Source organism: Gasterosteus aculeatus, chromosome 5 (assembly GCF_964276395.1).
Source record: "Gasterosteus aculeatus chromosome 5, fGasAcu3.hap1.1, whole genome shotgun sequence".
NCBI classification, from domain to species: domain Eukaryota; kingdom Metazoa; phylum Chordata; class Actinopteri; order Perciformes; family Gasterosteidae; genus Gasterosteus; species Gasterosteus aculeatus.
In genome coordinates this window covers 9,267,695-9,339,783 of record NC_135692.1, presented here as the reverse complement: position 1 = coordinate 9,339,783, position 72,089 = coordinate 9,267,695, and the positions used below count along the sequence as shown (strand labels likewise).

The 72,089-nt window shown below is 47.0% G+C and overlaps 1 protein-coding gene across 1 annotated transcript; it reads left to right on the top strand.

The window, feature by feature from the left end:
* Positions 1 to 33,177: 33,177 nt before the first annotated feature.
* On the top strand, positions 33,178 to 58,813 carry LOC120819675 (heparan sulfate glucosamine 3-O-sulfotransferase 3A1). Its single transcript, XM_040177319.2, has 2 exons — positions 33,178 to 34,013; positions 56,843 to 58,813. Exons 1-2 carry the CDS (start codon positions 33,469 to 33,471, stop codon positions 57,462 to 57,464), a joined length of 1,167 nt encoding a protein of 388 aa, XP_040033253.1. The 5' UTR covers positions 33,178 to 33,468; the 3' UTR covers positions 57,465 to 58,813.
* The last annotated feature ends 13,276 nt before the right edge of the window (positions 58,814 to 72,089 follow it).

The window sequence follows — 72,089 nt, the reverse complement described above, 5'->3', positions numbered from 1 at the left end:
GAGGCAGCTATGGTGCTGCATAACTCCAAGCAGAAACAGATGCAGGGGCGCTCTCCTGTTTGTAATTGATTTTCAAGGGCAACATCTTGTTGTCATAGTTTGTCTAACGAGCGCCCGGCTGGCGCCCCTGTTGCTCGTCAATGTCAGATGGAGCAGCCAGCCCACCGCCACGCCCCCCGGCGGGATGGCACCACGCTGGAATACTGACATCGCCCAAGGAATGTCCCCCTTCGAGACAGTCTAGCTCTCTTTTAAAATCCTCATCGACTCCTTTTTTAAAGGGTATTTCGAGTCGCCCGAGCATCTGAAACCTCCGGGAGAGAACTTTTGTCTCCTCCCAGGTGCCTGCGCTCTTCCCGCAGACAGCAGGTATCATCCGGACCGACGTGGACGCCACTGTTTATGTCTGAGATCAGGGGTGTCTTTGTGGGCCTCCAAGGCTAAGCCTCTAATTGGCCATGGTTCATCAATCACACGGAGCCAGCGCTTTCACACAAAGTCTCCTCCAAACAGCCAGGAGAAATGAGAGCCATGGAATGGACTCTATGTCTCCCAAAGGCCTGAAAGTAGGCTTTGGGAGGCGCTTGTGGTTCCAGAGAAAAAAAAATCTTCTCACCCATAATAATGCGCGAGATGCTCTGACTGATTGAATTACGTCCGTAAAAATGTTACTTCAAAAAGGAAAGAAAAACATCTGGTTTAAATTTGTTACTTGTTTGCTGTTTCCACTTGAACTCGACCTAACGGTGATTTATTGAGCAGTGGGAGGGCATTTCTTTCATTCCACTCTATTTCCGTATTTTGTTTTGGTGGCGGTGGCTGGAGAGCGAGGCGACACTCTACGGCGCTGCTGTAAAAGTGTGTCTGGGACAATAATCCAGAAGCACGTTCCAGACGGGGTCAGAGGGGTCACAACAACCCTTCCGCCATTGTGCACCCATTATTTGGTTTGGCTGAACTCTCAAAAGTCCAGGATTTGGCCACAGCGTTACGCCGAGACCACAAATTTGTCAAGTGGAATAAGGAAAATCCACAGCACAAGCGGTTTATGGGGTTAAAGCAAAGCCCTCACGTTTCCTCACATCCATAATGTGTTTTTTCCATCAGTTTCGGCGTGTTAGTTATTTAGTTATTCCTTCATTCCTCTGTCCCTTCATTCATCGTTCAACGCAAGGCAGGTTCCCGCGTTGACTTTGTAGAGGTCATGGAGGTTTGATGAAGATCAAGTCGAGCAAAACTGGGTTACTGGGCTTCACGTCGTCATATCATAAACACAAATACACGCACTAAACTTTCCCGCCGCCGGCCCATGTCCAATTCTCTCCAGTAACCGAGAGTAATCAGCTGTTTCAACCTCGTCGTAAATCTCAAAGTACGGCAGTGGCTTCCAGCCCAGATAAGAATAGGCCGTGTTTAGTCGCACTTGCCTCCGCATCATAAATCCACGGCCGTCTTCGCAGTAGCGGTTTTCCTGCTTCGTGCGTATCTCCCAACAGAGGAGAACATGGGGGAGGCGAGGATATTGCAAGACCGCAAGCATCCCGAAGGAGTCAATTTGCTAAATGGGCTGTCTCTTTCCTCCCCGCTGAAATATTTTCGGGTTTCCAGGCAAATGTTTTTACCATCACATGCAGAAAATATGAGCAACGTGGGTCAAAAATGCAAAAAATGTCAAACGGAAACTCCTAACAAAATGTTTTAATTGTAGGTTTGATCATTTATTGCTGTAGATGTGACGCCAACAGAAGCTTTTATGAAGGAAACATGAAAAACAATAATATGTGTCTATTCCGAGGCCCTCTAGGGAATTGGAATTGCAGATGGTGAATCCCTGGATACAAAAACATTCAATACCATGAAATGTTATTTTTATTGAAGAGTTGTCCCCGGTCTGTCTGACATTTATTGGTACGAGTGGGAAATCATTTCCGATTGACCTAATTGTAAACAATAAACTAAAAGTACAGTTTACAACAGGGAATCGGTTCAATACCAACTAAAATGCAACTGTTTTTTTTTCAACAGAAGAAAAAAAGTCAATTTAAATCTAATTTAAAATGTTAAAAGCGTTGAGTGCTAACCATCCATCTCAGCCGTTGCCATGTGGAGGCAATGCCTAATTAAATTCAGCGGCCTTTAAAATATTTTGAAATATTTTAATTATGTTGAATATTTTCATATTTGGTAGAAATCAGCATGTAAGAGGGAGCTGTACACTTGATACCTGCCGTTGTCCATCACAATCTTCCTCTCGCTTTCTCTTTTTTAGGTCTGTCTCTGCCACACCAACTGACTTGAACCTTTTACATCCACGTCCCACATATTCTGCAGTGGGAACTGGTTGGTTTCACGCAGCGTGTGGCAGCCTGAAGGCCGGAGGAGCACCTTCCTGGCTGCATGGCAGCGTCTCGGCAGCCGTGCTCCGACGGGTCTTCTAAGGCAGAGAAATACAGAACATTCCTGGAAGCAGCTCTTATCTACGCGGACAAAGCCGCTCAACACATTACCAGGGCGACGTGGGCCGCCAGCACTGTGGCGGTGGTCTGCTCATCACTTCCCTCCATCCCCGCTTCCAGCGCCATCCACCCACCCGTAGCGCGGTGCAGCATTGGTAGAAGTGATAAGATTACACTCTCCAATTGCAGTAAGCATAAACCAATTCATGATGATGACATTATTCAAATTACGAACCTTTTATAATCGAATGATAACTAACAACTATATTAAATATATCGGAATGAGGTGTTATTAAAATATTCCATTAACCCAATCATTCCTGTGGTACAAAGAGATCATTTCAAATTGGAATATTCCAATAGATTACATCTACTATTACAATTGGAAGAGCCACTGTTAATAGTTTTCTTTGGACAAAATTGCTGTTTAAAAAGTAAAAAAAAAGAAGAATAATGAAAGTAAGAATTTGGCCACGAAGCGTTCCGTTATGGTCACGGCTTCGCGGCTGATTCCTCCTCCCTTTTTGGAAGGTGCCAGAATGACAAAGTGCAGAAGAAAAGCACGCTGGCAGAAAACGAATAAATCCTATCAGTGCATGAATTTAATTACCACTCAGATGGCTCCACATAATGAGCAAAAGGTGGTTGTGCAAGACACTTGCATAATTCATTTTGGCTTTTTTTCATTTAAACCATGCCCTCAGCCTGCTTACCGCCCCTCTGTGTTTACTACCCGGTGACACATCCCTCTGATCTATGATCAATAATCTCTTTTCAACTAAAAACATTTGCATGGAGGGAATTGTCCGTGGTGGCTGCGCCCCAAATAGAAATTCATTTTATGCTCTCGCTCGCCTCCTAATTTTTCTCCTCTGCTGTTGTAATAAATGGCGGCGCAGCACCTGAGCTGTCCAATACCAATTACACCAGGCGCCTTTACACCAGCCCCTGTGGGCAGTAAAAGGGACCCTTTCCTAATGAGAGAGTGATGTCATAGGTGACCTGAAAACATGACCAACAGCAACGAATTTTACCGAATCAATCTGCTGTAGATTTACAGCCCGGTCACTAGAAAAGATGACGGTGTTGCACATTCCTGCCAGCTACAGATACGCTGAATGCTGAACCGGAAACGTGCGGTTAACATTTTGAAACGATTCTTTAGGTTTAGGCAGCAAACCTACTTGGTTAAAAGGTCACGTAACTATAGTGGAATTACAAATAGGAAACGCCCATGGTTACGCAACAAGTTTCTTTTGGTCCCAGGTGGGACACGAACAGCGGGGGTCCTTGGTTTGAACACGCGCACATTTCTCTCCTGGCGAATGGGCTGAAATATTAAGAAATTAAGCCGATTTTGCTGCTTTAGATCACACAAAGTTCATTAACACAACACAGTTAGAGCTACGAGAGGAATTCATCAAGACCGTGCGACGGTTCCTGCATCTGTAGCTCAGTAAAGTTTTAAGGTCAACGTTGTGTTTACTTGAATCCCAAGCGGCTCTCAGCAACATCCCCATGAAAAGCAATTTCCAGTAAACAAGCTCCTCTGAGGTACAAGATTCTGAGCATTAACTGTTTACTAACGTCCAAAACAGCATTGGCCAGCCGTACGTGATCTCAGCACATCCAGAAAAGAGACGTGTTATCACCAAACTGAGGAACGCTACCGTGTGTGTGCTGTGAGGTGTCGGGTGGTGTCGGGTGGTGTTGGCGTTCCATCTCCCTCAAGGTCTTTCAAAAGACCTCTGCGCTCACGTCGCCCTGTTTACAGAGCGTTAAAGCTTGGAGCGGGCTGAATTCCTGAGTGTTTACAATAAACCGCCAATTGCTCGACCTTACGACGCACATGTCTCCACACTAAACATTTTACACGCGCTTTTTCTGGGCCCTTTGTGCGCTCGCGCATGAGAGCGAGTCTGTGTGGGACGACGGGACGGGCTGTTTGAAACTCGACCCAGAGGCCAGTTGGATTCATGAAGGGCCTCTTTTATGTCCCCTTCCCATCCGGTGTCTGACTTATATCGTCCCGGCTGAATCGAAGTGCTTCCTCATGTTGAATATTTACTCGGCTACTTAAGAATATCAAACAAGTTTTGCTGTCAAAGGTGGGGGGGGGGGGGGGGGGGGGGGGTGAACGCGGTAGACGTGTTGCATTTATGCATTATGAGTGTCAGTCAAACTGCCTGCCGCTTTCAACGGAAAATACACACTTTGTCTTCTTGTTTCCTCATTCCTCCCCAAATCTCCCCCAGCTGGCCAGTCAGGGACGTCCATCCACACAAAGTTGCTCAATATGTGTACGCGCCACATCAACCTCAGCATAGCGAATCACTCTCTTTTTTTTCTTCTCTATTCCGACTTGTATCTGTTTCTCTTTGGGGAACATTTGAGCCAGGTGGAGAAGTCATTATCTGCATTATCGTAGCATTCGAGGCAGCGCCTTCACTCGGGGAGGGAGGACAGCGAGAGGATTAGATGGACCCTCGGGAATCCCGGGAATACTTTATGGGACTTGAGAGCTGTCGTGACGGGTCTCCTGCAATAATACGTGTAACCGGCAGCATCGCCGCAAAAACAACAACAGCAACAAAAAAATCTCACAAATGGATGCTGTGTCAAAGTTGTGAATGGAGTGAGGACAGGAAAAACGTCCAAGATTCCAGATGGGGAGAGTACGTTTTTCTGCTTCTGCAAGATGCTGTTCTTTACGGGGAGCCTGTTTGTGGGTCTCCGTCCCGCCTACAGGGGGCCCGCCGTGCAGGATAGAAGCCGGCAGCGTGTGCGCAGCCATGTGGGGAAATTCAGTTGTCCAGATTTAGGTGAAGGGCCTATAAATACTGTAGGACTAATTTGATTTAAACTAAAATGGAAACCGTGTTTTGACCTCGTGAACGAGAAACAGCTGCGTGCTAGATGAAGTAGCCAGGTTGAGAAGTCATCTTTCCAACGCAAGTGTGTGTGTGTGTGTGTATTTATTCCCCCAGTGGCCCATTGTCTCCAGCTGGACCGTCTTTACCACAACGTTTGATAGTCGCAGGCTTTTGTTACGTTACGGTGGTTTCCTCTTCTGCATGCCTTCATCTGTCTATGACATTGTGCTGCAGTGGATTTGGTATTGTAAAGTCTTAAGGAGGAAAAATGTGAAACATTTGTCTTCATCTTAGCAGGCTTCTCCCTCAGCCCAGTTTTTGCAAACCTCGGACATGATAAATGTCTGTGTTTTTGCAGGTGACGTTGTATATCAAACCACCGTTTTGTGGTTTGAAACGAGTTTAACAGGCGGGAGAGTTAACTGAAGTTAGACTGTTTAAACCAGAGAACTGAACTCACCAGCGTTACGTCAAGAGCGGTTTTATTTCTTAATGCTATTTAACGGAAACCATGATCTGTAGCAAACACACTTTCACAATGCTTGGAAAAGCAGCCCAGTGTCATAATAGGATGAAAATATGTTGCGTTCCCTAACAAAATTGGCCAAATCAAATTGCCTCTGTGACTGGTACCACCTGTGTTTAGTCACTTAATTCGAATCTGAAGCCTAGATTTTTTTTCTTCTACAAAATCCAATTTGCGTATAAAACTCGGAGTCGGCCATGACCTTTCCACCAAGCAAATTAGATTTGTCCATGTCCACATCAAGATGAACGCACAGTGTGCGTGCGTGTGTGCAGCATGCCGTGTGAGAAACCGTCCCCCTCAGGACCCCCCCCCTGGTCGGCACACGACCCCCCACCGGGAATGATGGAAGAAGCCACAACGACGATCCTTCATATTTTGTGTTCAGATCTGTTTTGACGTCCGCTGCTAAGTGTGAGCAATGTCAGTTAGACAACACATGAGCGATTTTATTCCCCCGTGACAAGTGTTTCTACTTTCACCCGGAGCGTCGGGGCCTTTCGGCAGCAGATGTTTGACAACACCTCGATTTGTTATCCCCGTGGGTCGAGTTTTCCTTTGGAGGGGAAACGGGTGGTGATTCTTTTATCGGCCGCTATCATCGCTTCAGCATTTGCGCGCTTACTAACGTCTTCTGCGGTCCCTTTGAGAGGCGATGATAAAGTCTGGGGAACATGCAACATATTCTCGACACCAATGAGTCAACCAACAGCTTCAACGCTGTACCCGCTCTGGGTGCACGTTGAGCTATGGCACGTCTTCCTACTGGGCGAGTGAGGGCGGCTCGGAATGCGATGACCACTCAGTGTTTTTGCAGTATTTCCTGACATGAAGTGGTTCGCATTGGCGGTGGGTTGTTCATCAACAACAAAGTGTGATTCTCCAGCTCAAGTGGAACAAATCCAGAGGTCACGACCTCCTTCTCCTCGTCCCGGGCCTTGAGGAACAAGCAGGAAGAGATTGCATGTGGCATATCAAAGAAAGAGAGGGAAAGAAAAAGAGCCTCACATGAGGGCACCGGGATTCATTCATGGTCACTGTTACTGGGGAGGAACCGTCAAGGTTCAACTGAGGGCAAACCTCCACCAGGTTGTGTATCACTGGAGTCTTTTTAATTAGGAAGTGCACTCTCCCCGACTGCAGCTGGAATTCCATCCACATGCGCAGTCCCATCGTCGGGTGTGAGGGAGGCTCTGCCAGCGGTTTGGCTCGCGCTCAAATGGACGACTGTACAAGAAAACAGAGGTTCGGGAAGACAGTTGTGTTAAAGTCGGGAATGAGGGCGTGTTCCCATCACAACTGAACCTCCCTACTAAGTGTGTTATTGCCTTCCTGGGGGGAGGAAATCTACTTATGTACTTGGAAGTAAAATAATATTTACAAGACCAGAATGGCTTTATTTAAGCCTATGCCTGCAGAGCTCATTATGACAACATTAATGTAACATTATTTTTATATCATGGGTTTTTTCCTTTACACATGCAATGTGTTGGCCTTCATCTAGCAGACTACTGCAGCAACTATAAGGGAAACTTCGATGCCACAATGCTAAATGTAAAAGTGAAAATCTCGTTCTGCCGTATTTTGAAATCATTATATCATTGTGCATGTCAGTCACATGACTCGGAATTTGTGCGTCCGCTCTTGAGCTCTTTTTCCAAGGAGATCGCACGCATGCTAAACACTCAGCACATCCTCAAGCACCACTCGGTTATTCCACCCAGCTCATGAATAACTCAGCCACTTGTCTCATGTTTAATTCAGTTGCAGAAAAGCTGTTGACACGTGCTTTTATGCCAACTGCCCACTGCTTTTATTCCACTTTTATCCCCACTTTGAGAGTGCATGAAGGGTTGCTGCGAGTGTGATCGTTACCAAACAACTCCGTCAGCAGCGGGGATTCCTTTCCCCGCCCATTCTGCTGCTTTATTGGAATGCTGTTCAGCAAAACCCTACATCCTTTTAAAGACATGAGAATTTTGAGATTAAAACGACAAGTGGTGGGCGTTCGTCTTCACGCGTGCACGTTTGTGCAGCTGCAGCCGCGCAGACGCAGCTAATGCATGTTATTGTTCTGCTTGGGTGGGCTGAAGACCTTAATCCCTATCACGCAGCTGCCACCAGCGGCGGATAAACCAGCGCCGGTTAAACGGCCGGTTGAACCCCACTGCGATATGTGTGTGACATAGGTGTCATGTTTAATACCCTCATATATCAATAATTGGCTGGGAAATGAAAATGCAAAAATGCACCCATCGGCAGACGGTCGGCCCTCCGTAGGCCGACTCCGCGCTGCATGGAGCCGCTCGGCTCACCGTCGGGTCAATCCCGCCGGTAATGCGATTTGTCCCTTTTGCACACCGCTGTGTTCATGGTAATGAGACATCGCGTTATACGCGTGGACTCGATTCAGGTATGAAATTGTAAATCATCTGTGGCTATTTATCATTTATGACCTTAGGTCGACCACGCAGGGGGAACAGCCTCCTCCCCTGTTGCCTTTTGATCTCTTGAATGTGACACGTGGTTTCTTACTGAAATCAACGCCGTATTTGCAATATTCCTGTGAACACGTGACGGGGCGGACGCCACTCGGCCATCAATCTGAGACTAATTATACCATCGATCCCGCTACCGGCCCTCCTTCCTCCTCCTCTCAGAGCCACACATCCATCTCTGCCCTCATGGGCAGTTAGGCCCACACACACACACACACACACACACACACACACACACACACACACACACACACACACACACACGCACACATCTTTTTTGTATCTGTCTCCTAAGCTGAGACCACAGCAGCCCCTCAGCCACATGTTTCTCTCACTAATTTAAAGCCACTGTACGGATTCCTTCGTGGTCCTCCGGCAGATCTCCCTCCTCTCCCTCCTGTCCCTCCCCCCCAATCAATCAATCACGCTTAATTGCTCAATTACTTCAATGAAAAGCTATGGAAGGAGAGAAGGAGAGGACATTTTGTCAGCTCGGATTGCCTTGTCTCCTTTGGAAAACAGACGTAGGCCGGAGTGATAAAGTGTATCCTCCTAGAGGACGTCACGGGATAAGTTTCATTAATTAATCCAAACATTAGGCACGCCGGGGCTTCCCACGCGGCTCTCACTGCTGCTGTATAATTGACTCACAGGAAGGGACACTTCTGGAGCGGCACATTTTCAAAGTTACGATGACGAGGAAGCGGAAATGTTTACGTCTTAGAGGAGCAATGTGAAGAGCCACCTGTTGTAAAGAAATAGGGGCCAGCATTTCACGTCTACCACTCTACTCAACTCTGTCAGTCATCGGTTATTGAAAAGAGTTTGATCGTGTGATTTTTACTACATACACAAAAGGAAAAGTATTGATAACAAGTTGAGTTAAAACTTTAAACCTGCCAGAAGTTTGTTTGATTTCTTCCTGCTTTTCTTAACTAATGATTGACTAAATTCAATTTTTTTTTTTGTGGTGTGCAAATTATGTTTGTTAACGGATAGAAATGATGTGCAAAACATTGAGCCCAAGTTGCAATACATTATCATTTGGTCCTTTCTGTGTAAGTGAAGTACTTTCAACCAAACACCAAGTGAAATATCCCCAAAAAACAGCTCATCCTCAAATAGAAAAAGAGCAAGGAATGGACCCCAAACGCTCTCTCTCTCTCTTTTCAAAACTGACTCAAACCGTCTCCCCGGGAGACGGACATTTTGAATCTGAAACTTCAAAAGTTCAAATCGCTCAAACTGTCATCGAAAAAACGAATGCTGTCGGAGGGAGGAGATCGCAATCGAGGTGACAGATGCACAGAAACCATCTGGGCTTCTTTCCTCCGGCGCGGACGTGGCGTCGGGGGCCGAGTCCCGCGGCGCTTAGACGAGGCCGTTAGTCGGATGGCTGCGCACGGCCGCCTCTCGCTCTGCCGAGCTGGCGCGGCGACTGTGAGACTAACGAGACGCTGGCTCTCGTTTTCATTAATGGCCGCATCCCCTCGCTCATAAAAGTGACACTTCCAAGATAAGCATCCCCCCGTGGCGGCGAGGTCATTTGAGTCATCACTGGCACTTGGGGTGAGGGGGTCGTCTCTTCGTGTGCGAGTGTTTGTCTTTCAGGTCAGTTAAGTGTTATGACGTCCTTTATTGGCACGCGTGACTCTGATGATTTTAATCGCCAATTTGCAAACAACATACGCCCGTTTGTCATATTTCCATTAAAGCAAGAAAACACACGCTTCTCCCGACAGAGCTCCCACCACGAGCAGTTCTGAAGGAATGTCCTCGTCCTGGTCTGTTAATCTCATCTAGATGGACCCAGTATAAATCCGCCCGGTGATGTGATTTATCTCCGCCTGTCCTTCACTCCACAGTAACGGAAAGACGCGTTGGGCCTTTTCCCCCCGGAACGCCCTGTTCTCCCCGTCCCTCGGTTTCAGCGTCGGTTCTCCCCGGGTGAATGCGAGACTGGCTGGACAGGAGAGGTGATGGAGAAGAGGCGCTATGAGGCGTCAGAGGGTCGGGACATGAGTATCGACCAGTATCGGGCCGGTGCGGGAGGGCCGGGAGACCTTTTTGGTTTAATCTGCAAAAAAACAAAACAGAGAGAGACGTTTTTGTCCGTTCAGGAACAAATTGAGTGGCTTGGAAGGCGTCCAGGAGACTTTCTGCACTCTGCGATTGCAGCGCTCGCTGATTGATTTTCAGCCAAGCAAAGCGAGGAGAAAACACAAGGCAAACAGGATTGCGGGCCGACCGGAGGTCTCGGGGTGTGTGTGCGATTGTAAGTGAGGCGGACCTCCAATTAAATCTCTTCCTAAGCAGAGGGGAATTTGGCTGGTGTTAATATTTTGAGTTTCATATTTTTGGGGATTCCAAAAATACAGCTTGAATGTTTGTGAGTACCACAACAGAGGTGGTTCATCGGCTCATCGGAAAAACGATGCCCTTTTGCTTCCTGTAAGCTCCAGATTTCTCAAGGCCAAGTCTTGTTTGAACATATTCAGAGACAGAGAGGCAACGAAAGGAGGGAAGCGAAATTGAGAAGGGGATGAGCTATGAAGTGTCTTCAGTCTTGGCTGCTAATATCATCATCTGTTCTGCGGTCATTACCGCCTTGGGAGTCTGCTGTGTGGACCAAACCCCTGATGGAGGAGGCCAAACGGAGCAGCTGCAGACAGAAACTCGTCCCACCTTTGCAAGCTGTCACTTATCAGCGGGAGGAGGCAGAGGAGGCGAAGGCCGATGAAAAACGGGAGGGAAAGTGCAAAAGACAACGGCAACAAGAAAACAGATTCAGCCAGATCGCCGAACTAATCACACCTACAGAGGCTGTCAGCACTAACGGGAGGAGGAGGAGGAGGACTGGGTGGAGGAAGACGGAATTGAAGAGTCAAAAGCACAAATATGAAGGGAGGGGTCACATGCACAAAAAATGTCACTGGGGGAAATGCCCCATTGTGTTTGAACTTATAGCGCCTACATAAGCCTTTAGTCGTCAAGGGGAAGAGCTAAATGGTTGGAGTGGAGGAGTATTTCCCGTATTTCTCCTATCATCTTGTCTGAACCACAGAAGAAGTGGACCAAGTTGCAAGGTGTCACTCACTGGTCACTGAGGACTGCTGTTTTGAAGCATTGAGTTCGGCCATCTTTTTTTTTCAACCAAGAGGGACTCAAGAGGAAGCCGCTAAGTACAACCAAACACGGAGAGAGAGTCAAATCTGTTACGAAATGTTACAATTTACTTGAATAAACCGAAAACACGCACTGACTAAATGAACATTAAGGTGAAGAAAACATGAACGCAATTGAGACGAAAACATATTTACAATGTGTGAGGAGGTTATTAAACCAAGTGAGGAGTAAGTCCATTTTCTGGTAAACTTCTAAACAACCAGACGTATGATTGATTATGAGGAGCCTTGAGAGCGAATGCAGGTTGAGGGCTCTTCGGCATTGACTTTAACTTTTCCGACCCGGCTGTCGGGCTTGAACAGCAGCATGTTGGCGAATTTGTGCTTAAATGGTCCCTATTCACTCGTCTTCATCATTCTAATGAAAAATGCACAATGCCTTTGGGTTGCTCTATCCGGGGGAACATATTGGGAGGAAGTAATTAAGGTAAATTAAAAAAGGAGGCAAGACGTGATTCAGATTCTGGTCCAGTTAAGCGCTTAAAGAACAGGATGTGAAAAGTACAAATCTCCTGGTATCAATTCTCTCTTCTTGAAGGAATTTTGGCAGAAAACAAGCATTGGTTTCAGTTGCTTCTCTGCGTTCTCTTCTCATATTAGCAAACGGATGGAGTTTAAAGTGAAGCGTATATTCTTTAGGCGCCACAGCAACTCAACAAGTTCAGCACTTTTATGTATCTCCAAGACATACAGTTCTGAGTTGTTTCCTCCGCACAAGCTGGAAAGAAATCTAAGGACAATTATTTGGATTCTACAATAAAACGAGTGCTGACGTTGGCAGTCTTCCTTCATGGGGTACTCTGTCTCTCTTTTTCTCCCTCCCTGTCTGCTGTTTCCTTTTCTCTCTCCCGAGCTTGTCCAGTGCCTAATGTGTTCGCTGTGTGCTGGATTGGGTTTCACTGTAAGAGGACGCCTTCAGAACGCTGATCTTCTAGTCCAACTAAGCAGTCAGAGGTGAGCAGCTCCCTGCATTTCATCTGTGGGGTTAAATGTTTTCCTTCTTATTTATAGGTACCCGTCGCGTTTTTGTTAAACACTTAAAAAAGAACGGACCGGGCTGCTGATGAGCACCGTGAGGGCCGATTCACTAGAGGCAAAGCGCTGATCGAAAAGCGTTGTCGGATTGAAAACCTGTAAATAAAGCATTGCAGCCATTTTTGTGTGACTGGAATTATGCGTGACGCAAAGTACAAAAGAAGAAGAGTGCGAGCGGCGGGGCCTCATCGACGAGGGGCGGATGAATTCCACCAAACAGGCATTTCCCAGTCCGTCAGTGCTGAGCTATCTGGGGTTTTTAACCTTTAAGACGATAAAACAATAAAAGATTACCGTTCAAGCCATAAGCTCAAAGGGCTTTTCCAAGGTGACATTAGGGACAATAGCAAGTAAGTTAAGTTAGGCACGATTTGTAGCACAGGAAAGTCTCGCCGTGGCAGATAATGCCACATTTCATTGGCCAATTGCATTTTACATTCAGCATTATTAAGGTTATTTTCATGTTTATGTACTCAAAACACCACGATATGGAATTGTTCTGGTGTAATTTGGTGTCCTGGTGTACAAACAAAACCTGGCAGCAATTACGTTTTTCTGCCAAAACATATGGCAAACAAATGCTGATTTTCAGGAGACACGGTTGCACCATTTGATTTTCTTCGTAAGCTTGCACGTACCACACATTTGCATCAGAGCCCTCGGCTGGCAGATCATAAAATACAAACTAACGGGGGGCCGACTCACCAACATGTTGCTCCATGGCGCAACTCAAGTTTAAAACTCCACACGGTACCTTTAATCTGCAGTGTCCGGAAAGCTTGGGGATTATAATTGATAACATCAGAGTATTGTGTCTTCATCGACAAACTGCTGATGGTGTGAATCCTCCATTCTGCGTGTCGGCCGCGTTCACGGCTGTGTGTCGAGGAAACAATCATATAGCATCTTCTGAGAAAACACATCCAGTTGAAGTGTCGCACTCGAGGACCCACTCGAAACACCACGCTGGACATATTTCCATGGGATTGTGCGTAGCCTCCACCACTCACCATCACAACCCTGTTTATTTTTACTCTCCCAACGGATTCTTTTGTTTCCAGGTTGATGAAAGTATTAGTGAGGCAGTGATGCGAAGCGATGCTGCTCCTCAGCTGACACAGCGCGCCCGCTGAAATCAAGTGGAACTTGTGCTTCATGTGCTACGCCTTCATGAAGAGCAAATGTAACGTCACACGCGGAGGTCAATATTTACATCCACTATTTCCACAACAGAAAAAGTTATTTCCTGTGCAGAAACCACCACGTGTCTGCCACCACAAGCCGCTGCAAACAAAATGCTAAAATGTACCGCAGTTCGGAGCCCGTGTGGTTTCCTGCCAACTCGCGTCCGACCAAAATCAGAGAAATCCTTCCCACTAGACGGCATCAGCTGGTGCGTCGCATAAAGCCGACACGCACGGGCCCAACGTCGGTCCTCAGGCGGAGCAGCGTGGCATCGAGCCTAATAGAGACATCGCAGAGGCCTATTAGCACAGATGGTTGTCATATGTATGCAAATAAGGAGCAAAGTGAATCACGTAGCCCCATCAGCACCACCTGGCTACCTCACACGGCTACATCATCCACACACACACACACACACACACACACACACACACACACACACGCACAATGTTATGCACCCAATACCTATCCTCCAAATCCCTTTGGAGGGTCGTGTCAGTTCTTTGCAATCTACAGCTGTATATTAATAAGAGTGAAGACATTAACGTCGCCATTTGTCATCGTCTGTTCCTTTTTCAAGAGCAGACGTGAGAAGGTGGGCCTGGCAGAGAAGGATGGCGGAGGCAAGCGGGCCGAGGAGAGGCGGCCCGATCACTTGTCCTTTGTCTTTGTTGGGGGTGTGTTGAGGGCGTGCTCACTGGGGTGAGGTGTTAAGTGTGGGTTTTGTGGTCAAGGAGCATGGCGCCCGAGGGACTTGGCACGCTGCCCGTTTCAAGAGGGAGCGCATGTGAGTGTGAGAGGGTTAGAGCGATGGTAGGCAGGGAGGAACTCTTCTAAGTGCTCATTTAGAGCGTCCAGGCAACATTTTCCATCAAAGAAACCGAAAAAATGCGCAACCATGCAAGCAGGCGTGTGAGGGTAGACTCGCTTTGAGCTAAAAATGCTAACGTGTTCAGAACAACAATCAACTTCTTAGATTAAACAAAAGCCTTGTGGTTCTAGAAGAAAAGCCAGGGGGATTCATCGGAGAACCATGAATATCCGCAGCAAATTTCAGGGATTGTCAAGAAATTCCACTAAAGCCAAAAGTGTCAACCTGCTGATTGTGTTGGTTGGTCCCTGCTTTATTTTTGTAGCTTCACTTCCTCCCCTGATGCGTTTTTCCCTCCCTCCCTTGTCCCTAAATGTTTCTTTGCATTTGAGTCCCACCTCAGCAACCTGACATATAATTCTTTGAGGAAAGAGAGGGGGATCACCGAGTCTGCAGGATCCATTCTCTGAGGACTACGAATACACGTAGAAAAATCTTAGCGAAAGTCATCCGCTACCTTTGCGGTAGATTTTTTTTCATTTTGGACCAAATGGTTCCGTAACTGACCGAACGACAGACGTCATCCCCAGAGGCTTCAGCCCCTGCATGGCTGAAGATCCCCGTGGTGTACAACTGAATGTTGAGCTTTGCATGTTGCAGTGCAATTAAAAGGGAGGGAGGGGGAATCTCATGCTTTCCTTCCCACCTGCCTGTGGATCAGTAATAACATATTCCTATGGGCCCGCTGTTCTGATAACACCATTTTGCTGGTATTCCTGATTGAATGCCCATGCAGCTTTGCCAGCAGATATTTAGACTGTGGTTTTCCATATTACACTGTAGTATTTGAGTGGACATTTTGCAGCACGTTTTTATTTCAAACAGCAAACTTTCTATTTCTACACATTCCTTCCATTGTCGATGTTGCTTTTGGAATGACTCTGCTGTAAGACTTTGAACGGAGAGAGAATTCCCAGCGGAGAATAATGAAAGTATTTTTTGTGCGTTCTATATTTTTCAAAAAAAAGCCCTGCTTGCTGTCCACCATGAACCATGTCAAAAAAACGGATGTCAAAGAAATACATTTTCTTAGAATAAATTGTTGAAGATCAAAAACAGCTCCTTCTTTGAAAAAAAACATCTGCCATGTCAGCTTCAGCACGTGAAAATAATTGGACTAAAATAGAAAAAGTATAATAAAAAAAGATCTGTTTATTTTAACTTCTCACACAATGGACATGTGGATTTTTTTTTGTAAGCCCCAAAACGGCACCCGGTGCTGCATGAAATAAGGCAGAGTAAACTTTATAATCCCACGGGTTTAGCGGCTTCACACTCACGTTAATCCCATGTTGCACTAACAAGGAACTCGTTTTCTTAAACCTCCACAGGCACAAACCAAGCAAGGATTATAGCAGAGAAAGAGGGCGAATTAAACACCGTTATTACAGGGTTTAGATTTTCTTTTTAAGTTGTTTACACCCCATTTAAGTGTATTACACGGCAGCTACCTAATGGCACAGTTGATTTCAAACCAACTTTATTGACATTCAGAATGCCGGGCATCCCAGGCGGCATGCGCCATTTGGTTCGCCGTTTTCTCACTCAGGAACCAACAACCATGTCTGATCTGCCCTGAAATTTCATTTCATTTCAGAGGATTTTAGAGCAACGGCAGACACTGAATAGCACCTCCTTACACAGTCGAAGAGGGTATCAGGAGGATCGTTACCACACTGCTTTGTGTGTTCCCCCCTTGCTATTGGTAGATCTTTATTTGGGATGCCATTCTGGGTAAACATCATTACCGTCTGATAAGTATTTGAGTTCGTTTTGCAGTCATTGCTTCAAATCACAAGGCATTCACATGCAGTCTGTCCCTAATGCACAGACAGGGAAGAAAAATGAAGCCATCATATTTTCTGCTCTAGCCACTTGGAAGTCTGTGCAAAAAGTGAGTAAATGAGGAAACTGGTAAAACTCAAGGCCAAATTGGAGACTATTACACGTTTTATGGTAAATGACTCCATCTGTAAATTGTGTCCTTTATTAGCTCTTGTCCTTGTTAGTTCTGTTTTGCCTGTTTTCCTTCCAATAAAACCTTTTATGTTGCCATGTTGGACAGGTCCGCCAATGGGACTTAAATGGTTAAAGATGCAAGTTCCGAGTTTGGGAGCTTTCCATGGCCTCTCATCGACCCTTAATGTGTTGGTGGCGAGCCGGCTGCTAACAACTAATACCGCTAACGATTCTAGAAAAGCCAAAGTGCGGTCCGATTTTTAGAAATCAAGTCAAGCTCAAATGTATCCAGTGCCGTCCAATAAATGTGTGAGTTATTCATCAAAGGCAGAAGCAGAGGGATGTGTGCAGATGAAATGCAGCTCGATACAGTATTTACAACAGAAACGCTTGTTATCACAATGCGCAACAGTGACGCAACCTTCAGAAATCTCCAGAGCAAATGGTCACCCTCTGCAAAAAGTTACTTTGCGCGCGCTCGCACAGCTGCAATGAAGTGTAAAACCTCTTCAAAAGTCCCTGCTAATGGCGACACTCCCATAGCTCACAGGTGGGATTTGTCTCCGACTAAAGTTTACTTTGTGGGAATATTCTGGAGGGCCGCAGCTGAGAAAACACCACCAAACGTGAGACATCGGTTATCTTATGCCAGCTTGACAGCGCTGGATTTGCAAAGCATACAAAATATCCTTTGACTGGGTTAATATGAGCATTCAACGGGGTTGATTTTATTTTTTTTGCTTCTTTGATGGACATCCATCATTTAAGTCAAGCCCCCCCCCCACACCCCCCCCCCTCTCCAAAAAAGTGACCCTATTTTGACTTCACATTCATATCGGCCTCGTTCGGCGGAGACAAAGCAGCACATTGTTGAGATACCTGTGCAATCATGAGAGTCTTTGGTGCCTCTTGCCTTTTGACCCCGCTTGTATTAACCCCCCCCCCCCCCCCCGCTCTTTCTTACCCAAAGTGTGTCCTGAGGCTCACGGTAAAGACTCAGCTCAGAGTGGCCGTGTAGATCTGACCTCGGCAGCGCATTCGTTTCTTAACACGCACGCTACGTAGCATTTAGCATTCGAGGTGATTTACAGCGGGAGCACCAGAGCCGTGATGCATGGCAGACCGCATGTGCTCACTGCATTCTCGCTAATTGACATTTTCTAATTCCTCCCCCCGTAGCCGCCGCTCGGGCCCCCCGAAACAACAACACAGATACGGCGCGAACTCCGTCCGTGGACTCCTCAAGGCCGTGTCCTTTATCCGTCGAAGCGCCGTGGCAGTTGTTTGGCGGCGGAGTCTGATCAGTCTCGTCCTTCTTCCTCCTGCGCCTCCCACATTACAACGGGAGGAGTTAATAAAGGAGCCGCCGCCGGGGGGGCCGCCGCAATAGAGTAGCTCTGCGGATGAACCGCACGTCTCGCTGCAGCATAATGGTCCCTTTGTGAGGCGGCGGCGACGGCGACATGCAACTTCATCGCTCTGACGTTTCCAGTGGTGCCAAGTTAACTTTGTCATCCAGCCTTTGCAAAGGGGCTCGCTTCATTTAGCACTCAGCGGCGCCGAGAATCACTGTTTTGCACGTGGGCCTTTCTGGTACGAGCACGTTAACGTGGTTTTGATTGTGTTTTCTCTCCTCAGAAAGAGAGCTACTGATGAGCAGAATCACATCTGTTTATTTGGCTCATCTTAACACACTGAGAATCGTCCCGATGCTTCTGCTGAGCTTTCTAATCAGGCCCTCAGTGCAAACAGTTTACAAATGTGTTGAGCGAGTGTCTCGCTTTGCCAGATAATGTTTAACAATGAGTCACAAGACGACTTCATCAGCAGAAAAGGAGTCTGATTTCTGGCTACTACATTGCATCTTGTTTCCTTCTGAGTATCATCTAGTGGAAGCCAAGTCCTATTTATATTTCCCTTCGCCGCTCGTTCAAGTCCTGGCACGTCACGGCGACCGCGCCCGCTTATTGATGAGTCATTAGCGGCCATTTCTGCGGCAAAGTTGACCAGCCGTCGTAATCTGTTGTCTTTGTAATGAAAAACGACAAACCATCACCTCTCTTTGATTGATTAGCGAATGCAATTACTGTCCGGGCCATAGAGCCGCATGAGAAACAACTCTGCCGCCTCCGCCGTCCGCCACTCGGTGTGACATTTTAATCTACTGGTAGATTAATGGGTATGTGGTAGAGTGGAGAATATTCCACTATTGACTTTTTCTTCCTGATGAATTAAATAACTCTGTTTTAGTGACAGGTTTCCTCCCGTACATCTAGTCAGGTCTTCTGGGTTTTGTGTGTGTTTGCGCGTGAGAGAGAGATGTTTATAAAAGGAAGAGAGACAGTATGAGAATGGATGATTGTATGACTTTTTGTGTGTGTGTGTGTGTGTGTGTGTGTTGGCATTTCTCACACAGATAGGACGTCTCTGCGTCTCTGTTAACGCTGTTATTTCTATAAAAGTGGACCAGTTCACGCGTCGTTCTGTGTCTTATAAGGGTCCTGTGTTGTCCGAGGTAAATGAAAGGAGGGGTCGGCACGCTGATTTACTACTCGTCTTTAATTGGGTTGTAAAATCACATCCAGAGTTGTTTCAGGAATGCCACAGTGCGATTCCCCAGCTTGTTTACAGGAGGAGCCCCGGGCAGCCAAGGACGCCGAGCGATTGTGGGTGAGAGGAAGTCAGATGGTGAGGGAGGAGGAGGCCGTGCGATGGCGGGGGGAGCGGAGACGATAAAAGGGAGTGAGCAGGCAGGAGAATGGAGGGGAGGGGATGGGGGGAGGAGAGGAGAGGAGGAAGTTGAAAAAAAGTTTGGCCCATCATTTATAGGCCCGGCCTGGGCTGCTTCACTCTGATTAAAACCCCCTGTGATTTATTTCAAGCGATCTGCCTCACCATGAAACAAGCAGCCTGTCTGATGGGTGAGACAGAAAAAAATAGATGGGAGGGGCACATACACACACACACACACATAAACCGGTACAGCAGCCACCGTACAAACACAGCTGCAGGAAAACGTGCACATGCAGTAAAACAGTTCGCAAGAGCCGATGTTCCACTACGAGTAAACACAAGCGCCTTTTCACACATCCACAAACACACGCAATTTCCCTCCTCCGGCAACGGACGAGGGCCCAGTCTTTCCAGAGGCGCTCACTCGGAACCCCCCCACGCCTCCCCTCTCCCTCCCGGGGGGGCGGGGCCACGGAGGCCGGAGGGATTTGAGGATTTCGTCGGCGACGAGGGGCTAATTTGCGCGTGATTAAGAAAACACACAGAGTGAAGTCTCCCAGCGACACGACGGTTTCAGAGGAGAGTGTGCGGGCATTTGAGAGGTCGAAGCTGAGCTGATTATTATGAGAATGTGTGTGTGTGTATGGGAGAGAGGGGGTTCTCTGATTGGGGGGCTTAACTACCTTAAAGCTGCTATTGCTACTTTCATTATGTGCGGTTAGCGTGATGGAGACACACTTGCAGGTTCCAGTGTCTGATTTCTGTTCCCATTCAGATTAAGGTCAATATTTATCTTCCTCTAATCCTCCAATCATTAACATGTCATTAGAAAAGAATACAATGTTGGGAATCAATAGGGAGGCAGTCGCTCACGCGGAATGGCAGCACACAGACGTTTTTATCTTCTAATGCTCCTGCTGAACTCCTGAACCCGCTTTATGCACAGCCACTCCATCTTCCCTCTGATCGTTTACATATGCATCAGACTGTTGTTATTTCTATTATGATTATGAGACCCCTGCCACACATCAGATGCAAAAGAGCACTTCTGGATAATTAGGTGTAGAGCTCTGCAGGAATAAATGCCTCATGTGGAGGGATAGCCATTTGATTTCTCACTATTACACGTGGTTGCATATTACAGAGTTTCCCCTTTTTCTCTGTCCCGTCTTATCCTTCCCCTTCGCTATCGCTCAAGTCATTGAGACAAAACAATGCACACCATCACTCATGCTGATTTCTTTCATGCCCCCCTCCTCTTATATATACACAGGCTCTGAGATGTGAGACGTTGAGACAGAAAAAGAAAGCGAGAGGAAAGAAAAATAAGAAAAATGAGCATCTCTCTTCGGAGAGTCCATATGGTCAACTGAAAAGCTTATGTAACAATGTACAGTAAGTATGTAGGTTTATGTCACCAGATGGAGGGTCTAATACTGTCATCTACTGCACACCACAATCCCTTACAATATTCAACATGCTGAGCGCAGAATAGCAGTATGGAGGCTAAATAAAGCAGCAGAGGACAGCAACTTCTGCTGTAAATGTGAAAGTAGGCCAGCCATAAAGTCTCCACTCCTATAGGGGTGTAGAGGGTAGAGGGGGGGTTAGAAAGCCACCAGAGGCAGCCTGAGCCGACACTGATGCTCGCTGATGTGCTACAAAATAGTTTACATTAGAAACATGGTGTTTCATTTAGCCAGATAAGCTCGGTTCAGAGGTCTTTGGGGCTCAGCCTCCCTTTGCTGTCAGTACAAAGCCGAGCTCTGAGGAGGAGGAGGAGGGGGAGAGAGGGACGGGAGGGGGAGTAGAAGAAGGGCAAGACAGCCCCTAATTGGCTATGCAAATCCCGCGCACCGGCGGATTGAGTTCTGAAATGAAATTGGTACTTTGGATCTTCTCAGCCGTTTTTTTAAATCTCTGCCAGTGTGACCAGTAAAGTAAGGAGGGGGAGTTGAAATGGTGAAGAGAGAGGATGGTTTTTTATTACAATCCTTTTCCGTCCGATTATAAGACGCAGCACTTCATCCATGCACTTGCTGTGCTAACACACATGCACACACACCCCCCCTCCCCCACCCCTCCCCACCTCCACCCAAAGGCTTCACCCAACATACGCCTAACCACTGAGGCTGTCGGGAGACATCATCCGAGGTTTCATCCGTCTTATCTCCATTACAGCTCAGTGTTCCCATGGGGCTCCTAGCCAGAGGTCGGACACTGTTGCTGCTTTCCTGTGCAGGAGAACATTAAATCACTGCTGAAACGCTCCCAAGAAAAGACTAAGATGCACGTGCAAAAGTATATTTTGAAATGCGATACTGGGCTAATTAGCGAAACCGCAAAAACGATTTTCACGCTTATCGAAGCGTAAGCTCAGTTATGGTCGGACACTACCCGTGATTCCATTGTGCAGGTTGTGTGACAATTTCATTTTGTAGGCAAAACTGTTCTCTTTTGCCAAGAAGGCATTAACCTCAAAGAGCACGGCTGAAATCCTAGCATTGACTGTGGTGTGTTTAAGGCCCTCGAGGGCCAGGGGTTAGGATTAAACCGTGTAACAAGCCAGAATGCGGCTGTACATTAATAAAAAAAATGTAAAAACTGGCCAACTCAATTTTCAACTCAACTACTTAAGGGTCCCGTCAAAAAAAAACAAGTCTCACTTTGTAATAAAGGTGGTTTTGAAAGAGCGCGTTGTTGCCCTCTCATAAAAGCTTGAATGTAATTGGACCGGTGCGTGTCTTCCCCAGACAGATCAAAGGTTAGAGAAGCAGGTACTCATTTAGCGTGACAGGGATTAGTTGGCTCAATACGCTGGTTTGGCACAGAACACGTCAGGATCAAAGTTATCTCCTAATACTTGATTTGTAATTAGGTTCTTGAGAGAGGAGATGAGAGGAAAAGAGAGGGGAGAAGTGGAGAAGAGGGGAAAGGAAAACAAGTAAAAGAAGGAGTGGAAAGAAGATGGGAGGAGAGAGGAGGGGAGGGTAGGGAAGGAAACAAGAGGACTGGGTTGACATTGATGAGTTCGAGCTGTGCATGACACAAGGCAGCCCCAGCGGAGAGCCTTCGGGTTTGTTTAGGGAGAACTGACATCTCTAGAAGTTGCCATATTGCAGCATTTGGAGATGTTCCATCTGTCTGCACCGCGACACACTCATGCAAGTAATAAAGATTGATTTAAGTGTAATATAAACTGTTATATCCGGAGGGCACAATGTAAACACAAGCTAAAAAGAAAATATATCCAAAGCGTACATAGTAAAACTCAATCATAACACACCAACGTGCACTAAAACAAGTGCTTTGCCCTCGTAGTTGTCCACCCCCCCCCCCCCCCCGACATGCTTGTTTTACTATGTCCTGCTGGAAAAAGGCCTCAAACTCCTTTATAAATGACTGTAAACCCATTTAAATGGTGTGTGTTCTATATATGTAATCTATGTATGTATATATATATATATATGTGTGTGTATGTATAATGCTTTGGTTTGATTTATTTACCCCAAAATAGTGTGTGACAGTGACGAGCATGTTAATTATCTTATTTTTACAACATCCGTCCTAATATCATTATTTCTGTTGGTAATGATTGCTAAAAAAAAAGAACCAACTCTGTCTCTCTAAAGGAGACTAAACACGACTGACAAACAAGATCTGTTTGAATTCTTCATTTTAGGGTTAAACACCCTCCTCTCCCTATTTCCACTCCCTCTTAATGTATCTAATTATATTTAATCGTCAAAATGGAGAATCTACATTCCGCGCTATAATGATATCAATTCGTTTGTGCCACAGCTTAAAGGGGAAGCATGAGGCGCAAAGTGTTGCCTCAGAAACCCCAAATACGGGGCCCGATGTCGGCGCCGTGTGAATAGGCAGCGGACGAGGTCAAAGCAGTGCCTCGCCGTCCACAAAGAGACACCACTTTACCACGGCTCTAAAGGAATAATCTAACAGAGCTCTGGACTTAGCGGCCCGTTTGACATTACAAAGCAATTCCAGGGCTATTGGATGTGAGGTAGAATATGGCGTGCAGCTGCCTCCGTTGGATGTGTTGTCAAGAAAAGCTGTAATCAAAGCGAAAATCATCTCCTTAAGTGGCCGAATTTTCAAACGGCAGAATTTAGTCATCGTTGCTTCATATGTCAAAATGATGCGTGCTACAAAACAACGCCTTCAACTGCGGCGCATTGAACAATACCAATGGGACACTCCGGAGAAAAACAGCGGGAAGTAATTAGATGTTGTTAGCGCATCGCCCGCCTGGTTAAAAGTTGTTTTTACAACCGGAGGTGATACGCGGCCATCCTAAAAAAAAAAAAAAGGACTTATTCTTCCTTCGCCCTGCTCAGTAAGTATATGTGAGCGTACAGTTTCAAAGGCAAGGCGGTAAATCAGCTGGAAGGACTGTGCCAGCTGAGGATGTTGTGTGTGTGTGTGTGTGTATTTTACGTTCATTCTCCGCGAACGCGTCCCATGGCTGGATGGGCGGGGGGGGCCTGAGGCCTGCAGACGAGACAGGGATTCATCCTGTCTGACTTCAGCTTATCGCCGGACTGCCTGCCCCGTAATGAGGTATCAGCAACCCTGCATTTCTAAAAATGTGGTGGACAGAAAACATGTGCATTAAACGGGAGAATCAACAACCAATTATTCGTCTAGACGAGTTTGAAGTCTCCGTTTTGAGGGATGGTTGTCCCGTTTTCTTTGGCGATGGAGTAAAATCGCCCAGGCAGACATATCAGGATTGTTATTTTGCGCTTTACTGTCCTGCTTGCTTTGTGTTTAGCGCCTTTTTATTGCTACAGCCGAGATCTATCACCTCGACGTCATACGAAGGGAAGACGCGGGGGCCAATGAGCCATGTTGACACACGGATCTTCCTAATGCCAACAATGCCCAAACCACGGTGACAATGAGCGACAGTCCGCGTTCAGAGGATCATCCCCATTAGCCCTCGTTCTGCCGCGTCCATCCCCCACGTTCCTCCGCATGCCGGTGTGTCATGGCGAGGCGAAATGTGATGCATTGGTCGCCAGAGGGAGAACGGAGGATCATGTTATTATCGCCCGTTTACAACAGGATCTAATGGGGGGATCCCAATGAAGACCAAAGGCTGCAGCGGGGCGGGGGTGGGGGGGGTTGCAGTTTTGGGATTACTGACTTTAAAGGGCATTCTTCCCAAAGACCAGCGGACTACAAGAGCGCCGACGCCGACCGAAAGGGGGAAGAGCCCTAATCTGCGTTGCTTAAAGAGCGGTGAAATCTGTGTGTGTGTGTGTGTGTGAAGCTGATATTTTTCCAGCCCATCTGGAGCCGTCACAGTCCCGTCTGGTGACCTGGAACGGGGTGGCTGTCTGCAACTGTGACGCAGTGACAGCGGACATTACTTTTGATTGACAAGGTGGAGTGGAAGCTCCGGCGTGGAAACACACAGTCTGGGTCTCTCTGTGAGATGGACGCATGAATAGTTTGTTGGACGAGATTGGTTCTGCGCATAGTTTTAGTATGTTGATGTAAAACTTGTATTAGCTCAACCTTTGGTGTCGTTACTGACGGCCTTTTCCCCGCTCTGAAATCCGTGTGTCCACCCATAAATCACGGCCAACAAACGCCGAGCTGTCGCCCTATGAAAAAAGAAAGGCCTCGCCCGAAACAGACTCCGACACAAGCTCCAGGGGTTTCCCAGGTGTTTGGTTTGGGAGGCATGACATCACATCACGGGGACACAATGAGGACTTTGAGAGGCGGCGGTGAGAACAGTCAGCGAAACAAGCTCGGCACCGTGCATCAACAAGAAGGCCCCCTTCCAAATAATATGGAAAGTGGAGATGGGAGCCAAAGCTGTTCACAAGCAGCTGAATCCAGTTAACGCCTGGAAAAAATTATAGAAACATTTGAAAGGGGGTGTGTGTGGGGGGGCAGGGGAGGTGGGGGACCCACACCAATGTCTGACAATTTGGAGGTGTGTGTGTGGGAGTGGGATGACAGCTGAGGGGGGGGGGGGGGGGGGGGGATACATATTCCAAGAAACAACATTCCTTCCCACAGCAGGACTCTGTGTAGATACGGACTCCTGGCTGCTCCATTTTTCCTTTTTTCTTCATTCTTTTCTTTTTTTTTTTTTTCTATTTCCGAGACCCGAGAAAACAACTGGGTGTTTGTGTGTGCGAGCCGAAAGCTGTCAGGCTTTACCTTATTAAAACGTCATTGACTCCTAAACTGCATATTTATGCGGCGCTAACCGGCGCCTGATGGCAGGGCTGGCGTGTAGCTTTCGCTCCGGCTGGCAGGCCGAGTCGGACGGACTGTGTCACCCAGAGATAAGCTTTATTACACAAAGTGTGCTCGCGGCCCGCTTGATTGATGCCCCTCCGTTATTGTTATGTTCTGTGCGAGTTAATGTATTCCAGGCCGCCGTAAAAAAAAAAAAAAAAAAAGGCCGTTTCTAAATTAGTTGTGTCAAATTGTGGCGGCAGAAGTGTCGGCCCTGTCTCTCTTATCTGCACATCGAAAATGAGGTTGCGCTGACATTGTGGTGGTGGGGGGGCTGGTGGGGGTGGGGGAGGGGGCGTGTGCGCTGCGTCTCCAGCCTGTGCGGGTGTGGAGAGCGAGGCGTTCGGGGTAGAGAGGGGCCCACTCTTATGTACATAACCGTTGCCAGAGCAGTCACATCTGTCCGGGCTCTGCGGGCGACGTGTGCGGGTGTCTCCGTGTGTGCAAGTGTGTACGAACACGTCTGTGTGCGTGACCCCGGTGCACGGGGCTGTGTATGTGTGTCCGTCTGTGTGTACTCTATTTGTCTGCATCCTGGCTGGCGCTGATGGATCTCAGTTAATCAGCCTGTATCAGCTGGTTAAGGGTTTAACAGTCTAACAACCTGTGTGGCTTTGAAGGCTCCGCTGACTGTGTGATCAACTTTAAGTGACTGTTGTGAAGATATGCACCCAAGAAACAGATAACTGAATAATAATAACTGCAAGAGGTCTGGATGTGGACAGCTATTGTGTTGTTGTTGTTGAATGACTCATTCCATATTTTTTGTTCCCTCAAACGGGATAAGTTGTTTAATGTTGACCTCTTCCAATTTTTTTTGTTAATTTTCCTTCATTCTGGTGATTTTGTTACACCAACTTATGTACAAATGTCTTTTAATTATAAAAGAAAGCACAGCATTCAGAATCAAATGAAATTGACTCAAATTCACAAACGCCGAGGATGAACAGATTCAAATCTGGAGGTCAAAGGTCAAGGTCACTGACCTCGGATCAGTCCCATTCACTGTTCTTCCAACGGTGTCTCGTGGCGATTCTTATATATTATCTATATTTCCTATATTTGCTGATTTTTTGCTTTCCGTTAGTTGCTTACATCAGCATGCAAATGTGTTATTTTGAGTGTTGAAAGCCGCACCGGCCTGCAGGAATGTAAATGACAACGCCGGCTGTTCTAACACGCAAAGTCTGAGGTAATTGGCACCACACTCAAAGCACTTTGAGGTGAATCAGGAGCCCAGATGTATGGTGAAATTACGTCTTCTTAAAAGAGAGCAATTATAGGGTTGTCATATCCGTCTGATGTGTTTGGAGCCATCACCATCATAAACGGTGATACCTAAATAATACTCAGACCGACAATAACTGTCTTTATTTTTAGGTTTTTCAAACCTTAAAAATGATTTTGGTGAAATGGTTAGAAAAAGACACGCATGCAAACACCACCTTTTCACCGCTTCTTGATTACGTGCCGCAGATAACAAGGTATCATCCACGCCTCATTTCTTATTAAGGATTCACCCAAGGCAGAGATTGAATTAGACTCCTGATGCGTCTAAAGAAGAAGTCTGTGAAAGGCCGGAGGCTCAGCCTATTTGAGGAGGCGCCGGCGGCCACACGCCGACGTTAACAAATGGCCTTTATTACGTATTTTCCACATGACCATCCTATCGGATGTAAATATTGCTATGGAGGGGGGGTTCGAAGCGGTTAGCACCTCACCTACGCAAGAAAAGCTGAGGAAAGCCTCCTTGTCGGCGCGAAGGTTTATTGTCTGATGGACAAAGAAAGATTATCATTTCCTTCACATCAGCTCAGTTCATTGAAGTCATTTAAAATGGCACTTAAATTAAATTTAATACATGCCTCCCTAAACTTGTGTGATCAGATCTACTGCATATTGATCAAACAGTTGTTGTTTTAATGATGAAGATAAAACGTTTCTTGTCGCATTGGTCAGCGCGTCAGTCATCCTCGTGCCTCGAGGCAACATGATCCCTTTCAGCGTCACCCCCAGCTCAAGGGCACGGTCTCGCTTCCAGTCGTCCCAGTTCTCATGACCCCTCTGATGAAGGGGGGGTGGAGGGGGGCGGAGGTCTCAGGTGTTTGCGCATTGTGTTGTTTCCAGCTTCTGAGAAACAAAAAAAAAAGAAGAGGGGGTTGGAGTTAATATCCTGGCACACCTCATGCGGCGTCTGGGAGAAGATGGACTGTCGGTGAGTTCAAATGAAGGGAGATCAATCTCTCCACAGTCGCTTTCAACCGTCCATTCATCATTAGCCAGCGAGCTCCAGAGCTATACGGCATCATCCGCCACATCCGGGCCCTCAGCCCTCGTCTATCGCCGCATCTCTCCTCGTACACCTCTGTGGGGGAGTCCATTTAAGGGGAAGAAGGGTGGGCTGGGATCTCCAAAAAAAAAAAAAAAAAATCTGCCTCCCTCCCTACATTATGCTGCACACCGTCACGTTACCCGACCCCGACAGCAGCAGCCTGTAATTATGTGCAATAATCCTACGAACCGAGGGTCTTGTTTGTCTTGGACGACGGCTCCGACTCCCCCGCGTCCATCAATGCGCCGCGCCTCAGCGCGGCCCCGAGGACCACACAGGGCTAATTTAGGGACGGAGGTTTCGAAGGTGTCATCGCAGGGGATTGATATCGCTTCCAAAGAAAACAGGCGGGAGCGACAACCTGATATTGGCGCTCTCTCTGAAAAGTTACTCTGACCAGATCTGATTGCTCTGATATCGTCAAAGAAGTTGTCCAAGTCCCAGTTGTGGTTGCGCAACATTCCTTAAAACCACAGAGCTGATGTATTTTCCATGTGGCCTGTGATACTGCACTTTGTCAGCTATGCGACATGAAACATGGTAATTTGCCAAAGTAGAGAGAGCTGCTGCTCCGCATGTGCGGCACTACATCTGACCGTAGCTACTCGGAAAAAAAGAAGAAAAAAACGTCGCCGCAGAAACGTCACGCGGTTGATGCAGTCATAAAAATCATCTGATCCAACAAGTGAGTGCCTCAATCGATTCTGCTCGGGCTCCATCACCATTTCATTACAGCAGCAAACAGTGTGAAGATTTCCTGGCCAGATTTTAGGTCCATAACCCCTTAATCTAACTCAATTTCCGGCTCCTTTTGCTACATTGGTAAATTTGAACTCACAGATGGAGGACCTTGTGATTGCAGTGCACCGTGGTGGCTGAAACGGCCTTAAGCCCTGCTGTCTTCCTTGTACGAGCAGATCCGTATCTGCAGTAAATGGCAGATCGGACTCCCACATATTGCTTTTTAATGAACACGCGCACCGACGGGGCTCTAATGGGCTCACGTGTGACGTATCGTCCCGCACTGGTGATTTAGGACGGCGATATCAATCCCACATCACCCAACACCTCCTGCGCGGTTGGGCCTTGTCGCAGGCGCGATGCAGGGTCAAAAGGTCAGCGCGGCTTGCATTAGATTCTGGACGTTGTGGGTCTTTGTGTTGTAGTTGGATGGAATGAGGGTTGGTCTCTGGAACAAGGACAGTGTGGTCATGTTGAACTTAAAGCCTTTTTGGTGCAGCATTTCTTTAAAGCACTTTATTTAGACACAATCTTCAAAGATGAACTTTTCCTTTCTTGTTTTTACACAAGATATTTCAGTGCTCTTAATTTCTCCGTGACAATCAGGATTTTACATATTTGTGCTCAAATCTGATGGCGGATGTTTTGTTTGTTGTCGATCATTCACACTTTAGTGACCAAAAGACACTTTGACATTATTTTCCTTGAGCAAAGTGCATTAGGAGATTAAATTGGACAATTGCCCTCCAGTTTTCGGAACACAGGCCTCCATGTGAGCCATTAACCTTTTTCTACCCACACTAGCTCGTCTTTAAACCTGATTAGCGGCTCGTGGAGATGAAACACGCATCCACACAACCTCCCAACTGGACTCCCTCTCCAGCCCGCCTGCCTCTCTCACAAATCAGCTGTATCTTGCTGCCTCTTGGAGGAAGGAATGTGACACACAAAATATGAACTCACGCACCACGCACAACATGCAAGCTTTGGCATCACACGTAATGCATGATGTTGAGTTTGTTCATCTAGATGTTTGCATGAATGTCATTTTGTGGTGCTAAACAGGCTTCGAAACACATTGTTGAACAATGTTTTGAGGGGCCATTGGAAATATTAAAACATATAAATTAAAACATCCTACCAATAAAAAGATTTGTGTCACCTCTGCTTCCGTCAAATGTCAGCAAACACAAATCTTAAGACAAAGCATCGAGGAATGGAGTGTAATTGCACGTGTGCTTAATACAAATTGGTCGTACGTTGACCTTTTTGAGACGATTTAGAGAAACGTCCCACTTCAGATGAGCATAAATCTGATTAGGAGAACCATTTATTTGGGTTCCCGTGCTCAACGGAGACCCCTTCCTGTTCGGCGCATGGCTCTGCCAATGAAGCAGATGAACCCGACCTCAATGAATGGCCAACAGCTGTGTATATAGAAGGAGTACATTTCCTCTCGCAGCGAAAAGAAGAAACAGCCCGTTTCAGTAAAACATTGAGTCATTTCCCAGGCATCAAACATGTAAGTGCAGTGTTTCTGATTTGCATAAATCCTCTAATACCACGAACATGTGCCGAGAATATTTCTCTTTTCCAATGAACTGTTGCATGTGTTTTTTAAGACGCTGTACAACCCTCTCTGTGGCATTCTACTGTATATTTGAATTTCTAAATTTTAGGTTCTTCCCAACATACCTAATTGAGCTCTGAAGTGGGCGACGCCATTTCAATTTGACTCAAAATGAGTTGGTTTTAGGAGATGAGGAGTTCCCCGGCTTGTGTGGAACTTCGCGACGCTGATCTTAGTTCAGGGCACGGAAAGAGTCATAAATTATATCCATGCAATTTCCACGTGTAAATCTTGTTTTTACTAGCTGCATCTGTTTCTGACCATGTTTTCTCTACGGAGCATCAGGCCTTTTTGGGGTTGTTTTGGGATAATACAAGCACACATTTTAACAGACTGGTTGTCCAAAAGCAAAAATTAATATTTTACCGAAAGTAACAGTAGTTTACCGCCACAGATTTCGGGTCGAGACACATAAAGCGATTACATTGGCAGTAAAGTTGTCTCCTCCAAACTGACAGCTCCCAAACCTCAGTCCATAAACCTGTCGAGAAATGATGTGCACGGCTGAGACACGCAGTCTAACTACTCGGTCGGCCCAGCAATGGAAACAGTTTCTGCATGACTTTATTCTCCCCGGTGATGTTTTGAGAGAACGAATGCACTGGACTAAGGTATGGTTTTCACATTTTCACAAAACAACAATCTGATGCAGAAGGTCCGGCTTTTTTTCTATTTGCTTTTGCCTCTGCAACATGCTCGCTTTCCCATGACATGCCCTGAGAATTTATTCAATATGCATATTAAACCCCACGTCATATTCGAAAGGATAATAAACACTTTGTGTTTGTGCGCCTTTAAACTTAATGCCCCAACTCGGCATCCCAGATTCCCAAAAGGCTCCGTCAGTGGAACCATAGTGCTGCAATTTGGATAAATGGCGAAGATGAAAGCGGAATTACGTTTTTACATGCCTTCTAGACTGCTTGCACATTTTTCTTAAGGCACAAATGTCTGGGTGTGTAATTACACACTAAATGCTGTTTTTCTTTTTTTGCCTCGGAAGTATGTGTCGCTGCACAAACATTAAACCCGACGGAAAAACGGGTAAGTTGCTGAACGATGGACTGGTGACAGCAGTGCTATTAAACCAATCAACGATCTTAATCAGCGCAAATGCAACACGGCCACTTTTCTCAGAGTGATTCATCAAAATTTTTCAGAGGCCTTACGGGGAGCAGTCAGTGGTCAAAAGTCACCAAATATATTTAGTACTGTGTTTATGGACACTTCAATTTAACTTTGTACTCCACTATATTTTGTTTAAAGCTGTACTTACTTTGTAGACATTTTCTTCAGAGCAGATGATCTTTTTATGGATTATGATTCCTCGTGGTTGCTTTAACTACCAAACTTAAATTAGAAATTAGAATAAAAAGCAGCTCCGCCTAAAGCAACTGCAATAACAACGTTCCGCTTACACACAAATTAATCAATTCTAATATAAAAGTTCTTAATTTTTACATGTGTAGATTTACTGAAGTGACATTTTTATTTCATTATTGAGTCTTTTTACTTTTATTCAAGGAGGGAATAAGGTATAAAGAAAGCAATAAAATAATATAAATATAAGGTAAAAAAAAAACACTTGGAAAAGTGGAAAGAAACTTTGATTTAATTTCATTAATCTGATTTTAAATACTTTAACTATATAGTTGTATAATGGCGTAATAAAACTTTAACTTAAGTAAAGGACTCATACTTCTTCTACCTCTGGATAAAACTGTCCACTATTTAAACAAAAAGGGATGACCAGAGCTGTCTGAAAGAAATAATCGCTATTATGCGTCAAATAAATTTAATGTGAATTCTGACCTTTCACGTTAATCATGTCTGACCCATCAGATAGATCTAGTGACCTCTGTAAGGTTCAGACGCAGAGGTCAGCACACTCCATAATTGTATTTAAACAGTTATGAAAGTTACAATAAAGTAATCGTGTGCTCGCATTTCGTGAAACTTTCAGCAAAAGTGGTCACAACACCTTTAAACATCCCTATTTTATCCGTCTCCGACGAAGAAGACGCGAGAAGCCATTTTGACCTCTGTGAGGGAATGCCGGGTGTTCCCTCGCAGTTGGTTTTGAGAGGGTCGAGCATCTCCCCGGTGTCAGCGAGGCAGAGAAAAGACACGGGGTGTGATTTGTTAAATGCGGGACACCCCCTTGTATTGTTTGGACAACACGGGGGGACATCTGGCACTGGCAATGCAATGTTGAGGTCTCCATCCTCTTTCTCGAGCAGTGAGCTGTGCAGCATTGAAGCACTGCTTGCACATTCTCATGTTAATGCCCCCAAAGGCAGGAGCAGATGTGAAACGTTTGGTTCTGTTCTTGTTCGCTTGTTAAGAAATAATGTCCCCCGTTATCATTATTTCACTTTTTTTGTTCTTCTCCGCGTCATAAAAACAAGAGTTCGCGGCGGAGGGCATCTTCTTTGGTGGCCCTGACTTCGGCAGCATGTGGAGAAAGGGTCCACCGAGAGTTTTAGAAGTTTTAGTAATCAAGCTCTTACACTTGTGAAGTACGTATTTCAGAATTGTATTGTGTGTAAGTTTGTTGTTTTCACACCCCTGTGCTCTGCAGTGTGAATATTATGTAAATGTGTCAGTTAAGAAAGGAGATGTTGATGAATACGATTTAAGGGATGGAATAAATGTTGAAATGTGAATATTGGTCTGCAAACGTGTTTTTATCGCGTCTCTTTGTTAACTAATCGTACTTTAGTTTGTGTCCCTACAGCATTTTCACTTCACAACTTTATTGAAAGCACGAAAAGTCCCTTCTAATTTGCCTCCCGGTGTCCGGCGCGTCGGTGTCTCCGCCCACCTGCAACGTCATTGGCTCCTGTCCGCTCATCGCCTTATCTCATTGGCCAGAGAAGATGTGCTCTCGAGCATCCGCGACACGCGAGACAAGTTTAGAAGTCTCCAACGTGCGGGCGGACGCAGCAGGGCGCGCGGCGGCACCGTGCGCGGCGCGAGGAGAGAGCGGAGGGCGGTCACACCTGGCGGCGGACATCAGACGCACCTGCGCGCTGGTTTTCGGTCTCCGGGCGGTTTGGGCGTTTTCTTTCTCACCTGTGAGTGGCGGGTTTATTTATTTTATTTTATTTATTTATTTTTGTTGTTGGAGGAGACTGAGGTTTTGTCCGCAGCGCACCGTGGATGAAGACCCACTCGTCGGTTCCTTCATGGCAAAACGACCCCACAGCGCGTGCCCAGCATGGCTGCGGCTCCTGCACCGACCACCCAGGGACCGGTATGGCTTTTAGCCGCATCCGTAAACTGGACCCCCCGTCCCGAGGCGTCTTCCGGAAAGCGGCGGTCATGCTGTGCTCCCTGCTCACCTGTCTCTTCCTCCTGCACTGCCTGGCGGACCGCTGCGGCACCTCGCCGGTCAGGGCGACCTCCGGCCGCGCCGCGGGGCTCCCGGAGCGGACTAAGCGGCTGGCGTACGAGCGCACCGAGGAGTCCTTCATCCTGGCGCCGCCGGATTTAGTCGCCGGGAGAGCGTCGCGCAGGTTCGCAGGTAAGCTCAGTCCGCTCGGCGAGGGGAGCAAGAAGCTGCCGCAGGCGCTCATCATCGGGGTGAAGAAAGGAGGCACCCGGGCTCTGCTGGAGTTCCTCCGGGTCCACCCGGACATCAGGGCCGTGGGAGCGGAGCCGCACTTCTTCGACCGCAACTACGAGAACGGGCTGGAGTGGTACAGGTGAATATTGCAATAATTATAATGATGGATAATAATTGGAGGCAACGGCTGAAAATGAAAACACCGTTTAACCCCGATGCTCGTATTCAGCGCGCATGCAACAATCGGACTGTGGATACGCGTTTTTATCATCTTGCCTGAACTTTTGTTTATTTTATTAGTCATTAAATTGGCAACTCTTATTGTTTTTTTTTCTTTCCTACTTTATCGCTGATAAAGTTTGGTCTACGGAACCCAGAAATCTTTATTACACATCTCGTCTTGTGGTCGCTGCTGGATGATGAAGCCTGTTGATAAATATGCTGCATTAATTCTGCTTTCTTTGGATGTTATCGGGCTGCTCATTTTGCACATTTTTACGGGTTGACTGCCTTACAAGTGCCTTTGTTAGTCACCACAGTGGAATTACAGTTTGATTACACTGGAAAATAAAGACAAATCTTAACCATTTTAAAAGTTGTAATACGTTGCAATTGATATTAATATCATACTTCGTCTGCTTGTGAAACTTCAAAGTTTGTGCTCATTTTTCAACAATTTAAAGTGTAAGATTTATTTATTATTAACACTGTAATATGTGTGTGTTCAGTAAAAAGACAACATTACTTAACATAAACTTTTATTAAGATCTACCTAAATATTTAGCATTTTCTTTAACGCATTTCATTGTTACAATCGGACAAATTGATAAGGACATTTTTGGTATTACTTTTAAAAAGTTGGAAGAAGAATGTATATACATAATAATATTCCGACTTTAATGTATATATATATATTCTAACTTTATATTTTTATATATATATATATATATATATATATATATATATATATATATATATATATATATATATAATATAAGTAGATAGATATCTATATAATATAAGTAAATTGAATTAGTGCATTCAACTTTTTATATATATATATATCGTGATTTTCAAACATTCCAAACTTTGAAGGTCAAAAGCATTGTTTATCGACGGAGACAGTTTGAATCTCAATCAGCTTTTTTTGCAAAAGTGCAAATTTAGAGAAACGCACTCTGGCTCCCCTTCGACGTCCCCGCGAGGAGGAGTACGCCGCTGTAGTCGAAATGTGTGATTGATTTCCTCTGTCACAGCGAGTGTGTGTGAGTGAGCGTTGTGTGTTCACGGTTCCACGGGGCCTGTGGGGAATAATGGCCCTTCCCTCTCAGTGGTTCCCTGTCTAATGGGGCACTGCCGACATTGCCGCTCTGTTATTAAGAGGGATTACGTCCATAATGAAAGGTTACCTGAGTGTCTCGGGAGGTATAATTCACCTTTTGATTGAGTTAACACCAAACAGAGCACCCTCTTAAAAGCCTGGAGACAAAACTTTTACTCTCCCTCACTGACACCCCCCCCCCCTCACTTCCTCACTTCCCCGAGAGACCCTCCTCGCTCGCCCCCTCCCGAAAAGCTCTGGCTCTCTCCCATCTCCCACTCACACACCTCCCTCTTTGTGCCTCCCTCAGAGTGAACATTCTCTTTTCGCCATCACTCTTTCACACCCTTCTGTTTACCTTTTCATCCATTGTGGCGTTTTATATCCATGAGGGTCCCATCTATTGCGAGGAGTTGCCAAGATTCTCTGGAATTTGGGCCGTGCCTCCCAAGCAAGGACCTTAGGGCCCGGTTCCCCCTTAATACCGTCCTCATTTCAAACAGAAGGACCCTTTGAGTTGAAAAAGAGGAATAAACAACTGTTACGTCGGCGTGGCCCGCTCCGCGGGGGTCCAGCGCGTCGGCTCCCCTCGACAACGTCTGAGGGCCCTCCGGCTGATGGCGTCGGAGCGGAAGCTTTCGATTTGAGTCGCTCCCATCCCAAGTATCCGTCCGAGGTCGCACCGGAAGTGCTCGTCAAAAAAAAAAGAAAAATCCTCACGGAAATCAGGTCGATCGCATCGCGAAACAAAGAAAAGAAAAACAAAAATGTGGGTTTTGTTTGGTGCAAAAACAAGCCGAGGTTTTCTGTGACTAATCACCGTGTCCAATTTGCTTTAATTATGCGACTCCTTTCATCAGCGGCAGTGAATACTTTAAACGCAGCGGCTTCCGTCTCGGGAGGCTCTTTGTTTATTGTCAAGGCCGATGAGTGTCCTGAATCACCCGTCTCCACGTCCCTATGGGAACGTGCGCTCTACTGTAACACCTCTGAACACTTAATCTGACGTCTCCAGCCTCCTCTTCCTTTTTCAACTCACAGATGTCTGAAAACTCTCCTCGTCTGGCTTGTTACGGGACTTTCCATCAAACGCCACGAAAAAGAAAAAAAACAGAACTCAGTCTCACACCCGATGCAGAAAAGTCTGTGATTTATTGTGAAGGATAGACTTTCCCGTTTTGATGGCGCGGTTGTCAGAGCATGACACATTGGTAGCTTTAAACTTTTAACTCCGCTTTAATGTTTCCTAAGACCCTAAATACTTTCAACATCTGCATTTATTCAAATCCTGGTAACAACTTTTATGTATTTTTTACTTTCAACTTTTTTTTTTTTTGTTCTACTTTCTACTAAAAACCTGATTTTAGCTCCCCGAATAAACCGCCGCTTTGTGTCCGGAGACTTTCAGGGAATTCAGGCTTTTTGTCCCGAACGGGAAACCGACACCCGGCACCCCCGATCGGCCCGCCACTCAGTGTTACGTTTCACCGCAGATTTCTCAGCGGCGTGTACGTATAATCACAGACAACCTGTTAGGCTTTTGTTGTGGAAATGGACACTCGGAGCGAACAAGGAGGTCAAGCACAAACACTGTGAACCGGAGCAGAGGGCCGTGTTGTGTTTTCGGCCTACTTGGGTTACCGTGCGCCCGGCTTTCACCTGTCCGGGCCCCGGGCCGCACTTTGGGTTTGGTGTCTGCAAGCCGGTGGGATTAGCCCTCGCCAGATCCCTTAATGGGTTAATTATCCTTCATAAAAACATGCGTGACCCGTTAAACACGAGGGCCAAGGGACCCCCTCCCACCCACCTCAACCCCGGACTCCGCCACACACACACATTTATCCCAAAGCGGACAAACACGGCGGTCTTCGTGTCGGAATATACGCATTCGACGCAACCGGGCCGACGGCGTGCGCTCGGCTTCGGCGCGCCTTAAAAAGGGCACAGCTTCAGACAAATTAATTAATTAAAACATTTAAAAAGAAGCATGGCGGCCTCTGGTTCAGAGAATAATTTGGGTCAAGTTGATCGGAGTTTGCGTATCCATTTCAGCTCCCACTAAAATGTCACAGCCGCCCGCGATAAAGCAAACAAAAAGAGTATTCTCGGCGAAATAGGGGTTTCCCTCTTCATAAAACTGGCTTTATTTGAAAGGACATTCTGTAATGGTAATGAAAAGTGACTCTGGATCATAAAAGCAGTGACCCGGCGGGGATTTAGTTAGAAAGCTGACGATCTGTTCTGCGCCACACGTCGGCCTGCGGGGGCAAGACAAAGTCCTTTTCCCTCTTTTTATGTTACGCAAATCCAGATGTAAATGTGTGGAGTAACATTACGTACCACATCTGTGTTTAAATTCCATAAATGCCGTTTTCTTTTCTTCTTCGCCGTTGTTTTGCATTTCCTCCCCCTTCATTAGGCTACCCGATAGGGTAAGCAAACAAAAGCCCCAGAAAAATAAAACAAAAGTAAAAGTAAAGCGTGCTGACAGGGAAAAGCTGCTGAATTCCCATCGTTTCGAAACGAGGCCGTCGTCCACGTTTCTCATTCGCTGGCTGTGTTCGGAGTGTGTGTCTATCAGCCGGCTGGCACGGTTTAAACTCTGGCCTTGGTCCGGCGGACCGGTGGAAAGCATGACACGGCTCCGAAAATGGGAGAGGCTCGAAGTTCAATGGCGAAAAAATGACAGTGAAGAGTTTGCAGCTGAAGTGCCTCTGTTACAGCCCGCTGTTGGTGTTGCGTTGTTTTTACCGCGCCGGGTTTTGTCACGTCGGAACCGCACGGCAGCCTGAGCTAGAAGCCGGGTTTAACTGCGTGCGTCTATGTTCATGTGAGCACGCAGACCCGTAATAGTTTCCAGCACCCTGTACACCAACTCGATAAATATCTCGCTGGCCTGTCTGGATTTATGAAACCATATGGGCCGAAAATATGAATTATTTCTTTTGTTGCTGGTGTCGAGTGTGCAAACTCTTAAATATGTGTCTCCGAGGATTCATTAATGAGGCTTTGCTGGGAGCCATTTGTTTTAGTCTCCAAGACACAGTTACGGTTTTTAAAATATACTCCACCCGTTTCCCCTAATTGATCCCCCGATTGGTTCCGCCTGAAAGTACCGAGCAGCGGGCGACATATTCCTAATGGTGCTGAGGGATGGCCTTGGAACGTCATTTTTTAAAAACTATTTAGACCGGCTTCGTCATGAACCAGGATGCTGTCCCATAGCGCCTAAATGGTGCAATGAGCTCTGCAGTGACATCAGGACCGCAGCAAGTCTACAGCTTCCGACGCAAACTAAAAGCACACCTCCCACGACTGTACCAGCACTTCGTAGTTTAACTTTCCTCACGAAATTGTACTTTCTTGATTTTCTTATTGTTCTGGTTCTGCTTCCCTCTTGGTTGAATGCAGGCTGGCTAGCAGCAACATCTAGTATATATTCATTAAACCTCTCAATGCTACACAGAAGAAGGATGGAGTTTAAATGTAAAACCGAAAAAGAGATAAAAATACTAAACCTAGTGGTGTGAAGAAAAAGATCAGTTGAACTACATGTGCAAACAGCATGTTTGCCGATGGCAGGTGGAGTAGGTGGAGAGGTCACGGTCGGGAGGTCGGGGAGAGCGCGCACACACAGCGGACGTAACGTGATCGCCGGAGACCTCCTGAGCGTGAGCCGCCTTTGGATTGTGAAAGTGATTATCGGGGAGTGTGATTATAAAAAACGGGGCGCTCACCTCCTGCCGAAGGCATGCAACCCGCCCTGCCAACCCCTTGACCTCCGCCGACATCTTTGCCTGCCCTTAGCAGCTGACCCCAGGAGGCCCCCCGCCCCCACACCCCCCGTGCAGGGGAGGCAAAGGGGACTGTCCAAAGTAGGGCCTGTCAGCAGCTGCCCTCTGGCATCCTGGGAATCTGCCCCTCTCCCCTAACCCCCCACCCCACCCGTCCCGATGGACAGGCAGCAGGTGCAGGGTGCTCTGCAGACACCACCTGGATCCCCAACAGGCGCTCACACCTGACGCTTTTCACCTGACGCCACTAAAATAGGAGTCGCCGGTGGACCCGAGCAAGGTGAGGGAAGATGCACGCATCCGCCGCCTCGGGCCACAGGAGAGCCGGCTGTGCCTACAGGAGCATGTGCGGAAAGTGAGAGAGTGTGATCAACACTCATTGATCACATGGGGGGGGCACCCTCAGAGTTCACGTGCGAGCAGATGGGACCGCAACATTCAGGTCGGGTTACGTTGTCTTTTCCGAATTCCGTTGTTTATTCACTTTTGGGATTCCGCGTGCACCAGTCAGTAACCTGTCTGACCCCGTCGGGTCTCAGGCCCGCTCGGCTCAGCAGCTGTTGTATTTTTATGAGGCATTAGCCCATACATGATGCCGCGTTTTATTCCGGGAATCGTATTTCAAAAGGAGTATTTGAGGTCCCCCTTTTTTTATTGTCCCGTGGCGGAAATACATCGGCGTAATCATTTCTATCGTCTTGTCTCTGCACTTGAGATGCTTGACCTTTCTCAAGACATTTGCTGCAGGATTGCGGCTCGCCGTTTTCTGCTGCTCTACCTGAAGCCCTTTAATAGCTTAGTGGTTTTTCAAGCGATGCCTGTGAATGTCAGTGATGTTTATTTTCCCTGAACTCCGGTGGAAACCTGCCAGGTTATGTTTTCCGACATCACAGCACCGCTGCCCTTCAGGCACTTCACAAGGATCGTGTTTGCAATTTTTCTAGCGTACCGTATTCATGTTCCCCCCCCGTGATTGGGATTCTTCTTGGCAGTTCCGAGGTGGATGTGAAGTGTCACCCCTCCACAAACAAAGAGAGACTGTAACCCTATCGTTTTGGCACTGGAGAGTCAAGCGGCCTTTGGACCAGCCGGTTTCAGCTCCGTCTCCCTCTCCTTCCCCCAACAAACCGCGAAACAACCTCCGGAATTCATGCACATCAAGACTTTCAGGGAATTTGCCACAGTGCTTCGGGACTTTGCAAACGTGCAGCCAAACCCACGTTGTTTTGGTGCAGAAGAGGCTCGGTTAATGATGCGTGGACGAAGCATGTACGCGTTACAGCCCACCGCGGTGCGGATTGGCAGGCCAAGCCAACGCCCCGGCGTGATGGATCTCTCTTTCCCGTCTCGCAGGCAACAGCTTTATCACAGGACAGGGAGCGCTCCATATTTTCCACGAGAGAGAAAAAGGCAGAGGCAGGCAGAAGGAGAGGGAGAACCGGAGCGACGGAGAGCCTGGGAACCGATAAAAAGAAGGAAACCCTCTCCTCTCGGGTCCTCCATTTTCCATTCAAACTAATGTTTTCTTTAAAATACTTTTGCCGTATGTTCAATTTTTTTCTTTCTGGCACACGTCTCCGTCCTGTCCTTCAATTCCCTGTAAAAATTTAAGGAAAAAAAAAAACCCAACCCAAGTGTTTACTACTCAAGGGAGTTGGAGGTCCATCTCCTTCCAGCCCTTCACGCCGGGTTGCTCAGCAGGAAAAGTCTCTCACTCTCCTCAGGGCTCTAAACTGGACAAACACCGGATTGTTTCCCACTCTGCCGCTGTGCTTAAAGGCACGACAAACACACACACACACACACACACACACACACACACACTGCCATGTGTGCTATCTGCAGCTGCCTGTGTGGCGATAGGATGGCAGCGAGCATCCCTTTTTGTCTTGTTCCATCGGGGGCACAGCACTTGCCAGTCGCCTTGGCAGGGTCTGCCACCGGAGGCGAGGGCCGGGGCCACGCCAGACGGCACCTCGGGCTCAACCTCCGTTTGACTGCTCAACCTCTGTCTCCATGCAAAACACGCCGAACGAGACCGCAGCCGAGCTTGAGGCGCGAGCGTGCCTGCGTGCGCATGTGCATGTACACGGCTCTTGGAGCCCATCTGAAATGAGGGGATTGGCGCTTCTTTGGCGCCGCTGACAAAAGGGGCCAACACAATTTCTTCCCTTCAGATGTTATGTTCCAGCTTTCAGCACTTGCACATCCAGCGTATTCCGCGTATTCCTACGAGGTGACGAACAAAGAGTTGCATGGTAGCAAAAGGGGGTGAGGCGTAGGCGGGGGGGGCTAACATGATGGAGATTAGGCCGTTTGGCAGCGCTATGGACCACGACGTGAAATCACGCACAATTTTTTAAAATAGCTAATAATGGAGGTGGTGAAGGGAGAGAGAATGACAGAGTGGCATTTAATCTGCCTGCAGGGCGGCTTTTATTCAAACAGAAGCACCACGGATCCATTGCATGTGCGGTTTTCAAAAGCTACCTGGTTCCTCAAGTACGGATCCAGCTGTTCAAACAAAATGCTGCACATACAGCCTATTGTACTTTAAACTTGAAAGGTTGCGTCGCACAAAAGAGCCATTCAGAGCACTCAATAGCAGGATTTCTCTTCAGAAATTATCGGCAAAAATGTATCACAAATCCTTTATGAACTCATACGGGGTGCAGGTCTATTCTTCACGAGTCAAACAAGGTTTGTTAGGATTGCAGCTGCGCATTTTTTTTGTTGTAATTTCCTTTTTAACAGTTATGAGAAAAGATGGCGGACGGCTTTAACTAACTACCTCTGCATGCCATGCCGCTTGATTAAAGAGAGGGAACGTGTAAGAAAATGAGTTTGCCAACCCTGGAACAGATCATTGATAGATGGGGTGCAACAGCACGGCCGGCGTCTTTCTACATAAAGATGGAGGAGGGTGATAAGGGGTCTGTGCGGCACGCAGGCGGTGATTGATACGCCCACACGGGAGTGCAGGGGAACGACCCAGTAATTCAATTAATCGCAACCTGAGCGCCAGTAATTGCTACAGTAACTGTGTCAGACTGTACATGAGACAGGCGGGAGATGGCTGTCAGAGGAACATGTCCGGCTAATAGAAGCAGGGAGCAACATCCTCGGTGCTCTGGAGCTGCAGAAAAGGACATTGCGTTATCCTTTCTCCTAAAGATGAGGATTTGCATGTTAATGAGAGGAGCAGGGAACAGATTTCCTCACTTATGGAGCAGTAACAGAGAAGTGAGAGATGAATCACAGAGTGGGAATTACGGATGCAAAATCCGGTGGGGAAGCTTTTTGCTGCACCTAATGAGAGGGACACATCATAGCAAAAAAGTCTGTCATCATCCGTGAAGAAAATGTTATACACATATTGCCTGTCTTGCCAAGAATAAGATGAGATAAGATAAGATTCATCCCACTCTCATATCTTTATTCTATATTTGAAGATACAGCCGGCAGCTTAGCTTCAGAAACCGCTTTATTGACAAATAGGTTGGTAAAATCAAGGAATTTGGCTTTTGGTGAAAATATTACACTGGAGAATATGGGATCACATATTTTATTAATCTCTTTTATTCGCGATTTGTTTTTCTTCTAAAAACAAAATGTTACAAGTAATGAGTAATCACTTGAGAAAGCTTGTATTTTAGACACTGTGCTCTCAACTCTCCATCATTTGAACCTGTGATTCAGCCTGGACATTTTCTAAACCACGGCCTTTTAGTGACACAGTGGTGGTCCTCTGCAAGGTAGATGTTGAGATGGAAGTAGCCTAGCAGCTAGCTTTGCTTAGTAGCTAGCTTAGCCTAGCGGTGCATGAAGTGGTCCGTTTGCGACTCACCCCCCTTCTGTGTCTGCTGCATGTCGCGCCTCTCTCCATCTTCGACTATAGCCTCGTCTTTCCAATCTAACTGACTGCAGTTTCATTTCTGGGGTCTTAAAATATTTGATCACATTAATCTCGGCCACATTAATCGCATGGATTAATGTGTTAATTTTGAGAGCCGTAATGTATTTATATATTAGAATATAGTTGAATAATAGATTTTTTCTTGGTCTGATGCTCGTAACCGAGCCTGGAGACCCATTTTGCAAAAACTCGAATCAAACAAACGCATCCTTTGGAAATCTCCAAGAACGACATGTAAATCACGTTTACGATAAAAATCTCCTGTGAGCCATTCCTTTCTCCACACCTGTGTCTTCTCACCGGCTCGCCGCCCCGCCCTCCTCCGAACATCGGATCCTGTCACCGAGCTGCAGCTTGATCGTTGACGGCTGTAAAAAAAAAAAAAGACCCTGTCGGATTGATACTTTACATTTTATTTCTGCCGTTATTGCAGCCGTCTTTGTTTGCGCAGCTGGCGGGTTCTGGGTCAGTTTGGGCCGAGGGTGGAACAACAGTGAGGAGCCTGTGGGACTCGACACGAAGCCAGAGTCATTTTAACCGTCAAACATGTGGTGGGGCTGGGGCCCATTATGTCATTATGTTGTCAGGGCCATTGTTTATTCTGACATTTACCTCTCACACGTCCTCCCCCTGCAGGCCGTATCATCGATGGGAGGACACCAGTGCCGAGGCACCGGGGCCCCCTCCCATCGACGACGCAACCTGCGCCAGCACGGGCAGATGTGCAACGCACGGCAGTCGAACGCCTCTCTCCGACGGGACGCTAAGCGCCGTCTTTATCCACCACAGCTCCCCCTTTCCAACGCATCAATTATTAATCCAGCCAATCAGCCGGGCTGCATTATTCACCAGGAAGCCGTGATCACATCCATTAACGGCGTTGCCTCGGCTCATATAGGCTCTCCCATGCCGCTCCCCATACAGCCCCCCCTCCCCTCCTCCTCACCCCCTTCTCCCCCCCTAACGTTCTACAAGTTTTGACCGCATCGTGTTTCCACCACATTCATGTCGTGCTTTGTGATCTTTTTTCTTTTCCCCCTATTTTTTAGCTGCCGCACATGCCAACTACGCCTGACGCAGTCATTGTGGTAATACATGTTGCGCTACTTCTACCGTTCGACAACCTTTCCACAATAAAATCTAAAAGATAATGTTAAGAAGAAGTAAAAAAATAAGAAGACGACACGTTGCTTAACGTTGCCTAATAGGCCACGACGCGGGTGTGTGTTCCCGAACGAAATGTCCTCACGTTAATGAACTCGCTCATCGAATGAGAAAATAAAAGTCGTTGGAAGGTGGCGTTGCATTGTTAATTCAGCGAGCTGGTTCGGTTGGTCACAGCCGTGGTGGTGACGCACAATGGCGGGAGATGATGTAGCCACGACAACCTGACTCCATGTGACCGTGATAAACTCTAAAGACTTTCCTCCAAATGCTTGGAGGACTTCTGAAAATGTGGTATGTATAAACATAAACACACATTTATGTTGATGTATATGTGTATAAAAATAACACCGTCGGTTTGTGGCTCTGAAGAGGAAGTCATGTTTCACCAAGCTTTTCACCCCGATTGCTTGTCACTGCAATTTATGGGGCCTCAAATCGCGGAACAAAATCTCTTCCTGTTTTTTTTGCCAATGCTTACCGCGCATTTCATAAAAGTGATTAATTTTCCTTTTCTTATCTGCTTAATTGACGTCCACCGGGCCTCCCCGACGGCCGTAATCTTATTACACAAACAATTTGATGAACACAAATAGTTTAGCGTTTAGATCTTCCTCCCCTACACTTCTCTCCACATCGACTCTCTGGCTCTCACAGCCGTTAATAACAGACAATCACACTGTCGTTTCAATCATACTGTCATTAAACATGCGTCACCCACCCCACTGGAACCAGCCAATATGTTGCTGATACAAAACCTTTTGCTTCCAGTCTCATTACGGGCCATCGAGACGCGACCGTATTGATTTGTGTTCTTTTGGATCCACGGCGAGCATTGATTCAACGGCCCTCCGCGGGGGCCGCGTGTAATTAGGCTCATGTTGTGGAGGGGCTTCGGCCGCCATCGCCTCAGCTGTAGTGCTCCTCATTGATGATTTTGTGCTTTGTTTGCACTCCCAAATGTTATTTAAGCGCTAATGGAGAGGCATTAACGCACACACACACACACAGTCACTCATGCATGCTCAGACTCCCTGGCTGTCGTGGGCAGGTCGGTTTCTGACGTACATTTTATTACATCATACTATTTTCCGCTCGGGCCAGCAGTGAATATTCTCATTCACCGCCCTGCTTTTTGCTCTTATGTTCCGTCTCTCTTTCTTGTATCCAACTGGCTTTCAAAAGGGGTCGACCGTGGCAAGGCGTAAATCCAGCAGGATGGACCCCCCCCCCCCCCCCAACCCCACCCCTGCCCTCACCCCCACCCCCTTACCCACAAAGCTTTTACTTCATGCATTCGAGTGCCAGTGCGCTTTTCTAGCTCTCCCCGATGAACACTTGGATGAACATTACAGCGAAAAAACAAGTCCCTTCAGAGGAGCTCTTTTGAGTCTCGAGGTGATTGTGCAGAACACGCACATGCAGACACACTTGTGTTTGCACTCAACATACAGCACACTTTGGCAGACAAACATGCACTCGCTGTAAATGTATGTGATACTTTTTTTTTTTTTTCCAACGTGAATTCACTGGAGCGACTTTTAACTGTTGCTTCTCCGCCATTTTTTTCTCCAAAAAGGTTTATGGTTGCGTTACAGGCGCGTAATGTAAATGCAAATGTGATTGAAAGTGGTTCCTAATGGCCCCTCCATTCACCTGTCACCAATACGAATGGCGCTAATACGCATTTCGTTTTGGTTTGCTTCTTTTCTCTGTAGATGCGTTCTCACGAACACACACACACACACACACACACCTCGTCTCTGTCTTTACACTCTGCTTATTTGTTTTTTAATTGCGATTCGGGCAGACCGCGCGTATTCACGCAGCCTCAATCCGTATGTAAGGCACATCCGTCATTCAAGCCTGGCAGAGTTTGACTCCATAACGGCGCACATATCCAGCCATTATCTCTCGGCGGAGCGCTCGCTCAATGTTAATGTGTTTTCAGGACGATTAAATCAATGTGAATTATTGAAAAATAACCCCTCTCGATAACATGAATCATCAGGCCCGTGTCCCCTCCCCCTTTGAGCACCTCATTTAGCATCTCCGTGGCAACATGCCGGGTAGCCGCCGACGTGTTCGTCTGAACGTTTCGCCTTCCATCGGGTCGACAATGAGAACGTCCGTTGCCATTCCTGTTTAATGCCGGGCGTGAATACGCAGCTCGTTAAGGAGTGCAGGTTAAAACTGGTCACGAGTAAAGGCCTTGAAACATGGTGATGAGGATGCGCTCCTTTCGTCATCGTCAACAAAGACATATTTATATCTTATATACCAATGGATGGCCCCAAATGTTATACACTGTTTTAAGACTAAAACCTTGTTTCAGCTTCTAAAGTGTGAGGAATAAAACGTATTTTACTGTTTTCTAGAAAGTTGACAAAGTAGTTATTGCGCAGTTAAAACACCCAAAAAGACGAGTTTGTTGGGTGTCGCTGCGTCAGCAGTGCAGGTTACTCGGAGCACGAACCCTCCGACGCATCTGATTATGTTTTTCTTTCGCATTATGCTAATAATCCACATCATTTGCGGTAGCGTCTTGTGTCAGTTTCTGCGCTCTGACTCCCCCACCAGCTGCAGCCGGACGGCTTTTTTTATTTGGCAGGGAGAAAAAAAAAAAAACGAAACAGCTCCACTACACTATTGGCATTGTCCTCGCCCCCCGACAATGAGGCTCTGCCCTGTAATGACGTTCTATTTCCAAAAGCATCCGTCTCTGCTGCCCGAGAGCTGACAGGCTGAAACATTAGCGCGCTGTCAGCGGCTCTCCGTTACACTCCACATTATCTCCGGCTTCCCCCAGATGGGGTTACGTCTCCCCGCCGCCCCGGGAGGGAGAGGAGGTGTTATTCCTGTGGCGGGCGGGGGGGGAGTTAAGCTCAGCCGTCAAAGGGCCTCCTGGTTCTCTCACTATGAGGGGGGTCTGTTGAATTCTGGGTCACAGCGCGGCCCCCGGGGGCCCACCGCTGGCTCCGTGTTAGCCACTCCGGGTCCCTTTTAGCGCCCCCCCAACGCCTCCCTAACCCCCTCCCTCCGTGACACTGTGGCCAACCTTCCCCTCCCGATGTCGGCCTCGACGGGTGACGATAGCGCACCTCTACCCGCCGCAACAGAAGCGGCGCTATTGAAAGCTACTGCTCGCGTAAAGGAGAGTGACCCTCATCTCGTCTCTCTGGGGGGGGTGAGGGGGGGGGGAGAAGAAGGGCTGTGAGAGCCCATTTGTAATGAGTTTGCGTGAAAAGACGCAATAAGAGGGAGCATTCATTCGTGAGAGCTAATCCCGGGGGCCTCCCGCGTGGCAGCGGCGGGTGCGAGCTCGCTGGCGTGACCCTGCCGCGGCTTGGCACGGACGACCAGGCGGGCGGGCGGCGGCGGTGCCAGGCGCTTTTGTGCGCTGGGCCTGGGAGTAGAAGGATGGAGGGTAACGGTGTAACCACTTTTACACTCCCCGGTACCGCTGTCCGCCTCGTATCCCCGGCTCCTGTGCCCCCCCCCCCTCCCCCAACCACCTCCCCCATCAGCCTCCCCTCGCTCCCCCCTGCTCTCTCTTGAACTTGAACTCCCAGGATTTTTTTTTTCCCCGTACTGGATACGCGCTTTGCTATCTTGTTAACTTTAACTTATTCTCTTAAAACGGGTGAAACGTTTGGCTTTCATTATGTCGCAGCTATAGGATTTCATACGGATATGATGTTTAACGGCCTCTCGCCCGCCGCTGCCCGTCCGCGCCAGAGACAAAATACTGTTAAAAACCGACCGTGACGCGCTTCAACGCGACGGCGGCTGAAACCGACACCGGCTCTGAGGGAAACATCCAGCGAGTTTCACGGCGAGGAGATCTGCCAAGCCGGTCTGCTGGCTCAGATGCTACCTAATTTTGGCTTCGGTATATGCTCGCGTTTGAAGAGGACAATGACTCCCTTTCAGAAGTTGTTTCTATTTTAGAAGAATCCCAGGCGGTTTACAGTCGGAGCGTTCAGACATACGCCAGCGAGGCTCTTTGAACCTGTCAAGTTCTTGCCTGTCTTGTGCGCGCGGTGCGGTACGGGGGGACTTTGAGTCCACTGTGTGATTAGGAGTGCGTTTATATGCTTACCCGTGCTGGGGTTTTGTTATGGAAATAATTTGTCGTGAGATCTAAGCAGATATCCCGATTTGTGCACAGAGCAATGAATAATGTAACAGCACACACACACAGAGAGTGTAGTCATCCAGCTCGTCTTCCTTAAATCTTCTCTTCACACTGTCTGGCAGTATTATATATTTGTCTTATTGCCACAAAATTCTATGAAGAGACCAAATAGACAATGAATTGATCCTCCTAAGATGTTCGTCGTCCTCCATTGCTGTTCCAAACCCGTTAAAACACACATGCATGTTCAACGTTCAAGAGTTTCCAGCAACACCTGTCAATTTCCGCTGGTTACGATGCGAGAAATATCCCATCTGCACAGGAAACGACCCGAATGTGGCCTGCAGATCCCTCCGCAGCGCGGGGAAGCCAGGGGGTATTCAGAGAGGAACTAGCATGTTGCCCTTTTCGATGGGGAGGTGGGGACAAAGGAAAATATTTACAGCCTTCCCCGTGACTGACCGGGGTCTCAAAAGCCCCCCCCCCCCCTCCACCAATCTCCCCCTTTAAGGTGACCCTGATACTGACATTTTTTTTACAGGAGCTCCCCATCGAACGCTATTTGGTAAAAAAACACGAGCCTTACTCGTGTGACTCCTGCGTCCTCCACGATAATGCAAAACAGATGCAGTGTAAAACCATTGAGGATTAAATAAGCTGTAATTCATCTTTGCCCCCCCCCTCCTCCCCTCCCACCCTTCTGTCTCAGGGTGTTTGGAGCCGGATAGGTTAATGAAGCAATGTTTGATAAGGACACGCACGTCACTGATTAGACAGACAGGCCTGCATAATGCCTTATTGTGCCGACGGTACGCGGACGTTCTTTTTTAAAGAGTTTCCAAAGGATTTTAATGACCGGCCGCTTTTTGCGTCTCCGAGACGAGCTCTGGAATCCGCTCACGTTTCCTTGATAATGAAACCTCCACCTCTGCTTTAACGAGAACGTTTAATAAGCCGCCTTATCGGAATACGTGTTAGATCACAGAAAAGAGACGATTTAGAAGAAATCCATATAGTGCAACACACCAACAGGAGGCGGAACATTGGTGGGTCCCCCCCCCTCCCCCCCCAATAAAGAGCGAATGTGTGAAAGTGTTTGCTGAGGAGAAACGTCCTCATGCCAGCGCTACGAGAGGACGGGGACAGGATTGTCTTTTTGCCAGCCCATCACTTGGGATGTGAAGCTTGGGCTTTACTCATCACACTTTAGCCGTCGCAAATCGCAATCGCCAGCTTTTTGAGGTCTTTATTTTTTCCTTCCCCTTAGCTCTAGTATGTGAGCCGCCGCCCCTCGCATGGGGGCAACAGGGGGCCTCATAACCGGTATCTGTCTGGCGACAGCCTATGTGGCATATTCGGCAGACTGAAATGTTTATATTGAATGTTTCAGCCGCTTGGAAATCACCATGGTAATGGTGTCAAAGACAAAAGCCCTAGCCTTTTGTCATGGGTAATTATCGCAGAGCAGTCCCCTCAAAGCCTTCCATTTGGCTCTGAACAATTTCACATTTAATTTTGCTCGCATGCATTTGACACAGTGCTTTTAAAAGAAAAAAGAAACTGTATTCAAATCAGACCGGAATGTAGAATTTAAATACCCATTGAAATGGTTTCCGTTTGAGGCGAGTGGCTCTTTTATTTCTCTCCTCGGATTATTTCAACGCTCTAAACTGTAGAGGAAGGATAAGCAGGGCTATAGAAAGACCACTTGGAATTTTTCCTAATGAAGCCACCTTCGGTATGTAAGCGAACATTCAGGGATCACAATACCTTGAAAATGAGCTTCAGTATTAAACCCAAGTTAAGATGTCTTATCTCCCGCGAGCTGTTGAGACCCTGCAAACTGACTTGGCAGAAAGAGAAATTGCATTGAGCCGCTGCCAAAGTGTCGTCTCCACAGTCTCTGCCTCAAACTCTGTGTAACTCTGAACAAGTGGGTCAGAGAAATATGAAAAGTGATGCATGCTGGTTTCTGAGAATTCACTCAAAGACACACACACACACACACACACACACACACACACGTGCAGTGACATTACGACACAGAGTTGCTGTTACGGGTTATATTTAGCAGTTCCAGTTTTATGCTGGTAAGTTTTGACTAGATCTGAGCAGAAAATTGAGAGAAAATAAACGTTGGGGGGCAATAGTAGACCAATATAGACTTTAGGGATTAAACGTTTTTGAATGATAGTTTGCAGCTGTTTGTAAGAAGCAACAAGCTTTTTGTTTTCAAGCCGCAGTAATGACCTGAACTCGGTCGCTCTTTCCTCCACATCAGGCTGAAATAGCAGAGCACCCGTCGGATTCATGTTCCCCAGAGGATGAAGCTTGCTCGGTCTGTGGTCATCAGCTTGATATTTGTGGTTTGTGCACAATAGAACCGGTCTGACACCAGTTTTTCACACATGCTTCAGTGACTTATTAGTAAATGTGTGAGGAAGCAATGGGCTCAACTTGCACATGGACTTCCTGACAAATTGTACTAAATCATTTAAGAATGTATTTCAGTTACTACTTTTTACTTTTATCAAAGTTTATTATCTGGCGCCGTCATGCGGTCAGATTTCAAATGTGTCCGTGGTTGTGTTTAGTGGTAATTCAACTCATCCCGTCAGAATAATACTGTGAATGCTACAGTTTGGGCGGGTGTACACACACATGCCAATCTTACATCTGGTATTTCTGTCCGCGCCTGTTTTCCTTCTTCTATTTCAGGTCTCGTTCTCTCTGCTCCTCATCACTCTCACCCATCTCACCCACTCAACCCCACACCTCACCACGGTGCTGATACGCCGTCTGGATCTGCTGGTTGACGTCTTAAAGGCCTCAGAACGGCAATGATGATTCCCTGCAGCCCCCCCCCCCCCTTGCAGCCCCCCCTCACAGTTAGAGAGGGTGAATAATTCACAAGCACGTTGCCATAAAGATAAAGCAGAGTTTTCTGCCCTTACGCAATAAACTGTGGACTTCCACCAAGCAGCAAGATGTTAAAAATACTACTGATAAATTTATAAGAACACGCCGCAAAGCCAACTCCATGAATGTTTTACTGAATCGCGCAGTCTTTGTAGTACGGAAAAGGGAAGAAAAAGGGAGGGAAAACTCGACGCCACTGGTAAGAGTGTCCATCAGGGGGATTTGTTATTACAGGTCAGATTATAATTTTTTACCTTCCAGACCTTATTTATGAGGACTCTAGTATAGTAAAGTGTACGTCGAAAAAAAGCAGAAATTTCCCCAGTGTAGTCGCACACTTCAGTTGTGATGAACGAGGATGGCAGCGGGCCAGCACTGTTTCTCTTTTTGTCTGAGGTTAGAAAATTGTATTTGATTTCATCAGCTAAAAGCCAACGCGATTGGATCTGAAGATCAGTGAGAATAACCAGAAACAACTTTTCCAACCCTGGATTAACCTTCCCTCACTCAGCCTGTCTTCCTCCTCCACAAAGCCTCCCGCTTGTCTCTGTCTTTTGATTTCACCGGGAGGTTTTTTACCAAAGTGGTTTTATTAATGACGCTGAGGATTAAACAAGGTCTCCATTCCCAGTCTGACTTCCTGTTCTCCCCCCAGACGGAACCGCCACAAGCTCCTGAAACCCACTCACATCCTTTTCTTTTCTTTCGTCTAATTTGAAATACACCCAATCATCCATCCGACAACGAATTTCCTGTTATTTAAAAGCTGACATTTTCAAAGTTTTTTTCGTCGTCAGTGACATCGCTATCTGATGTGTCGTGCGGGGCTTTTTTCCTTCCCTACTTACCCTTTATCGGGGGAGGGGGGGTTTAACGGTAGACCCTGTCCTCCCTTGTTGCCTTCCAAGAATAGATGACTCTCCTATCTAGTAATTGTATGTCTCTCAAAATCGCTTCCTATCCCCGACGGTTTCCATGCACCACTCTGAGTTCTACTTGCCTCAGAGTGCAAATTGCTTGAGAATTTAGAACTTTTGTGGAGTTTTTCGGTTAACAAAGCAGGAATCTAGCTGTTTCTTTTTTAGTCCCCTGCTTCACTCTTCAAATGTATGTCCATTGCTTCACTGTGAAGCTGCTTATGACCTGTTGCTAATCAGAGTCAGTTCTGATCCAAGGTCAGGATTGGCGATATCAATCATGGAGCCCCGGAAATCACCACATTAGACGTTTATATCGAAATGAGGGACAGACAAACAGAAAACGCTAGATGCTGATTTCTCTTACGGAAGCGGTGGGATTCAGACCGGGAGGGGGGCATTTAGAGCTGTTAAGTGCAGGTGTGCAGACGAGACAGTGGAGGGGAAACTAAATGGTCCGGTCGGCTGATCCTGGAGGACTGAGACTCTCTGGATTATCCAGCTCCGCTCAGACCTGTGATCCCGGCGTTACAAACCCCCCGAAGGGAATCGGCCGTGATCCCCACTGTATGTGCAGCAGCAAAAGGCCAGCGGAGCTCACAGGGGTGGGCCTTCACCTCACAGCACAGCTACCATTACTCTGAAGCAACACCCCCCCCCCCCCGAGCCCCCCTCTCCTCCTGCTCCTCCACTTGGTCTCTCCCTCTCGACCGCCGCCAGCAGTCGCTGACCTGTTAAATATCGGTTGAGAGCGGCACAGGCTGGAGAACGGGCAGAAATTTTGAGCCAATTACAAGATTATTATCCGTCTGGGGGGGGGGGCGGTGGCAGGGGAACGTGGCGGGAGGCTAGCTGTGCCTGCCAGCGGGCTCCCTGCCGCAAGACGGGGAAAATGAATCAAAGGCTCATGGGAATCAAAAGCTCATGGGGGGGAAAGCGGGCGGCCCTCGTGCCCTCGCCTTCGTGCCTTTACAGACTCCCGTCAGCCACGGACTCGGATCCGAGCGGACCTCCTGTTCGCTTCTTACTCCTCCCTAATTCACTTTCCGTGTCGGCGTATTATGAGCGAACCCGGTTCGCAGTAAATAAGACCGTATGGCGCGTTCGGGCTTTTTTAGATTTCTTTTATTGCTTTCATTTATATAGCAGGCAGACGTGACTCACAGCCCGTATATGAGTTCAGTAGGGAAACGAAAGCAGTGATGCGTCAGGCCCTTTATTCCAAAGCGGTGGCTTTTATCAACGAGCCTATAAAGGACACATTGAGTGATGTACTGCACATTACTGTGTACATTGGATTTGGGTTTTTTATTATAGGAAAGAGTCCTGGCATCCGTCTCCAGTTAGTTAGTCCCACATGAGAGGAATGACGTACAAAGACAGCATGGCGTTGAGTTCTGTCATGTAGACCAGCTGTTTGTTATGCTTTAAACTTTGTCACCCTGAATATTTGTTCAGTCTTCTTCCGCTCTTTAATATTCAAATTTGTGCCAGGGCGGTGAATTTGATTTAAAGGCGGGTCGGGGTTTTGTGTGTGGCTCTCGTTAGGCTTTTGGGTCGGCAGCGGGTCCCGCTGCCTGTGTTTTATGCCTCAGTGTGCTCAGGGAGTCGTATTTTAGCAGCACGATGGAGAAATCAAAGCGGCTTCTGGAGCTGCTGTAAATATCAAACACTTTGTCATCTGTTACATCACCTACCCTGCCAATAAAGTTTCATTACGACGCGCCGCGTGCTCTCCTGTTCGTAGGTCTGTGCAAAGGGTTTCTTGCTCCTTCGTCCAACAAAAGAAAAGAAGTTGAGAACTGAGGAGCTTTTGCTTCTGAAGCAAGTGGTAGTCACGGAAATATGTTTCAACAATATGATTTCTTTGGCATTAAAAAGCCAAAAAACTGTCCAGGCTCCAACTCAAGTTTCATGATGAGCTTCAGAGGTCGTAAGACTGTGAGACTCCAAATATCCTCTTTCTAAAAGTCTTACCTGATCGCAGCATGCGTGAGTTCATTTATGAACATCACACCCGGATACATCAGCCACTTCACATTACAGGTCATTTCGCTTTTATCCAAAGCGACTTACATTGCATTTTTAACCCATGGCTTCTTACATTTTACCTCCTATGACCAAGGTTGTACTTCCAAACATGTCGGCCTTCATGTTGCACACCAACCCACGTACCTCGCTGACCCCCCTCCCCCCCCGGAGTGCCCTCGCACCGACACACCACCGGCGAGAGTGCATCGACCACAGGACAAGCTCGACGCAGGCCATCAAATATGGATGCTTCCTTTAGAACGGGTCTCGTTTCTTTTTTCTTTTTTTGGTCATGAAACAATAATGCTCTCTTTTGCGTCGTGAAGCTGCGGCGCTGCTCGGCCTGTTTCTGAAGTCCACCGGATTTCCAATCGCCATTTTGGCGATTTTGCTCTCAGGAAGACGCCATGTCCCCAGTCGATAGCCGGTCTCTGTGTTCACCGCTATCGACGTGTGAGCTTAGCAGACGTTGCGGTCTGTGTTTGTAAAAGCCCCGTTAGGCGGCCTCATTCCGGGGGGGGGGGCCCTGTCCATGTTGTAGGAGAGGTCGCGGATACCGAGAGGACTCTGGAGGTCAGGCGACGGTTGAAGTCGCAGGCAGACGCGGCGACGTCCGTGCACCTGTGTTGCGGCTCTCGCACTTATCGACCGCGGCGCCCCTCGTGCTGACCTCGTGGTCCGTTCCCCCGCGGAGGAGACCCACTCAGCCACGCGCAGTATGGATGTGTTTTGACATTGGCCTGAAGCTATCGACTCATGGCTTTTAGATCCGTTTCACTTCATGCGTTGGGCAGCTGTTTTCTCCAGGAGATCAGGCACACTCGTCCTGTCGCCGTCACTGACTGTGTTTCCGTTCGGCTCCTAGAATAAGTGGGGGAGAAATAAGTGTTGGGAGTGTTGACAATAGGCCAGAGGTCACCCTCTGGTTTGTGGACTAACGTTACGAAGCCGTGAGTTCGGCCATGTTGTTTTCTCTAAGTTACCACATTTAGGAGGTTAGGGTCTCCTAAAGCATACCCTGCTTTATGGTCTATTTCACTATAATTATATAATAATTTACCAAAAGAAACATCATGCTGTATTTAAGAAGACTTGAAACTCGAGATTAACATCATAAATTCCTCGTTAGAATTTAACGAATTTACTAGAATTTTAATAGAATTTACTCAGGAAATACATGAAGAGACGAGTTGTTTTCTCGTGGACTTCTACGCAACCAGACTTCTTTGACGTCATGACGGCTGCTGTCCGTTTATCAAAGCGCCCTGTTTGTGCAGAGCAAACATCTCGCCGCCCTCGGCCTCATCCGATCCCGTGTTTGTTAAACGGAGCATGGCTGTTTACCAGCCGCGCCCTGCAAGGCACAGAAAAGAAGCTCCTCGGAAAGAGACACTCGGCGGGAAGAAGGAAGCCGCTGTCTGTGCTCTCTTTTCCTTTCCCTCCCTCCTCCGGGGTCTCAGTAGTTCTGTCACGGGTGGCACACTGCGTCTACCCTGGGAGCTGCCCGGGCCACTTTGTCAGCGCCGGTCCCGGCTTTAAGCAGCGCCGAGCCGAGCCGATGAATAATTGACGCCTGCATTCTGTACTTTGGTGAATTTTAAAGCTGTATTCTGCCGAGGCTCTAAATGGCAGAGGGGGGGGCGCGTTAATCATTCATGGGCTGCTTTTACTCGCTTTGCTTAAGGTCGCAGTCGTGGAGGCAGCTGGGCAGAAGGGAAGTGGAGGAAGAGGAGTAGTAGAAGTAGAATATTAGAAGAAGGTTGGCGTGGCCGAATGGATCAGCTGGTTTCCACGTCTCATTTTGTGGGCGGGTACCCAAGAGTCCATCCACCAATCGGATATCCCGTCTTACCTTAGTTAGGCCCCTTTGCTCCTGTGGGATCGATGCCGTACGTGTGCAACCTGATGCTTCACACTGCAGTTAAACACTGTTATACACTAGTTTACACTAGTAAATTTCTTCCTCTCATAATGCCACATAAAAAAAACCCAAATCTTTCTAGAAATCGGCAGGAGGAGAGTTCATGTTCATAACGGAGGCAACAGCCAGCATTAACGGAGGTTCCATCGAGTTGCATTCCATGAAATATATCCCCTTATTGATAATACAGTTTAGATTAGATTAGATTAAAAGAGATGTTTTAAAAGCAAATTATGTTACAGATAAATACAACGTAAAACCACGTGAACACAGTGGAGGCGACAATGCTGAAACACCTTTCTCGTGTTCCTGCACCATTTCATGCAACGAGCACGAGACAGGACGTAGGTCCATTATGCTGGGGGGGGTTTGCTCAAATATTAATATTTCATAAGCAGCCCTGTAGCATTGAAAGAGAGATTTGCCATTGTTCCTCAGGAAGAGTCAGCAACACGCCCTTTCCGAATGGACCCGGGGGATTGCCCTTCTGGATTTCATGAGCCCTGCGGCTACATTAAGGAACACTTTGGTAGCCGGGTGTACCGTCACCAGTAGAACGTCTGTAACATCCGGAGCGCCGCCCTACGCCAAAGCGTCAAATCAACATCTGGTCACACCTCTCGGCAGCTAATTGAGCTCAAAGACACCCGATAGAGATCGAATAAATGACCCGCTGCAGAGCGAGCGTTTCCACTGTTAGTCTTGATTGATGGGATTCATCTGTTGTTGTTTTTTATGACAAAGCTGTACAGTCATAATGTTTGTCATAATAAGAGTTGCTCCGTGCGGTCCGGTCAGGACTGCAGGTCAAACAAACATCTCACTTCCGTCTTTTTTTTCCTCTCAGGGAGCTGATGCCCAAAACTCTGGAGGGCCAGATCACCATGGAGAAAACCCCCAGCTACTTTGTGACCAGAGAGGCTCCGGCCCGGATAGCCGCCATGTCCCGGGACACCAAGCTGATCGTGGTGGTGAGGGACCCCGTCACCAGGGCCATCTCGGACTACACGCAGACGCTGTCCAAGAAGCCCGACATTCCCTCCTTCGAGAGCCTCACCTTCAAAAACAGGACTACGGGGCTCATCGACACGTCGTGGAGCGCCGTGCAGATCGGCATCTACGCCAAGCACCTGGACAACTGGCTGCAGTACTTCCCCATGGAGCAGATCCTGTTTGTGAGCGGCGAGCGGCTGATCAGCGACCCGGCCGGAGAGCTGGGCCGCGTGCAGGACTTCCTGGGCCTCAAGAGGATCATCACGGACAAACACTTTTACTTCAACCAGACCAAGGGTTTCCCGTGCCTCAAGAAAGCCGAGGGCAGCAGCAAGCCCCACTGCCTGGGCAAAACCAAAGGGCGGACCCACCCCAACATCGACCCCGAGGTGGTGCAGAGGCTACGGGACTTCTACAGGCCCTTCAACATGAAGTTCTACCAGATGACTGGGCGCTTTTTCGGCTGGGATGACTGAATGTGTTTTTCACTGAGGACTGTCGGAGTATTAGGAGCACTTTACGGGCTGGAGGAGGGGGGGATATTTATGGCAAAGTTATAATTTTACAAGAAAGTCTAATATGACAATTTTAAACAAATGAACATAAAAAGTGACTATGCACAAATGATGTTTTGGCAAGCAAAAATATGTATAGTATTTATGGACACAGGCTAAGATATGCACATGTAATGCAAGTGGTCACTTTGGTTATTCCTCAAATAATGACCTTTCAGCATTAGAGTTCAAACGTATTGTATTTGATTATTTTTCTTACTTATAAAATTAATATGATTTCTAAATACCTCACCTCATACTTATGAGATTTAAGTATTCAATGGAGATTTTATTCAAATGTAGATCATATAATATATAAATATATATTCAAGAATATAACAGCCGAAATGTTGCGGTCCAGTAATGTAAAGTATACTTAAAATGTTTCTTTGCCAAAATATATGACATTGTCATTTTCAATACTTGCTATATTAGTATTTTCCTGAAATAATTCTGACTTCGATGGCCGAACTAGTGCTCCTCGTACTCCGTCCTCAGCACTAACCGAAGCAATATGTGGCTGTTACAGAATCTCCACAGATATGCAATATTTCCCTGTTTTATGTTTCATCGTCAGAGCTGCCTCTAACCCACAATCATGGGGATGTTTTATTCTGAAAACACATTGAGTTGTTCAAAGGATTTGGGTTGTATCTGAAGTGAAGTGCTTCTTTAAGAAGATGGGCGAAATGACATTGTGTCCACGGGCTTTTGATAAAAAAAGCAGCGTTGTAATGCCATATTTTAAACATAACTGCTTTCAAATTTGAACATTTTTACTAGAAAAAATATGAAAATAACATGTATTTTTGAAATGTATTTATTCGAGAAGTACGAGCACCACACTAAGAAAGCGTTTGTGACCGGATCGATCTGCTCGGCATTGTGGGAACTCTCGTCCCCACGCGGCTGCATCTCTGGCTGATATTCAAGCGATTACAGCGACTCCGGTTTCCTCAACATGAACGGAACGCACTCGATGACGGCGCCCGCCTCGGGCCTCCAGGCGATGTGTGCGCGAGAACAATGGCCGCGCTGTGTTCCTAATTTCTGTTTACCCGTATTGTGAGCCACGTTTCTGGAAGCAGATGTGCCTCAAAGGACTCGAAACCATGTTGTGTTTTGGTGTGAGCATCGGAGAAGAGGCTAGTATAGACTTTGGGGCGGGTTGTATTACCAATCTAATCGTGCTGTTCTGACTGTTGTTTTCTTAAGAATGGGATTTTTAAGGCACTCGTCGAATAAAAACAGATGCTATATGTAAAATGTAATTCACGCTGGCCTTTGAATTCTTTCAATTTTTTTAATGGAAATGATTCCATCTGAGAAATGCCTGCCCGCAGCGCAACGACAGGACACCGAATCCGCGACGCAAAGGGAGCCATTGCTGCTCACGCATCCCAACTGAATCACACGAGCTCTCCTATCAGCACCGGGACACCTTCACGCGTCGTCTCTGCTTATCTCGGCTCCGGCCTCCAGGGCAGAGATGGAAGACGAATTGCCACTTTCCTGGCAGCTTAAAGAATCCGAGCTGTTTGGGGGACTTTGTCGGGAAAGTTGGAGTGGCACTCGCTTGGCTCAGAAAGGCAGCTCTTCCCCTCCAGTTGGTGAGAGACTACATGTGTCCCCCGGTTCTGTATGAGTTAAATGAGGGGGGGGGGGGGGGGGCAAAGTGCTTAATTTTGTCCAAGTCTGGCTGTATCAAAATAACAGTATAATATTTGCATTTATTTACAGTATTTATTAGTGTTCCCATTTATTATGTACTTCTATATAATACTCTTAAATTTACTTTAAATTAATTAAATACTTTTGAAATAACTAAGTGCCCACTCAAATCTTTACAATTATGTTTTTAAACCTGTAAATAAATACAGTTTTAACTGCTAAATATTGGATTCTATTGTGGCCTAAGGGCCGTCTTAAAAGATTACAATGACAATTTGAAAGTAAGACGTAAATCTGTAAATTTAATGTTAAAATGCAATAAACAAAAAAGGTCAAATAATTCTGTGCAGAGAGATTAAGACGGAGATAATTGTACTTAATTGAGTAGTGGGTTTGCGTTAAAACTAGGATGTGCACACAATGTACACACAGTGTATTTCATTACACACTGATAGACCAGCAGCAGGTCGGTGACGAGGGCTTCATCAACCCGTCGCTACCGTAAACAGATAAACAGTCAAACGCTATCAAACCGTATGAAAACAAGCTCAAACAGTTAGTTAGTCAGATCATCAATATGAACAGACAAGACAATCCGCCACAATCTGACACATTGCTGCCTGTTGATTGAAATCAAGCTTAACCTGGCCACACTATAAGTACGTTTGTGCCGTAACAGCTGAAAAAACACATTTTGAATGCTAGAAAAGCATCTAGAGAATAGAAGGGACTCAGGTGGAGCTACATAAGCAGACGTTTCAGGCCCGACATACTCTGCTCCTGGTGCCGGTCGGAGTGGCAGCTCTTGAAACAGCAAACACCTCCATGACTGTGCAGAATAACTGTAGTCTTAAAGTGACGGTGTGTATACACGGCGCATCAATCACAGCTCGCGCCCGAAGGGACCGCCTGCCACTTTCTCTCTCCCGTCTCCATCTTTTCCTTCCTCCTCCCGCTGCACCTGTTTGTTTTTTCTTTGCTAAAAGAAATCTCCCCCAGGGGGCCCTCCTCCTTCTTGCAGTCTGCCGACGGGTTCGAGGAATCGCACTGACAGGCCCTTTCGAAGGGGGGCGAGGGGGGGGGGGGGACCATGTTGAAAAGTCAACACTTTTTTGAAGCGTATTCACGGGTTTGTGGCTTCAGCGGAGTCGTGGGAGCTGAAGGGAAGAAAGGGGGCCGATGCCCATTGGTTGACTTGTTCAATTTGCTTGTGTATTCCTACTGAGAGGGTAATCGGAGGAAGGGGGTGACGGGGGGGGGGGTGATGGACAGCTCCTCACTATAATAAACAGGGACAGTTTTCATCATCCCGCTCAATCAGCTATGTATGAAAAAGAAAATATAAGGGCAACATCTGCTCCGGGGACGGCACCCAGATCAACTGTCAGGGCCCATTTGGCTCAATATCAGTGCTACGGACCTGAATGGGAGGGGCGACTTAAAGTCTGTCTATTGAAAAACAGCTGACCTCATGCTTAGTGGGTTTTTTGAGGGTGGGGCGAGCTGCTGCAGAAAGACAGGAATTTCTGGTAGCCCTCGAAAATCTCTTTGATCGGCTTTCTCTTTCTTCTTATATTTCCCCTTTTAATACTTCTTTGGCTCATTCCATCTATATGACATCACTCTCCCTCACAAACACACACACACACACATACATATAGAAGCCAGAGCACCTGTGTGGGGGTCACCTGTGCACAATTAGCTTGCATTCCACCCCTCCGCACCCTTTAAACTCTAAGCCATCAAAAACCTCCGCTCATCCGGACGCCCTTTTCCACACACTCTGAGCCTGCACACGCACGCGGCAGGTTGGTCGGTGCAATAACAGCGAAAGCACTTTATGAGAACAAGGTCCTGAGGTGTTTGTGTGTGATTTCACCTGATGTGTCATCAGCATCGTCTAGGCTGCGTAAAGAGACGTGAGTGAGGGGAGCTGAGAAGTTGCATTCTTTCCTTTTGAGTGCACACACACACACACACACACACACACACTTAGGTCTACGCGTGCAGACGTGGCTTCGCTCAGTGCACGTTCCCAACCGCTCGCACACCGCTCGAACCCAGCGGGCCGCCGCCCACCTGTGTCCCGCCGAGGGACGCGGAGGGGATCAGCCCTGTGTTTTCTCTGGGGTCCCAGAAGAAAAGCCACTTAATCCGCAGCCCGAGCCTGAGCAAATATCTCCCTGCAGGCACGCTGAGTCACACTTTCAATACCAGGTTTGCTTTTTCTCTCGAGGCCCCCGTATCTTAAAGCGACATCACAGCAGAATCAAATTCCGGGGGGGTTATTTGGTGGCCAGATGCAACAAGAATCCTGTGTTGAATGTGCAGGCCGGTTACATTAAACATTAAGTATCCATCGACAGAAATACTTTATTTTTCTCCCGCAGAGTTTTTGTTTGTTCGTCATGTGTTGTTTCAGATTTCTACTCACTGTGACAGAACAGACTGATTGCGGCCTGCGAACAATGTGGGTGCGGAAAGAATTGTTTTTCCCCGCTGCACCGCAGTCGTCGGTTTTAAGTTTAAAGTCTGTTCTCGTGAAAATGACCAAACCGAAAGGCATTTTACCAACGGTTTGCATGCTAGTAGTAATAAAGCGGGGGCACTGTTCTTTGAACTGTCACTTCTGTGCTCGTCGTGCTACAGAAAACGCACCAGATTCTGCAATTAAGATTGTCTAGGGGCGCGGACTCTTTTCCAGACATGTGTGTTTTGACTTGGAGGCTTTTCACGCATCCCTCCTGAAAAACAACCTCCTTCAAAAGAGCTGCCTGCTTTTCAAAGGGTGATAATTGGTCCTGACACATGGCTAAATACGTGTTCATGTTAAGCCCAAATTTTCCTTCTGCTGGACGGAACGCATGGCGACAGGACTCCAAACAAGACGGCCAGATTGTCTGAGGGGGCAGAGCCCCGGACGTCCTCGAGGGACGAGCGGTTTGCGCTGCTCCTGGAAGCCTCTGTGAGCCCAGTTACTCACTGCTGGGACCTTTTTAGCCACCAAATCACACACCGGATGCTGGTATCAAGCTTATATCAGGTGAAAAAGCCCATATTCTGGAATTACTTTCACTTTTTGAAGTTAACCAGAATACTGAGTTAGGAAGATGAAATATGTTGTCCCTGACTCGTACATTTGTGTATTAAAGTTACTAATTTAGTTACTAGTTTAATACGGATGCCTCTATGTGACAACAGCTCACGGCTGCTCGCCGCATTGCTGCAGAAGCGAAGCGTCCACCTTTTGGTTCCCCCCTCAGGTAAAAACTGTTAGCTCCGTCAGCATTTCCTCCGTTGTTAGAACAGAACCGTCGGCGCTGCCGCTGCAGTTAGCACCGTTTTAGTTTGAGCCGCCGGTTCTCGCCTTCGCCGCGTCGAAAGCTATTGGGAGGCAATTAGAATGCTCCCGATCTCATATCCTGCACTTCTAAACCAGAGAGCCGCTAGGAGCGTTTAGCTTAACTCAGCGTAAAGAGAGGAAGTGGTAGTCCTCCGACACCCGTAAAGCTCACTAATAACCGCGATATATGCGGTTAATTTAGTTTATCCGCACACAAAAAGGAATGTAAAAACCAAGGTGTATGTTCTTTTGGAGACTTCCTGTGCTCTAACTAATTTTTAGCAAACAACACACAAAATGCCACCTGAGTAATGGTTGTCGAGGACAGTATTCAGACAGATGAACAAACTTTTTTTTTTTACATAGTAAGATGATTATTTGTGTTAATGTGTGATAAACATTACGTTTTGTTATCTTACAAATTACATCTATGGCATTATTTGCAATAATTATTCCTCCTCAATAAGTAGATCAGCATTAAAATACGCTGTGTTACTTTGAGACAATACGTATGACCCTGAGACACGCAGGGACACATTTGGGTAAAAACCTGGGGTTGTTTTGGGGGGAAAATTAGCCTGAGAGGCCTGAAACAAATAGCCATTAATAAATCATCACACACTTATTCCCCTTCACTGCACACAGCCTCTGTTTGCCGTATATGAATAAATTAGAACTCGCCCCTGTTTACCTACTACTCATTACCGACATGGCCCATGACGATCAGAGGTCATCACACACACACACACACACACACAAAAAGTCAGCCACACTTTGTCTCACTTTAAGCACCTTTCCTCTCTATCAGAAACCTCGGCTGACACTCTTGAGATTTAGACTCATACAAAGACACAAAGTCATTTGAGTTCAATCCGTCAGCCCACACTTTAAGTTAAGTTAATTTTTTTCCGCCCCCATCATATTATTCGCACAGAAACAACACAGGAATCCAAACGCACGCACATGGAGAGAGAGAACACGCCGAGGCAGAAAAGCAGCTCGTGAATAATTGACGCTGTTAGAGTGCCGCGGCGCTGAGCGAGGGGACAGCACACAAACACCCCCCAGCCCCCAAGAAAAAGTCAAGACTCCGACGAGTAATTATTTATCACCCGAGGCTGCGAATGCAAGGCGTCGCCCGGAGGGAGCCGACGTGACCAAGTCGCTCAGACGAGAGGCTTTATGAGGTGCTACCGACAGATTCAATCCTGCCTCTCAAACCCTACGTTTTCGGTGGGGGGACGTCGGGAAATCTGAGCTGGTTGCTGTTCAGTGCAGAGAAATTCGAAAAATTCGTCCCTTTGGACGTCCGTTTTCAACCTGCTTTAGCGGCGGGGGGGCTGTTGCACCCGGTGACATGTAACACTTGTGTGTGTTTACCCAGCGTCAACCTCCATTCCGTCACTCCACCCGACTTGGGGGGGTTTCTCCACTCCCACGCTTTGGTTAATGTTTGTCTCGCTCTGACAAACGAGTGCCGGGGGGGTCATTGTGTGAAGTATGCCCGAGCTGCTGCAAACACGGGCCCTCGCGCCCCTGAATATGAGAGGTACGGCGGTTGGTTTCTGCCCTTTTTTTCCCTGAAGGAGTGCGTTGCCACGGAGCCTCGGGTGTAATCGGCTGATGGATTTGCATCTGGGGGACGCCGCGGTAATCAGCGAGGTTGTCTCCAGGATCATTTACACGCGCTGTCAAGTGTTTCGCCACACACTGACTGCTGCAAGGTACTTTCCAGTGTGATGTATTGCGGCCCACGATGCCGCCCGGCCTTTAAAAAACAGTCGTAAACTTTGTGGACTTTTCTTAACTTAAAAAATGCGCTCTTTTTCACAGCGTTCTTTGTGGTCGTTGCTGGTTCACGGTATTTAACCTTTGTTTAACAAAGGAAACCTCAGTGAGATTAAAAAATGTTTTCCTTTTAAAGGGTTTCCTGGCTGAGACACAGAAGAACGGTGACACACAATATATGCCACTAGACTAGTGCGGAATTAGGGTTTTTATAAATCATCTAAAACTACAAAAGTAAAATGAGTTGGTGTCCTCTGTAACTCACCAACACACCGAAGCTTCCTGTTACACATTCACAGCACAGAAAGTAATATGAAGAGAAAATAACTGAGTTTATCCCACTTCACTGCTGAAACCAGGTCAACGTTGACTTATTTTAACTTAATTTTGTTATATAACCTAATATGTCACTTAAGTAACAAACATAGTAACTTTTCCTGAGCTTAACAGAGTACTTTTGTTTCCAGAAACTATTAAGTAAATCTGCACCGGACGTTTGTTTTGAAAAGACACTGTGTGGCACAAGAAACTGGCACAACACCCCCGACACGTTCCCATGACATCCTATAGTTTGAAGCTCAGGGCCGCTGACCAAGATTCTCTATTTATTGGAGTAAGAATGGCCGCGTGGTTGAAGTGGCCGTAGTGGTATCTGGTTTGCTTGTGCATTCCAGTACACGTTTGGCCTTGTTTACTGGTTTGAAACCATCGACCACTTTTGGTCTGCGTGCAGCGTACGCACCACAGCTTCCCGCATTGTTTCCAACGTAAACACATTTATTTGGTGCGGCCCGAGTGGTTGAAACCACATGGAGGGAAGCGCTCATTTTACGAGCGTCTTGAGAATCCTACATGGATCACCTGTTGGACATCAGAAATTAAACAGATAAATAATGACAAACCGGGCCAGTAAACAATTAATAACTTTTGATGTGAATAATCATTTCGAGGAGCATTTTAAGTCGCTGAAGTTGCTGCCCGTTAAAAACACAAAAACAAGGTGAGGCTCATCGTGGAGGCTCTATAGAAGAGGCTGCCAAACCCACGTGTCACGGACCACACGGCACGTGGCACTACAGTCAAAGAAGGTGAAACCCCAAACAATAGGACCGCCGCAACACAGCACCCAGCCCGCATCGAGTTTCCACGCTAATTTGTATCCCCCGACAGACTAATGCCCGCATTACCACACTGTACGGAAAAAGTAGGAAAGGGATACTGTTGGCATCTGCATCCGTACTGTACATGCGTGTCAGGTGAGTGATTCAGGTGGATGGCAGCGAGGGGGGGGGTTGGAGGGGTCTCGGGTCTCCCGTTTCAGGCGGCAGCTGGCGAGCGGAGGCCTGGCCGAGGTCACCCTCGGGGGAACCCGCCCCCCCCCCCCCGCCTCCACCCCCGCTCGTCACCCACCTCCACACTCGGCCTGTCATCGTCATCCGATCCCGGCTCTGCATTGCATCGGAACAGCAGCTCTGCCGCATGACAATGGAGCTTTTTTAATTATCGGGGTCGGCGTCCTCGCTCAAGTGACGACGGACAGAAAAGCATTCGCTGCCGGTCACGAGACGGGCGGTCCGGGGGCACCCGGGCACGTACCCTCGGAGGCACGGTGATAATTGATCACGTTGTAGAGGCGTGTACGGGACACAAAGGCCATGGTGAGCAGTGTTACTTTTAGACTTCGGTAGATTACTTCGGTGTCAAATGCAGTGGGCATATTTAGAATAACAACGGGTGAAATGCATCCTCGGATGCGAACAGAGACCTTGGAAGAATACAAGCTTACAATGTGAACCAAAGTATTTACATTGTGGCATCTTGAATCTCTGAGCACCATTCGAAGTAATGCACCACTACGCACAATGCTCATCCGCTGAGATCCGCTGTGGTCCGTGTACTCCAAATCAAATGTTTTTATTGGTTCAAGGCCATAATACGTCCACTTTCAGCAGATGCGTGTTTTGTCATGGTTGCCAAGTTACAGGGTCACGGGTGGGATCCCCTCTGCCTGAACCAAACGGGGTACAAAAAAGTTACAAGGTTATCAATAATGATACAAATAATGTTCATGAAGAGCCATCTAATCTAAACTATAAAATGCTGAAATCAATAAAGCCGGTGTACAAAACTGATATGTGCCATAGCTCCTAGTGTACATTCCATAGCAACCGCTGTTCCATAGCAACCGCCTCAGTTGATGGACATATTATTCATATGAATATACGTCTCTTACTTTCATTTCGTTGATCACTCGATAACCGTTTTACAAAAGCAGTAGCCAACTTCAGGTGTGATATGCGGCCTGATTTAACATCTTTAACAACCTGACAGAGGAGGTTTGTGTAGAAGCGGTTTCTGCACCAAAGCGATGTGATGTTTGGGGCGGCATGGTGTCGCCTCAAAGCAAGAAGGTTCTGGATTTCACTCCACCCAGCAGCCTTTCCGTGTGGAGTCTGCATGTTCTACTCCGGCTTCCTCCCCCAGTCCAAAGACGTGCACTGGGGGATTAGGTTAATTGGTGACTCTAAATTGCCCCGTGGATGTGAATTGTTGTTTGTCTCTGTGTCAGCCCAGCGATTGGACTGGTACGCCGTCCCGCCCGATGGCTGGGATTGATTCCAGCCCCCCTGCACCCCCCCCCCCCCCACCATGACCCCTCCCTGGCTTTGACGGTAACCTGTTCAGCGTCTTCATTCAAGAGTGTTTGTTTTAAAAGTTCAGGTTCATGTGAAAAATTTGTATTGTACCTTCGTTAGAGTCAGACCAGTTTTATTTCTGCTATTATTTGATATTACATTTTTCTACTAATAACTGCAGTAAAAAGTACTGTGAGTAAAATGATGCATATGTAATGTATAATTTGACCGATTCAATATTTCTTGTGTTTTTGTTCCTCCATTGGTTCTCCCTCGACCTTACATTACAGGTCAGGACAAACGCCACAAAAGACTGCGTGCATGGGAACTGTTAAGTGCCTTCGTGTAAAATAACATATTTTGCCTGCCAATAATCAGAAACAGGGTTAATTTGTTTGGCCTCATTTCCGTGGCCGACAAATTTTCCACACTATGATAACAACATGAAGGCACGGGCGGATGATAGAATACAGAGGATGTTATTATTATAGTTAAAAAGGCCCAAGAATGGAAGAAAAAAAGAGCTGGGAGAGACATTCTTCTGCCTCCAGCTCCTCGACTCACGCCATCAGGACTCTGCAGCCGAGTGAGAGGTGGAGGAGGATACTGTATGCGGCACAAATTAAACAGGCTTTATGCTCCGGGTTTTAAAGCGTGGCCTCTTCAGCTCACCAAGGAAATTGAGTTTGTGACCGAAAAAATGCGCTCTCCTCTTAACCCCCTGACCAGCCGTCACCGACACACAAACTTTCTCTTTGAAGGCTAAACGGCCAGAAACGAGGGAGGATCGGCTGTTCTGGGGAGTTATGGAAGGCCTGATCCTATTACCCCTCCCCCCACCCCCCCTGAAAAATGTGTCTGTAGGCCCCAGGAGCTTTTAACCTTTCGCTGCTCCGCGCTTTGATTCATGGGAGCGCCGGTGCTCTGCGAGTGTTACTGCTACGGCCACCGGAAAAAAAAAAAAACGTTTAACCGGTGCATTTTGGCCGAGAGGGTCGACTCAGACACTCCGTTTCTGTTAAAGATCTCTGGAGGAATGCGAGGGCAGTGAATCAGGGGGTTAAGTGAATGAAATAAAAAAAAAACTGCTTCATGTCAACAACGGAAATAGGTAAATAAGTAAAGTTCCGCTAGGACAAAACAAAATAAATGGGACTCTCAAAAGGAATAAATTAATCACAGTTTCATGCAACTTGCTGGGTAACGTGTTCACTGAGAGTTGCATTTATTTTGATTGCAGTAAATTACAACGCATTACAGGGAAAGATATTCATGAACCTCCATGTAAGTGACAGTTTTCCTACAGAAGAGACTGTAATACAGCGCACAGGAAGACAAACACACGCACACATGTTTATTTGATGAGGTGTCTAAACGGTTCATTTCACTCGCGCCGTCTCAGGAGTCGGGAGAGCAGCGGAGTGTTTTTCAAACAAAGACGTCTCGGCGGTCAGAAAGACGCCACAGAAATGGGAACCAGTTACTGGAAAAGAAGTGTATTTCTTTCAGCGGGGCATATTTGTCAGAATCAAATTCATTTCAAAATAAAACTATTTTACTGAATTCTTAGGTATTTGAACAGCATCACTTAAACGCTTAGTTTGCCAGATCATTACAACATTCTGTATGCTCGGCTATCACGCCCACCTCTCCGTGTGATTTAATGCTAAGAGCCGTGACATCAGGAAGAGCTGACGGAAAAGCACCTGAAGGCTCTTCTTTGTTGTCGAGCGACAAGGAAGAGCCTGCGGGGGGGGGGGGGGTTCAGCCGATATTTCATGACAATCGCGCCTTCGTTTCGGCCCTCGGCGATATCTACTTGTGTGGCAGTTCATAACTCGCCGTGCACCTCGGCTAACGTGTTGGCTCAAATACCGCAGAGAAGCTCTTGAAAACAGGCATTGGAGGAGGCTAAATCCCCCCAAGAAGCCGCGCGCTTAGCGTGGGCTCTGAAAGGTATCCAACCGTTTATGTGAAACCTAAGCACTTCTTGATCAAAGGCTTTCAGAGGACTGCGAGGTGAATGACGAGCCTTGTAGAATTCTCAGTTGATTACTTTTTTTCTCTCAGCCCGCGTATGAGCGTGTGTGTGCGTGTGTGTGTGTTTAGTGTCTCCATGGACAGGAATCTTTCACCAGGGAGAGCGGATTAACACATCAAATCCAGCCCTTTAATCAATAGGGAGGTAATGGAGCGATAGAAAACATCTTCACACTTTCTGCCCGCACGATAGACTTAAGCCGCTTTCTCTTTTGCGCAACCCAATTTACACACTGTATTACAATCTCACAAAATAAGACAAGCAAAGGCTTTCAACGCTTTTTATTCAGGGACAGCAAAGTGGAGCTAAAAGATGTTGTTCGTTCATAAAAAGGGGAAAGGAAGTATGAATAGAATAATAATAAAGCAAGTGTAGTAGAGAGGAAGCCGAATTATCTTTTTGATTTTACTTTCCAATATGCTTCAACTTCAAAATTGCACATCTTTCTTGACTTATGAGAGACGGGAGATGCCCGGCTCATACGTACATTCACACAGACAGATGTTGACCCCAGTTCTCCCTCCAGCCACCTCTTTATTAGACGCCCGAGGCCTGGAACAGCTCCGGGCGGTAGCTGCAACACGGCGAGTTAATGTTTGTACAAACTTGACCCCCTGACCTCTTCCTGCGAGCTCACGACCCCTTCTCACTGACCCGTCAACGGACTAATTTGTCAACGGTGACCTCTCAGGTTGGAACCAGTCACCGTGACCCCTCCGCTCCGGCCCCCGCAGATAGCACTCCCCGCTCACAATCAATGACTGAACTTGGTGAATGGAGAGAAAGAGCAGCGCCGTTAGTGCTGACTCGTGAATATTGATGCAGGCGACTGCCTCTGTTTTACAGCAGTAGTTTGCTTCCAAAAGCTAATGTGGTGTTTAATATTAAGCTTGTGCTACACTCAGCACTTTGAATAGCATACTTTCTTTTTGTCAATTGTACTGAATTGTGAACTTCTTCTTTTCCTTCTTATCTGAGCAAAGAGGATGATGTGATCCGTCATATATGACTGCTTTTGTGAGTTGAAATAATTTAGGGGTCACTTTTGGGGTTTTGGGGAGGTGTGTTTCGCTAACTGCTATCCGCTAACTGCTAACGTTTCTCACAGTACGCTGCTGGGCCGCGGCCAGCAGATCGCTTGGTGGTTTTTATTTTATCGTGGTGTTGTTTACGGCCCATTGGTGTCCTGAGAGGGGGCCGGAGGGATGTATTCATTTTTATACCCACAATGCAGCAGTGGTCAGTGCTGACACACCTGGCAGACATCTGCACTCTACTGAGAGCATCTTTCTACTATGACACATGACACTGATATTTTCTGATGAAACATCGAATGCTAAAGCAGAAGTCCAACCTTCGTCATGAAGAGGATTATGTGCCTATTGGGATTTTTCATACATTAGGCTCAAAGGATTTGGCAGTTTGTTCTATGTGAGACTTTCATCACCGAATTTATGTAATTTGTTTCTTAAACAGAGATTAAAACAGTTTAAAAGTTTGGTTGGTTTACAAACTTCCTTAAAGTCTTTGTTCATGTGTTTAATCACTTATGGGTAAGTACTGCAGTGTTATTTTACGTATTCATTCACTATTTTTCTTCATAAGATAAGTTTCAATAATTTTTTACAAATACACTTTTTTTTTAAATATCTCACAGTGACATCAAAGTGTGTTTTTAAAGTATACATACTGATTATAAATTCTAAATAGGCAACGTAATAGTAAAATAATAACAGAAAAATGTTACATTGGTTGTAAAGAAAAGTTTCTAAAACAATATTGCCAAATAGACATCTGTAAGATTATGTTCTGCGTCGTAGCGTTGTGTTAGAAAAAGAGAGACTGCATGTACGAGAGCAGGAGATCAGAGCCGTGATTGGCCCAGAGCACAAAGCTAAGCGTATGATTGGCACGTGTAGCTAACGACTGATGGCGGATCCTGCGGTGTGGCCACAGTCCACCTCGAGGAGCCCCAGCATGGAACCAGCTGTGGAAACACTTTGCTCCGCAGCTTTTCCATGTCTCCTATGACATAACATATTAGCAGCACCCTCTTTGTGAACATGCGTCATGCATGAAAGCAATTAAAATATATTTAAGAAGTCCCGTTAAGATTGTGGGAGAAGACCGCCGGCGATTTAATGTTCCTGTTCCTCGCCCTCTCTTCATCATCATCTCCATATCCGCTCTCTTCCTCTCCTTCCAGTATCCCACTTTCTTCACCTCCCTGCTCCCTCTATTCCCTCTCCATCACTAACATATTAATCTAGCTAACAGAGGAGCAAAGCCGGCATCAGTTAAGCAGTAGCTGGAAAGCTCAATGACAGGTCAAACGTGTAGAAAAGGAGGAGATTACCTTCAGCGGAACCAGCACCAGGGGAAAGTCTCTCGTTCGTACTTAGCCGAAGCGCCAGCTGCCAGTTTAAGCCGACGACTTCCCACCTCTGATTCAGGTTTTTCATTTTTCAGCGTGCACACGCACATTAACGGCGCTACTGTCGGTGCAGTGAGATACATGCGCGATGCCCGGTGCTTCCTCCTCGGCATGCGCCGCAGCTTTCCAGCAGATGGAGGCTGATGGAGGCTGATGAAGCTGCGGGTCTCTGAGGCCTCGTTCTTCTCTTTCTCTCTTTTCACGTACCACAAACAAAAGCAGCATTTGGAAATTGCTGAAGCTGCAGAGGGGGATAGTGGGAAAGTGTGATAAGACTAGATTGGACAAAAGTACAACATTTTTTTTTTGTATCACATCCCAATAGTTTTGTTTTGTTTTTATGGTAATTTTTCTCAAAACTGACATACACAATAAACCCATGTTTGTGGTTGTGGACCTTTAGGATTCTCTGCCCCCACAAGGCACGGCATGTTTTTCCTATTTTCATATATTTTCAGTAAATCCAGCCCAAAAAAAGAATTCCCGAATGAAATAACTTATCATTAAATCCATTCAATCCGCCCTTGTGGAGCACCTGTCATGGCTGTTCTCAGAAGACAAAGTTCCCAACAGTACTATTGTACCCGAGGGCTTATGGTGCGCCTCTACTTCACGGTACTGACGTGGACGGCGA

Coding starts and splice junctions, on each gene's coding strand:
- LOC120819675 (XM_040177319.2), top strand. CDS start 33,469: ATGAAGACCCACTCGTCGGTTCCTTCATGGCAAAACGACCCCACAGCG. Junction 34,014..56,842: donor AACGGGCTGGAGTGGTACAG/GTGAATATTGCA, acceptor TTTTCCTCTCAG/GGAGCTGATGCCCAAAACTC.